At 33.0% G+C, this 72089-nt stretch overlaps 4 protein-coding genes across 6 annotated transcripts; 3 read left to right on the top strand and 1 right to left on the bottom strand.

Annotated features, from left to right (window-relative positions):
* Positions 1-33694: 33694 nt before the first annotated feature.
* LOC114164218 (transcription factor MYB1R1-like) lies at positions 33695-36695 on the top strand. 2 transcript variants are annotated; one of them, XM_028048802.1, is made up of 3 exons: positions 33695-34047; positions 34560-34783; positions 35898-36695. In XM_028048802.1, exons 1-3 carry the CDS (start codon positions 33816-33818, stop codon positions 36303-36305), a joined length of 864 nt encoding a protein of 287 aa, XP_027904603.1. In that variant the 5' UTR covers positions 33695-33815; the 3' UTR covers positions 36306-36695. The 2 variants fall into 2 exon arrangements, with proteins under 2 accessions (XP_027904603.1, XP_027904605.1); XM_028048804.1 differs by having other exon boundaries at positions 33698-34047; positions 34560-34768.
* An 8013-nt stretch (positions 36696-44708) lies between these two features.
* LOC114164209 (probable myosin-binding protein 5) lies at positions 44709-48413 on the top strand. Its single transcript, XM_028048785.1, has 3 exons — positions 44709-45992; positions 46301-47095; positions 47654-48413. Exons 1-3 carry the CDS (start codon positions 45260-45262, stop codon positions 47860-47862), a joined length of 1737 nt encoding a protein of 578 aa, XP_027904586.1. The 5' UTR covers positions 44709-45259; the 3' UTR covers positions 47863-48413.
* Positions 48414-48509: 96 nt separating this feature from the next.
* LOC114164210 (5-formyltetrahydrofolate cyclo-ligase, mitochondrial) lies at positions 48510-51804 on the top strand. The gene is made up of 8 exons (XM_028048787.1): positions 48510-48722; positions 48807-48941; positions 49051-49200; positions 50270-50311; positions 50379-50424; positions 50667-50737; positions 50832-50958; positions 51376-51804. Exons 1-8 carry the CDS (start codon positions 48539-48541, stop codon positions 51386-51388), a joined length of 768 nt encoding a protein of 255 aa, XP_027904588.1. The 5' UTR covers positions 48510-48538; the 3' UTR covers positions 51389-51804.
* A 1389-nt stretch (positions 51805-53193) lies between these two features.
* LOC114162406 (transcription factor BHLH089-like) lies at positions 53194-56219 on the bottom strand. Of its 2 annotated transcripts, none has more exons than XM_028046276.1 (6): positions 55932-56219; positions 55241-55447; positions 54995-55060; positions 54836-54904; positions 54653-54730; positions 53194-53506 (listed from the first exon to the last, which is right to left on the bottom strand). In XM_028046276.1, the coding sequence occupies exons 1-6, from the start codon at positions 56082-56084 to the stop codon at positions 53354-53356; spliced, it is 726 nt and encodes a 241-aa protein (XP_027902077.1). In that variant the 5' UTR covers positions 56085-56219; the 3' UTR covers positions 53194-53353. The 2 variants fall into 2 exon arrangements, with proteins under 2 accessions (XP_027902077.1, XP_027902078.1); XM_028046277.1 differs by lacking the exon at positions 53194-53506 and adding an exon at positions 54157-54392.
* Positions 56220-72089: the final 15870 nt, after the last annotated feature.

Raw genomic sequence — 72089 nt, 5'->3', positions numbered from 1 at the left:
CATTAAAACATGACATGCCATGATATTGTTACATTTCTGTGGGATAAATCAAAACATTTATAACCTTAGTGATTAAGGGGATAGCCCAAGCAAACACACGAAGTCAATCGTGGTTGTAGTTTGTCAATGGTAGGAGAGGGGAACATAGGATAAATAAGACAACCAAACACTCGTAAATGCATATAGGAGGGATCACAATGATACAATTGTTGAGTGGGAAACTGATTAGATAAGGCCTTTCGAGGAAGTATATTAAAGAGATAAGTCGCCATTTGAAGGGCGTTGTTGGGAGGAGTGTGCATGACGGTGTGAGAAGTAGTGGTTTGCATCTTCGCTAAACTAGATTCCTTGAGAGTCAACATAGAACGAGCTTGGAGGAAGGAAGACAAAGGGTTGCTCTGACGGACCAGGGTGGTTACATCACGAAAGAGCTCTAACAAATCAGAGACTAACTGTAGTACCAAATGATGATTATTGACAAGAGCACCAACCTTTGTCAACTGATCATAGATTTGTTTGAGTCGCTGACAGTATTCAGAAACATATGCAAAGTTATCCATGCAAGTGCAAGAGAAATCATGCTTAAGAACAACAACACATGAATTCTAGTTGTCTTGAAAAATGGCAGCTAAATGATTCCAAGTAGTATAGCCATTGAGCCTTTCTCCATGACATTGACAAGGAGATGAAAATAAATCGTAGAGTAGATCCACTAAAGTATAGTAGAACCAAGAGTGGCCCATTGTTCATGATTAGCATCGGTTGGAGCTGGACGTTCCTTCCCAAGTTGAGGGATGATATAACGAAGAACTTTGGTAGCTCAAGTATGAGGTTCAAAAAGTTTAGCTCACATAGCATAATGGTCCTTCTCTATGTCCAATATAGAAGGAATGTTATTTTTGATACTAGTGACCATGATTGCTAGGTGAAATTCAGGTTTACCTAAGGAGGAGGAGGAGCCAAGATCAAAGTTGGTTAAAGACATGACGTCAATGGTGGGACACAAGTGTATGACGAGAAGAAGAGGCAACGATTAGGCTGGAAGGTGGCAACATGGGGTTGATGGGACCAAGGAATGACACACGAGTGAGAAGGGATGAGTGGCTCACGATTGTTGAAAGAAGAAAGGCAACACGCGAGTTGGAGAAGGAAAGGAGTGAGGTTGCGAAAACAGGTTGTTAGGGGAGGGAAGGTACGACAACGATTGGGAGCGGGGACAACGCAAGAGAGAGCCTTGGAGTGTGAGGCAGTGCGAAAAAGAGGAGCACACATGTCAAACGCAAATAGGAGAGGTCTGGATCAGAGAGAGACTCATAATACCATGCAAGAGAGAAAAATGATTTGAATTGTATGTCTTATTATGTATTGGAGATACTTATATATACATAGCAATATGATCTAAATCAAGTAAGTAATTATGCTCAACATAATTACAAAATATTTTATAAGCTAATTACAAGGATTTGATTGCTTAATTATAAGAGATTAATTGCTAATTGGCTTAATTTTAAAGGAATAATCTAGATTTTATCACAAACATACATATTATTGAATTTGTTGTTAAGAGGTTATTGAATTGATGAAATAATACATCTTAGAAAGTCTCACATGACCTAGCAAAAGCAATAGAGTGTGTGATAATAATTATATAATGGACTTAAGGTCCATGATTTTTAGACACCCTAATCAAATATTTAAGCTTGTATCTGACTTTAGTTATACTCTTGTATTAGGGTGTTGTGAGGTTTAATTTAAATTCTTTCTTTAAAGAGTGTGAGTGTAAATGTTTTTACATAGTGTTATTCTCTGATTTTCATTAGATAACGATCATGATTTGTTTCTCTAGTTTTGGAGTTTTTAGATTATATCTTGTGTTGATTGTTTTTATTTTGTTATTAATTAATAAGGTAATTCTCAAAGATAAAGATGTACATGTTCTTCGTGACATATCTTTTCATTAAAGATTAATCGGTATAAAATATTTAATTATTTAATTGTTTTGTGGATACAATTATATTAATTGTATAGGTAGTTATGATAAGTGATGGAAGAGTTGTATATGAAAGAGATTTTCTTATAAGTTAACCAACAAATGATTATAAAATAGTAATGAAAGAAGTGAAAAATAGATATTGAATACTTTAAATTAAAATAAGAACCTTATCTCAAAGCTTTATATACATCATAATATAGAAGATTGCTCTTATATATTTGATTTGGTATAAAAATCAAATGCGATAATGTATAGTTCAACCAAACCACCTAATGAAGTAGACAGTTAAGCCAATTCAAAGATTCTTCTAATTCTATTTTTGAAGACTATAGTTTAATAACAACGACAAACACATGAAAATCAAACTTGTATCATCCACACGCACCCACAGACTCAACTACATTCACATTAAATCGAAAAAATTAAAATCGAAAATATTTGATATCTTAAAATATAAATAAAACATATCCAACATTCAGTTAAGACAAAACAAAAATGGCTACTTTGAATGCTGGGTTAGAAAACAAGAAACAGACATAACCTAATTAACTGAAATTGTTAGTAGCAAAAAGTAACTAGCGCGAGATAGGAGTAATTTTAAAACTGCAGGAAAGTTTTGAATGAAAAATTTATGGATTTTTACAAAAATTTAAAAGTTAGACAAATAAATTTGCAAGATTGTTGTACAAATTTCATGTAAAAATTATGTGACTTTCATAAAATTTATTGGAACTTTTAGTATATTTAAATATGCAAGAAAAGGTGAAAATTTGCTTTGAAGTTTCCTATCGATTTAAGATGAGTATTCGGACCGGTAGCAAGATCTATATGGCTTTGACAAATCTTGATAGGATGCTTTCTAAGTGTTGAGGCATAGGAGAAAATTCACTTGCAACTTGTAAAAGATGTTTTCATGTAAGAAAGTGAGGATCTTGTATAAGAGATAATGATTATATGAGAGTGTGTGTTTTTCCTATGAAATACTAGATGTATTTATAGGACCTTGGATCCATGTGATAAAACAAGTAATGTAATATTAACCAATATAAGTGAAGTAACAACTTATCTTGAAGAAATAGTAATAGTAATAATAATAGTGTAGTACCTTACTTGATATACCAAATATTATGTAAATATTTGATATCGAAGAATATCAAGACATAATCAAACTTGCGAAATTTGTCATAATTATCGTTAATATGTGTATATCTGCCTTTTGATATATCTCATAATATTTTGTAGTTTTATTGAAAATGAAGTTAATTAGATCTTATTGGACTGCATTACTTAACATAATCTATTGGGCTGGATGAGTACAATAATAAATAAGTTCAAAGCAAAATTTGCTTGAATTTCCTAAAATACTTCTAAAAAATACGCAAGAAATTGAACTTTTTACATAATTAAATAAAACATTTCAACATTTATTTTAATTTAGCAAATAATTTCTTTTTGTCAATGATCGAAAACATATTATATCTTCAAAAAGTTTTATTTGTCAACAACATTTGTATACAAAATCCGTTTTAAAACATATAAAACAAGCAACCTAGTTTTTATTATGGATAATTCTATCGTCAAAATCTTCCATAGACCATGACTAATATTAGAAAGGTTGGCACGATTTTCTTGTAAACAAGATTTGAGTTATTGATGGAAAGACTCTATATCAAACAGTTTTACAATATATAATTAAAAAGAAAATAATTATGATAATTGAGAATAGTCATTATAATACATAATTAAAAGTAGATAATTCGATAAAAATTGAGATCAAATCATTAAGATAAACGTCAATGGTTCCTCATTATCAAAAGTAGTAAACAAGAATAGTTAGTTAGTTTAACCTAATGACCTTTATTTTACAGCACTAATTTAACCATCATACAAACGCATTATAATAGGCATATTTTATGCTAATATAAAAATATAGAATACTTTTTAGTGTGAAACTTATATATTATTTTTTTAATAATCATAAATTTTTTCTGAAATATATATATATATATATATATATATATATATATATATATATATATATATATATTGTATCCAATTTCTGTGTAGAACTTTTTTTTTCATTTCAAATTTCAACCATTTTATTTTATAAAGGATAGACATTTTTTACAGCCCTAATTTAACCATCACACAAAGGCATTATAGTAGGCATACTACAAAAAAAAAATCTCATTAATAACCAATTTTAGAGTAAAAGTTACTAGTTATTATAGTCACTAATTTAGATATCAATTTACAAAATAAAATATTATTGATTATTAAAATAATCACTATTATGAATAAAAAAATTTATAATTCATCTCTAAATTAGTTTCTAAAATTTAGCTACCAGGGTTTTAACTACTCAAAGAGATTGGTCACTAAACATTAGCTACTAAAGTTTTTGCTCCCAAAAGAATTAGTTTTAAATTAGTGTCTAATTAAATTAGTGATCAATTTAACGACTACTTATAATTTTTTATTCATAATATTGACATTTTTAGTAACCAATATAATTTTTTATTTTGTAAATTAATATTTAAATTGATTACTATAGTGACTAACAAAAGTTTTAGCTACCAAACTAAATTGGACACTAAACATTAGCTACCAAAATAATTGGTTTTAAATTAGTTTCTAATTAATTAGTGATCAATTTAAAGACCACTTATAATTTTTTATTCATAATAGTGACAATTTTAGTAACCAATATAATTTTTTATTTTGTAAATTGATATCTAAATTTGTCACTATAGTGGCTAATAACTTTTGGTCACTAAAATTTATTGTTAATGAGACATTTTCTTATAGTAACTTATTTTACACTAATATAAAAATATAAAAAAATTTTAGGGTGAAACTTATATATTATTTTTTAATAATTATAAAATATTTTCTAATATATATATATATATATATATATATATATATATAACTACTTTTTAAAGCATAATAAACAATCAATATTTGGTGAGATAAATTTTATATATCCAATTCTGTGTAAAACATTCTTTTTCCATTTTAAATTTCAACCATTTTTTTTATTAAGATAGGTAAAAAAAATTCAAATTGTAAAATCTAATTTATAATAATCTAAATTTATATTATTTCAAGTCTTTATAATTGAATTTATTTCAAATTTAAATTTAAATTTTTAGATTTTAAATCTAACTCATTTAATTGGATTTGGATTAAAATTAGATTGAATTATTTTTTAGATTTTGAAAATTCAAAATCGAGATGCATCAAAGTCGAGCCAAAGTAGTTGAGGATCAAGTTGAGCTACGTCAACCCGAGTTCAAGGTCGAGCAGAGTTAACTTGAGTCGAAGGTTTATCTGAGTCGATCAAAGACGTAAGTCAAGCCAAATCAACCTAGGTAGAGTCAAGTTTGCATGAGATGAAGGTCGAGCAAGGTCGACCCAATCTGAATGGTCAAGTTGAGTTAATCCGAGTTAAAGCTCGAGATGTGTTTGTCTGGGTCAAATGTCGAAGCGAGTTAGCTCGGGCCAAAGGTTAAGTTGAGTTCTCCTGAATCAAAGGTCAAGGCAATTCAAACGACAAGACTGGAGGACAATGTCGAACCATCAAGGACCTAGGATTGAGTTGAGATGGTTAGCATTAAGGAATCTAGTTGAGTTGCATATGCCAAAGGTGGAGTTGAGTAAGTTATCGAAGCTCAAATTGAGTTAGCGTTAACCAAAGGTCGAGACAAGTAAGTTTGGACCAAAGGTCAATGTGATTCAGCTTAAGCCGAAGGTCAAGGTGAGTCGATCCAGGTCAAAGGTCGAGGTAAGTCGGCCAAAGCCAAAGGTTCAGGTAAGTTGATCAAAATTGAAGGTCGAGACAAGAAGCACTACTAAAAATTTAAGCATTTTATATATGTTACTTATGAGCCACAATAAAAAATAAGAAAAAAATTTAAATCCCTAACCCCATAAGAAATCATCTTATATAAACAAATCTTAAAACATAAAGAGAATCACAAGGAAAATTTGTACTCACCAGTGCAAGGAAGGGAAATGACAACGGTTATTTTCACCTTTTGGCTTCAGGTGCGCACTCGAGGCATATACTGCCGAGGTAAGAAGGTAGTTCTTTATGCCTTAGTTATCAACCCGAGACATATTTAATAGTTACTGCCTTAGGTATAGTTTAACCGAGGCAAAAAGCTAGATTTACTGCCTCAGGTCTGGTCCAACTGAGGCATATCACCATTTAAAAAAAAAAATTCAGTGTTTCTTTTGATTTATTTTCTCACACACTAAAGCTGCACCCAACTCTCATTCAGAGACAAGCAAGGCAATAATTAAAAACAAAGCAACCACAAAGTGTAACAATTCATACAATTACACACAAGAATGTATCACATAACTCCCAATTTAACGATCCCTACCAAATATTACAGTTTAGTTTAACCAAACTCTCGAGCGAGCGATCGAAGTGGCTTTGCACCTTGTGCTTGTCGTTGCCGCTCTGGTCGAGCAAGGTGAGTTCGAAGAGAGCGCAAACATCGGGATATAAGTAAATTGCCCACTGGTACCCTTCAATGGTGAAAGTCTCGCTTGCGATGTGTTTTCCGATGCCGATTCCCTTGGCAAGAGAGTAACCTTTGATCACGAACTTATGCGAACCGTTCACCGTCACTGTCACCGTTCACCCACTTTCTATCATAAATCATCACAAACTCAACTATGAAAACTCAACAACATACAAAACAAAACACAAAAAAGTGATAGAGAGAGTTGAATCAAAAACGAAAAAAATACGTAAAAAGGGGCGAGATTCACGCCGGCAACAGAGGAGCAACAAGAACAACCAATTTATGGCCAACCGGTGCGGTGGAGGGGCAAAACAGTGGTGGCACGATTTGGGATCCACTGAACCAGCGTATGTTTTTCGAATATTGAAGACGTTGGAACAGGGCTGCGATTTGGGATTTGTAAACCTAACCAGCTTTATTGTCTCAGTTGATTCGAAACCGAGGCATAAACATGAATAAACCTCGGTTCAAAGCATAATCGAGGCATATTCTCACGCAAAATAACAAAAAAAAGGCACGTGGAAAAATTCTGCCACTTATAGGCCTCAGGTGAAAAAGTCTGATGTAGTAAATACTTATATGTCTCGGTTCAGTGGGACCCGAGGCATAAAACTGCCTCATTAATTTAGAATTTTAAAAAAGGGGGAAGTTGGAATTTTTGGCAGTGTTACTGCCTCGGTTGAGAATATAACTGGGGTATCAACATTCATAGGCCTCAGTTGTTTGGTGAACAGAGGCATAAAAGTTATTTTAAATCACAAAAATGTCACCGCGTCTCTATATACCTCGTTTGCGCGAGAACCGAGACATATAGGACGCTGTCTAAACTTGAAACTGCATTAGTGACTACTTCAATGTAAATTGGTGTGAGGATGAATTAAAATAGAGAAAACTCTATCTGAACTGCAACCATAAGACACTAAGATACAAAATGAAAAGAGAAAAAAAAAACATAAAAGGGTTTTTGTGTAAAAGGCTTTTTCCTGAAGCCTATGTTACTTAGAAAGCATTAACGTAGAAGTGTTCAAGGGCACAAATCTCTTCTAAGAGCAAACACATCCGAGTTGGTGGTCATAAAGGGTAGTGGGTATTGGTCACGAAGGGCAGTGGTCTCCTCCAAAAGCATGACAAAGTGGAAACGGTGTCACGGTGGACAACAGTCTCCTCCAAAAGCATGGTGTAGTAGAAACAGTAGTCAAAGAGGGCGAGGATCTTCTCTAATAACAAGAAAAAATAAAGACGATCACTACTTTGGCAGTCATAAATAGTTGTGATATCCTCCAAGAGAAAGCAACAACAGAGGTGATTATTTCCTTACACGCGAGCAATAACAATGACTTGGTGCTCTGTTGGAACCATGGCGTATGAACGGTTGATGATAGAGTGATAAAGGCATAGTGTTCTACTCCAATAACACCAGACGAATGGTTGGCCTATTACATTGGTTGGGCCATGAACCAATGTAACATCTTGTTCGAAGAAAAAAATTGAGATATATTAAATTAGTTAAACAAATAACTAGTGTGAAAAAGAGAGATTACATCGGTTCCTATTGTAACCAATTTAATATATATTAAAATGATTACAATTTTGCCACTGTTTCATATTACATTAGTTTTGAAAAAACAATGTAAAATATCGATGTAGAAACCCAAATTTGCACCAGTAAAGGCGCATGCTAAAGATCAAGTTAAGTTAGTTTTGGCCGAAGGCTGAGTTGAGTCGGCCCTAACCGAAGGTTGATACGAGTGTACTTGGACCGAAGGTTAAGCTGAGTCGACTAGAGCTTAAGGTTGAGCCAAGTTGGCCATTAATGAAGGTCAAGTCGTATCGGTCCAGGCTAAAAGTCAAATTGTATTGGTTCATGTTGAAGGCTGAGTTAGGTTGGTCTAGGCCAAAAAATTAACCTGAGTTGGTCTGTTTTGAAGGTTGAGATAATTTGGCACAGGTTGAATAATATAGACGAGTTGACCTAAGCCAGAGGTCTAGCCAAGTCGGCCCCGATTAAAGTCTAGTTAATCTCACAAAATTTAATCTAATTGACAAAATGGATTCAATCTAGATTTAATCTGATTTAAATTAAATTGAAAAAAACACATCTAAATATAGTTTATCTAATTAAAATTGATCTAAATTATAGATCCAATCTAAGTAAATCTAGATTGGATTTTGAAAAATCCAATCCTTGATAACTTACATTTTTATAAATGAAAAAAAATATGAACTTACCATGACATTTTTATTTATCTTTTATATCTATAATAAGTAGTGAGAAAACATTATTCGTTTACTAATACAAGAAATATATGTAATTAACGAGTTTAAGAGTAAATTTAAGATAATTATATAATATTTTTCATTAATACTTCTCTTATGACAAGTTGGTGAAAATAACAACAATGAAAACAGTCCGAAAGAGTAATATTAATCAATGTTTTCAAGTTGTAGTTCAAATTAATAATTTACAGTAAATAAACACACACAATCTCTTGAGAAATTACTAAAACCCGGTCACAGGAAATGTAGCTCAAGGCAATTAAGTCTCTGCATTTTCTCGGGTGGAAGTTTATAAGCATTAGGTGTAAGGGTCAGACCCGGAAGGTTTACGCTGAACTACAATATTTTGTTTTAAAAGATAATATATTTTGCTTTATTTTATTTTTTAAATTATGTGTGGGATTGTTAGAAATATTTTAATATAATTTAAAAAATAAAATAATTAAAATAAAAATTATACTGTTACTCATGTTTTTATAGACTTTTAATTTATGGGTTAATGCTTTCAATGGCTAACGACTATATTTTTATTACTGTTTACTTTTGTCTCCATTTTCTACCTATAAATACCACGTAGGTGCATGGGGAAAGACACAACAACAAAACAATAAACACTAGAGTTCTCTAAAAAGTGTTCTTCTTTTCTTTTCTATATTATCTTTTAAGACAATGGTGTTCATAAGGTTCGGAGATCCTTCGCTGCACTCGACCGATCTGACGGGTTGTTGTATCTTGGGAGAGAAATACATTTGATTTGAAAACACATATGATTGTGTATTGATATATTTGTTTAGTCCTGTGCAGTAGGGGCGTTTTCTCTCAAAGGATAGCGCTATGTGTACCTCAACCCAAGCTATTTCTAATCCTTTCCTCATTTTTTTTAACTCTTATTGTTATTATAATTGTTGATATCTTATTAATATTCATTGATTTATATATATATATATATATATATATATTATGTTATTTTATATTTTTATTATTATTATTTGAGTAATCATTTTCTAACAATTTGTATATTTCATATTTAATAGCCAAGGTAGAGAGTCATGTTATTGGTGTAGAATGTTTGTATTCACATGCCACATCTAAGTAAACTCATCTTTAAAAAGTTAATAATTGGTCTATCCAAAATCATACTTTAAAAACATTAATTTCGTGGTTAAAAAGGGAAAAAAAATTGAAGCCTTTTTTAAATCAATAAAAATGACTTACTATTGAAAAATTTAGATGTTTATGAGAAATCTTTATGGGAATGGGAGGTTTGAGAACATCCAAAGATAGTATTGCATAACCATTGTTCTGAATCTTTTTCTATGATCTATCACATAAACGATATCACCTTTCTTTTCTTTTTTTAATTCTTGTATAGACTTTCATATAGTAGGTTTTTACATGTGTAATTTTTATTCCCGATAGACTTTTGAAGAAGTTTTGCCTTTCTTGAGTAATTGCATTTTGCAATGAAGTGTTTGTGTAATATGAAAAGTTCAAAATAGTGATCAAACTTAAGCTATGATAATTGAAACTAGACGTAGATTGAAAAAAATAATAATAATCAAACCAGTATAAATTTTTTTATCATTATTTATTTATCTTCACTTATTTGTGTATTCTTTATATTTTCTTTAAAAAAATTGTCTTAATTTTTCTATTCTACTCATTTAATAAAGTATTTTTAAAAAACAATTTAAGGTTCTATCGGTCAAATTTAATTTTTCAAACACAAATTCACCCTCTTAGTAGTAAATATTCTTCTTATTCAATTTTTATTAACAAACTTTAATATAACTTTTATTGTATGGTTAGATCTACTGATTATTATAATAAAGCATACATAAAACTGAATTGAATAAAAAAAATCACAACAGAACATTATTAATATTTTTATTTCATTTCAAACATATACTTACATAAATCTACTTCATTTCGCATGTACTTCTATATAAATAATTTTGCATACTCCGCAATAAAAATTCCTACATATACACTAATAATTTGTTATTACTACGTGACAAATATTATTATGAAAAGAAAAAAAAACATGAAACACCAAATCAAATCCATACACAACGCATTGAAAAGTAGTTTATAATTAATTTGAGAGAGAGTACATTCTACTAATTTTAAAAAATGTTCAAAACAATTACTTGCTTTATAACGAAAAGTGACTTTTAATTACGTAATTATCTACTACATGAAATAAGTGAGAGTACATTCTACTAATGAAATGTTTTCTTTTTATATATAAAAAGTAAAGCTATGTTATATTCTATTTTAAGATACTAATTAGAGTTACGTTTGTTTTATAATTTAGAGGCAACTCAACTTATAATTATAAAAGTTTAGGTTAACCTAAAATTTCAACTATCGATTATTCGTATTTAAGGATAGAATTGATAATTTGATTCGCATTTTAAAAACAAATACCATGTCCTTTTAAAAGATTAAAACAAGGATTTATACTAAATAAGATATAAAACAATTTACTTATAACTTTTAAGTGTAATATGGTGATGATTTCCGGTTGTGGATCTGTTTTTTTTTTTAATGAAGAAGAAAATGTATATTATATAAAGTGTCATGTTCTTGTGTCACCGTTATCGAATCACCTATTAATATATAATTTAATGGTCGAGCTGTATGGTTCAATGTGAGGGGTGTGTATTGATATCCTACATTGATTATAGATAAGACGATTTCACAATGTAAGTGGGGGTAAACCTTCCCTTATAAGTAGGGGTGGCAAACGGGCCAGCCCGACCCGTTTTGGCCCGGCCCGTATGTGGCCCGTCAAAAAACGGGTCGGGACGGGCCAACCCGTCAAATAGAAACGGGCCAATAATCACAACCCGTCCTGTATAGGACGGGCTAACGGGCCGGGCCGGGCTGGCCCGTCTAGTTTTTTTTTTTAATTTTTTAAATTTTTTTAATTAGTTTTCAAATTTTTTAATTTGTTTTATTTTTTAAATTTTTTTATATATACATATAAATTATTATTAAAGTCATATTTAATCAAATAAAATATTATTTTAAATTTTAATTGATTAGTTAATGTTTTTAATTAGATAAGTTAAAATAATTATTAAATTTACATATTAAATTATTCAATTATAACTAATAATTCAAACTTAATTTGTAGGTGTTGATGATTTAAATTACAATACTATTATATATTTCTACATTTAAAATATATAATCTAAAAAGTTAATCTTTTTAATTATTTTTATTTTATTTTATTTTTTTAAAACGGGCCAACGGGCCAGGACGGGCCAGCCCGTACTTTGGCCTGTCAAATTGACGGGCTGGACGGGACGGGCCAGAACGGGCTGACGGGTTGAAATCTTCAACCCAGCCCGTTCCTTTTAGCACGGGCTGACGAGCTGGCCCGTTGGGCCCAGCCCGTTTTGCCACCCCTACTTATAAGCTAGTTTATAAGGTTGATTTAAACTTAAAATTTATTTCTTAATATGGAATCAAAGCTACACGTTAGAGTTTATCCTAGCAAGTTTATTGTTTATAGGGTCTATAGTTTCACCCGCTATCAAACAACTATTATACCACACATTAATGTCTAGTTAACGCTCAAGATGTATATGTCTCGACGTGAGGGTGTGTATTGTTAGAATTAATTGACGAATTAATTTTTTGATGTGTGTCATGAGAAGTTATAATAAAATAAAGATAAAATGCAGTCCAACTTGATGGATGTTGGTTTATAAAAATGGATCAAGGTTTTGTCTCTGGCCATAAGGCTATTCCATAATAAGTAATTAAGAACGTGTGAGAGGAGAAAGAAAGATAAAGAAATAGATTGGAAAAAGGAGTTGGAGAATAGAGATTGAAGAACACATCCTCATTGGATCTCTCATGCATGAATCAAGGTTAGTATCCTATTATGATTTATATATTTTAATATGTGAGAATCGTGACTCTTAAGATCCTATAGTAGTTTGCTGGAAAGAATTAAGAACATATGAAAACTAAAAATTAATTTATGTGTATTGGATATCACACACCAACTAGAGATAAGTCGATTTCACAACATATAAGTGGATGCAAACCATACTTTTTAAGTCAATTTTGTAAGATTGAATTAAGCTTAAATTTCACTTCTTAAAATGGTGTCAAATCTAAGAGTTAGAACTTAAAATTTATCCTAGCGCATGAGAAAGTGTTTTGGAAGTCCCATTATTTCTGTAACATTAGACACAAATTTAATAATTACAATATTTTCCCATAACTATTAATAGTACAACATTCCTTTCTTCTTTATTTATGAATAAATGATATTATATATAGAATTACTGGTCAAGACTCTCTATCCCTGTTAAGATTTCCCTGTTAAATATACACTTACTATTGAAAGATTACCTCAAAGTCATTTAATCTTATTATATAAGAATATACCAGGTAGACTTGTGGGTCAGGGCCAATCCATAGGCTTTCATCATCAACATGAAAAATATATTATTATCTATGGGACGGACCCGATGATCCAGAGGGGCCCAATGACCTGGACAAGCAGACGACTCGAACAAGCCCAAAGATCTGGACCTACCGAACGACCCCAACAATACCGACCATCCGAATGGGCTCCCTGACCTAGATGGGTCCAACGACTCGAACAGGCCCCACGACCAGAACGAGCCCGACGATCCAAACGACCCAATGATTTAGACAAGCTCGATTTTCTGGCTAGGCCTAACGACCCAGACCAACACGACAGCACACACGTGCCCGACGACCGGAACGGGCCCGACGATTCAGACTGGTCCGAAGTATCAGATGGGCCCAACGACCCAAATAAGCGCGACGACCCGGACCAGCCTAACAAACCAAACAGGCTCGATGACCAAGAATAGTCCGACGACCCAAACGGGCACAACGATCCAAACAGGCCCAACGACCCGGATAGTCTTGACAACTCAGATCAGATCCTACAACTTTGACGGGCCAAATGACTTGAATGAGCCCCTCCAAACTCTCAAGCCCGTCTGGATGGGCTCGTCCGGGTCATTAAGTCCGTCCTTGTCGTTGGGCCCGTATAGATCATCGAGACTGTCTTGATCTTTGGGCACATTCAAGTCGTCGGACCTGTTAGGCTCATCCGTGTCATTTGGCCCATTTGGATCGTCAGGCACGTCCAAGTCTTCGAGCCGTCCAAATCATCGGTCCCTTTGGATCATCGGGCCCGTTCGGGTCATAGATCTTGTCGGGCACGTCCGAGTCTTCCTACTTGTCCGGGTCATTGGTCTTGTCTAGCTCGTTGAGCCTATCCGGCTCGTCGGGACTGCCCGCGTCATTGGGGTCGTCCGACCTGTCCAAATCATCATCCTTATCTTGGTCATCGGGCCCTTTCGGATCATCGGGCCCGTTCAGATTGTCGGGTCCATCCGATTTTTCGGGCTCGTCCTTGTTGGGTCCATCAGATTGATCTTTGACTTTGACTTAATATAATATTATTTGGAGGACCTAACCCACGTTAGCCCTAGCCCTAACCCATTAAAGAGGGAGTTTTGGGGACTGAAGTTTTCTTTGATCCCGTCATTTGGAACCCCTAAAAGGGGACTTAATGAAGAATGGGTCAGGACTAGTCCATGGACTAGGGGTCAAATTTATACCTCAAATAGCAGGTAGTCAAAATATGACAATATTTTTAGGTGTAGTTGCATTAATAATATAAATAAAAAAGATATACATTTGATCTTTTGTTTTGCACCAATGCATGTGGTTTGTGGCCCCCTGAAAGTGATCTATTTCTTTTTGGTCCATAAACTGATCTCTTGCATTGCAATTTTTAGAAAAAGTGAGGATTCGGGAGCACGTGTTTCCTCTACAAAAAAAATATGTAAAAGGAGCACATGCATGCGTTGGGTAGGGTTCATACTTTAGTGGAGACTACAAAATGGGAGCCACTGTGATATTGTCTCCTCTACCTTTATTAGTGTTTCAATATTCTCAAAACTTTCTCTTAACTTTCAACAATCAAAATTAAGAGTTTAGTTAGTTCCAATTAAAAAATAGTAAAACCCATAATGAACAATATATATAATAATTGGAGTCTAATAATAATGTTATCTTTGTACATTTCAGCATAATTAGAAAGATTGATTTGGATTTTGTTTGTTTATAAATAATAATATATCATATATCATATCAATCTTCATGTATTCAATAATAAAATAACGAATATATGAAATGAGAGATAAATTGCTCACAGCAACAACTTTGTCTGATTTGTTTGTTGAAATGCGAGGTTGAAACTTGATTCTTGAATAAAAGTCTATTGATGTGAGATAGAAATGGTAAGATTAAGTTAAAGAAATGCACAAAAAGAAAAAAATACTTGGTATTATTTTAGGAGATTGGGAGTTGATTTATTACATATTTAAAAATAAGTTATATACTGAGATGAAAGTTATTCTTGGATAAAATATTGGTCGAAACATAATTATGAATAAAAGAGTTAAATGTAAGATTTAAGGACAACAAAATTAACATGTACAAAAAAATCTATAAATGTAAAGTATCAGAATGGCTAAAAGAGTATCGGTAAGGTAATCTCCCGTTTCGGTAATTTTTTTCTCCAAATTATTCTTTCTTGCATGTTCCAATATTAAAAGTACAAAAAAAAGTTACGTTTATTTTTGGATAAATTATGCAATATAAAAGTTCAATATGGACATAAGAGAAGTAATTTGTTTTTGATGTATAAAGTGTATGTATACCTAATCCACAACTGAATATTAGATAAGTAACAATTATAGAAAACAATGTTTGCGTCGAATTATGCAATGTCCAACATATCATGAAAGATTGAAATATATATATATATATATATATATATATATATATATATATATATATATATGTATGTATGTATATCTACAAATATAATCCAATTGTACTAAAAGTTAGAATAAAAAGAATCTACCCAAACCTAAATGATAAATCTAACTATACTACGTTATAATAAAAGTTGTTCATTGTTTTTTTTTTCATACCGTAAGCATTAGACGATGGAAAATTAAAGACTTGTGACATTTAACTCAAGTATAAAAGTTAAATACGCTTTAGCGTTGAAATGGGTTACTTCTATTAAAAAATTAGTAATATCCACATAAATGATAATTTTTATCCGGATACATGATGTAAAATAATCACATTCAAATAAATTCACTTAGTTATTATACTAAAGTAAAAAATAAGTACCAAAATTATTTTCATACAACTTAGGAAGAAATTTATCATATGTACTAAAAGGATACACGAATTTGAGTGACCTTGTTATTTTTCTTCTAGTTAAAATATTTGAGTTAGTCACACTTTAATTGCAATTGCAATAAGAACATATGTTAGTGAATATGCACTTAACATTCTAATGAGAAGTATTAAACTTTTCTAGAATAGACTCTAATTCATTAATTTGGTATCATGTTAAGAAATGAATTTTAAACCTAATCCAATCTTACAAAATCAACTTGTATTGTAAGGTTTACACTCACATATATATACTGTAAACTAAATTTATTTCTACTCGATATGAGACTTTCAACAAAAAGTACATAAACAAAAATACACAAATTAAAAATAAAAGCACTCTAATAGTATGTTACTACCCTTACAAAAATCAAGCATAAAATTAACTCTATTCAGAACAATAATTTATCATCAATCACTTACTCCATCATTGTATTTTCTGCACATCAATTTAAGTCTCAGTTCTTTGAGAATTCTAGTTGTACATTTGATTTTTTAAGTAGTTTCTTGAATTAAATTACCCAAAAGAAAATCCAAGAGCAAATGGAATTACAACACTTGCACCTTAAAATTATGGGTCTAAACTCTTTGTAAAACATGTTAATCTTAACAAATATTTCAAAAGGAATTCTAACCTTTTCAAACTCCCCCAAAGAACAAAACAAAAACTCAAATCAAACAAAAGCAAGACACAAACTAGATCAATCAAACATAAAACTCATACCCATTTCTTAAAGAAATATTTGACCGACAATAGAAATACAATTACTTGATTAATGGATTAAACTTTGAAATATACAAGGTAACAAGTCCTAAACATGTCTACAATGATTTTACTATGGATATAATCCAAAAAAAAAATACAAACAATCATATCCAAATAGAAATGGGTTTCATACCCATTCTTGAAGAACATTTAGATGAAATGTGATGGCCACCTACTTTGAATTGATTGATCTTATAGCTACGAGGGCCACTAGATCCAAACCTTGAAAGGTTGGAAGGATCTTGATCAACTCAAGTGGTGTTGGATAAGAGAAGTTTGTAGAAACTGTTAGAAGTGGACTTTAAGCCTAACTCAACCCCCAAAAACCGGCTTGTAAGGTGAGGTTTGCACCTCACTTATATATTATGAATTGGCCTTATCTCTAGTCGATGTGGGACTTTCAACAGAAACATGTCCCATGGTGATTCAAATTTTGTATAACCATGAAAAGCAACACGTAAAACAAAATAAAAATTGCAAAAAGAGATTAGAAATGGATTGAGACTTAGAAATGAAGAAGAAAACTCTACCTTTGTGATGAATCCTAAAGGATAAGTATAGTAAGATTTGACATTTAAGAAAGTTTCTCAAGAGAAGAACCAAGACAAGATTAGAGATCTCTCGCTGCTTTTAAACTGATCTCACAAGGCAATTTTATTCAATCTTCAAAAGTGATTTTGCATGTGGAGTTTACTCTCTTCTATAAGGAGCATGCCACAATTTTGAAAAGGGAAAGGCGTCTTTCAAGTATTTAAAAACATTAGGAAACCCAAATGCAAACATAACACCATTTAAGTTAAAGTTAACTAAACTAAATTTATGTTTAACACTTAATTAATTCCTTATTAATCCTAACACATTCATGATTTCCTAAAATTAAGAAAAAACACATGATAACTCCTAAGATTAAGGAAAAGTTCATCATTACACTTCCATTAAGGAAAAAAATATTTCATGATATAAAATTTTTAAAATAATTTGAATGCTTCTTTTTATATATATATATATATATATATATATTTATTTTTCTTTTACTTTCTTTTTAGTTTGTTTCATATGAATCTCATTCATAATCTTCCATGAACTCTTCTTTATTTTTTTTTTCATACTACCTGTATTTATTCATTTTTTATATTATTCTCTATCTTCAACAAACTCTTCCTTATCTCTATTCACATTAAGTAGCAAGAAGATGATAACTATGATTGTAGCTAACCATGTATATTAGTGTAGTGGATGGATGAGGACACCTAGGCCAATACCTAGGACACCTCGGCCAAATCTATCTACAGACCATAAGACTATCAGCTAGAATTCCTCGACCATGGGGGCTAATGTACTAGTGAGCCAAGGAAGAAGACACCTTGGCCTGCACGCCTACATGAGTCAAGGAGGACACCTCAGCCTGCATCATGTCCACATAAGTTAGGAGGAGGATGTCCCTGTAACATCCCGTCAGGATATTACGAATTTAATAAAATAAAATAAAGTAATTAAATTACATTACACTTATTAATACCTCATTTCCCAAAAAACACGGGAAATTTAAAACTTTATTAGTTCATTAATAAGTCCATCATTACAAAACTGAAGTATAGTCAAAATATTCCATGAGCCTTTACAACCCATTTCAAATAACATAAAGAAAAAGATCCTATGATCATCCCCTCTCCGCAGCTAAGCCTCACTAGCTCCACCTGCATCAGCACCTGCTCACGTGTACCGCGTACACGATCATCGCCAAACACAAGCATATAGGGTGAGCTAAAAAAAATGAAACACACAAAAATATACCAGGCACACATATACATGTCTAATCGATAAAAATAATACAACAATAACACAAACTCTTCCATTACATCACATGGCCACAACCATATCTAATATCCTTTCATTTCCCACAACACTTACTCTCTTTCCCTCACATGGCCACAACCATGTACAATGATGCACCTCGTGGAAGACTCATTACCTTCCTTCCACATGGCCACCACCATGTTTATTAAAGTACATCAGGGAAACTCGTTCTAGTCCTTCCACATGGCCACAACCATGTTAGCAGTGTGCTACATCTTCTATTAAGTATCTCAAGGCGCCTTGCTGCCACACCTATCGGCCACAACCGATAGAGCACGCGCAGAAACCCTACTACGGATCACACACTGTAACGCCAGGTGGAGTTTCCAATTACGAACATAGTCCGCAACGTCCCAGGACTACCAAACTCGTCAGCGAATCACTGAGGAGGACAATCCCTCTGGACCCATCCGTACTGGCCACAACCAACCAGGGATGGCAACAGGGCGGGGCGGGGACGAGTTTCACTATCCCATACCCATCCCCGTAAAAAAAATTCATCCCCATCCCCATACCCAAACCCAACGGGTATCAAACTTTTTCCCATCCCCATCCCCATCGGGTAACGGGTATAATCTCGTACCCATACCCGTACCCGTTTACTTACTACTTTAATATTAATTTTAACTAATTTTTATAAAATAATAAAAATTACGGTAAAGGAAACATAATATTATCAAATATTCAATATTAGGAGTATGGTTGTTTCTTTGATATCAAATACTTTGAAATAAATTATAATTGTTTACATTTTAGATTAGAATACCAAATAAAATTTAATGAGAACCAAAACATTTATTAAATTTGCAAACATTAATGAAACCTAGTTGATAAACTTTAAAAATATTTTTTAAAAAAACTATAAAAGGAAAAAATATTTTTAAAAAAGTATAAAAGGAAAAAAATATTTAAATTAAAATATATTTTAAATGTTTGTTTACTTCAATTTTTTAAATTATAATGAATCTATATTTTATACACTAATAAAAGTTATAATACATCACTTGATCAAAATGACGCAAAGAACAAATAATAAACATAATAATAAAATTTTAACATAGATCTTGTATCTTTTGAACCACAATATATGTTGGATAGTGGTAAAAACATATTCATGGCAATTACATTAAATTTTTATATTATAGTAAATAAAAATTATTTATACAATTATATTGAGAAAATTAAAGTATGATTGTAATGAGTTAAAAAATAAAAAATAAATAGATAAAATTTATCAAAATAGTATTCTACATGATGAAAATAAACAAAAAATAAAAATATTAAGAAATTATCAAATGTGTGTCTTATAAACAATTTGGAGACTACTGGAAGGAATCACACAAAAAGAAACAAATATATAATTAAGGGTATGATAAGATGAAAAATATCTTAGAGATCTAAGAAAACTTTTCAAATATCAACATATATACTCAATGGTTGATAAAGAAATGACGGAAAGAACAAATAATAAACATAATAAAATTTTATCATAGATCTTGTATCTTTTAAACTCCAATATATGTTGGATGGTGATAAAAAATATTCATGACAATTACATTAAATTTTTATATTATAGTAAATAAAAATTATTTATACAATTATAGTGAAAAACTTAAAGTATGATTGTAATGAGTTAGAAAATAAAAAAGAATTAGATAAAATTTATCGAAATAGTATTCTACATGATGAAAATAAACAAAAAAAATATTAAAAAATTAACAAATGTGTGTCTTATAAACAATTTGGAGACTATTGGAAAGAATCACACAAAAGAAAACAAATATATAATTAAGGGTATGATAAGATGAAAAATATCTTAAAGATCTAAGAAAACTTTTCAAATATCAACATATATACTCAATGGTTGATAAAAAAATGACGCAAAGAACAAATAATAAACATAATAAAATTTTATCATAGATATTGTATCTTTTAAACTCCAATATATGTTGGATGGTGATAAAAAAATATTCATGACAATTACATTAAATTTTTATATTGTAGTAAATAAAAATTATTTATACAATTATAGTGAAAAAAATTAAAGTATGATTGTAATGAGTTAGAAAATAAAAAAATAATTAGATAAAAATTATCGAAATAGTATTCTACATGATGAAAATAAAAAAAAATTAAAAAATTAAAAAATTAACAAATGTGTGTCTTATAAACAATTTGGAGACTATTGGAAAGAATTGCACAAAGAAAAACAAATGTATAATTAAGGGTATGATAAGACGAAAAATATCTTAGACATCTAAGAAAACTTTTCAAATATCAACATATATACTCAATGGTTGAGAAATAACAAAAATTGTTTTAGTGAAATAAAAGAGTTCTTGAAATGAAATAAAAATTAATAATAATAAGTAAAGGTTTTTTTTTTTTATATATTACCAAGTAAATGAAATGTTTATGCTATTAAACACTTAAATTAAGAGTATTAAACATTCTCATGTGAAAGGAAAATATACAATAAATAAAAATATTAAAAAATAATAGAAATATTCAAATGTTAGACATAATTTTTTTTTAATTGACATACATCATTTTAACATAATTACATAAAGATTATGATAAGATAAAAAATATATTGGAGATGCGAATGAGTTTCATGACAAACCAAATATTTAGAAGAAATAAAAAATAAAAAGAATATATAGGGTTACTTAATTAATTGTGAATATTTTAATAATTTAAACGAGGATGAAAATATGGCGGGGACGGCTATTATGGCGGGGATATATTCATCCCCATCCCCATCCCCATACCCAATTGAAAAAATCGGAGATTCTCCATACCCATACCCATACCTAGTCAATGCGGGGGTTCCCCGTCAAAACGGGGACGGGTTCGGGCAATACCCACGGGGACGAGTTTATTTGCCATCTCTACAACCAGCACACTCACACCGACAACACTCGTCAACCCGAGCCACAACTCAAAGGTTCCTCGTGTTCATCCGCTATGCCAAGCCACAACTCAAGGGAAGTCATTCCGGGCCACAACCCATAGAATGCCACGTGCTTAACCCCTATCCTGAGCCACAACTCAAGGATACGTTCCGGGCCACAACCCATGGAACACCAACAAGCTCACCATCGAGATATCTTAGAAGCCTTATAGATCACGCAACACCATTCAAACTTCAATCAAACCAATACTGCAAAATTTATTGCTTTTAAACCTATCCTCCATCCATCCCTGGACTTAAACTTCCATCTCTCGCCTAAGCATTTCAGCTCATCTCGCTTAGGCTAGACTACCTCACCTAAGCGAGCACCATACACAAAACCAACCACGAACCCTCGCTTAGGCAAGTTACACTCGCCTGGGCGAGATCACGTTTCGCCCAAGAATCCCATCTCTCGCTTGGGCTGCGAGTTAAACCACCATCATAATGTTCTTCCAACTCTCGCTTAGGCAAGAGACTCTCGTCTGAGCGAGACACACTTTCGCCCAAACAACAAACCCCGCCTACGCGAGATGCGCAACCAACACACTCGAGACACACACGGATTCTCACTTGGGCGAGTCACACTCGCCTAAGCGAGATGGTCTGTCGCCCAAGGCCAAATCACCTCGCCTGAGCGAAATGCTCGAACAGAAAGAGGTTTATGAGTCCCTGCATATTTCGCCTAGGCGAGCCTGGCTCGCCTGAGCGAGACATGCAAACTTTGGCACTGTTTCACGCACACAACAACAATAATCGCACCCAAAATATACTCCAATTTCATACCATTTCATTCAACACAATCCCATTAGTCATAAACGCATAATTGAACACTAAAATAGACCCCAGCAACCCAACTTTGCATAATCACTGAATAGGCAGTATATAACCCCATTAATTTCATGCTTTTAGTCCAACATTCAATAGAACAATACCAAAACCCAAAACCCTTAATTCCCTCAGGTGCAACACTAAAATCAGGACACAATTTCATCACAGATCATGCAAAATGACACTATAAACATAGGAATTCGGCTCAGCTCCCCTAACCTGAAAAATCCCTTGCTTAACTTCTGAAATTGGGAAATTCCTTTGGTCACCAAGGGCTTGCCTTATCACCACTTCAATTACCCCTATCTAATTCTCTCAAAATTCTCTATTTTACCTTGGATTCGTGCACCTCACAGAGCTCTCTGAAAACAGCCTCTCAAAACCCTTTTCCTCTCTCAAATTTTGCCTTTTAAAGGCCCTAATGCTAGGTTTATGCAAAAAAAAAAAACGAAATTGGGTTTTATGATGGAGTTAATTGCTATTCAAGTCCATTATTAGTTGTTTTCTTTTCCAGCCCCTCTTGGCTACCCCCTTCTGCTAAGATCTTCCTCACCTATTCATATTCAGCCACCCCATTTATTAACAAAAAGTGAGTTTAAAATTGAGTCCATCCAACTTCGAACCCACCCCATGCTAAAGCCAAATCAACACTAAACCATCAAACCAACTCATGTTTCTTGCTAACACATACCATTCAAGCATTATAATACGCGAGACCAGCTCCAACATAATGCTAAAACAATAGAAATTAAATAACACACAAATGAAATACATAGGACTCGAACCCAAGTCCTTTCACACAAACAAAGTACTCTCAACCACTTAAGCTAGTACTTTTCCATGTCATACTTATTAGAATTTAATGTCATAAATATACTACCTACCCGCATTTATTAATTAATTTTTTTATTTAATTAATTAAATTTCGCGGATCTTACAGTCTTGACCTACACTACAATATAATGGTTGGACGAGGACACCTAGGCCAGTACCTAGGACACATCGGCCAATGCACATTGAAGACCCAAGGACAAGTACACCTTGGCCATTACCAAGAAGCCAAGACACATGTGTCACTACTACAGTAGGGTCCACACAAGCAAAAAGACAAATAATAGAAGGAGAAATAAACATTAGGAAACCCTAAAATGAGGTAATCTTAGGACACCCAATCACGCTTCTAACTTGAGCGTTGGAGTGTCTTTGCAGGCACCTCATCCACCTGGGACACCCAGTCATGCTAGATGAGGACATGACGACACATCAAAGTAGAGAATATGTCAACCCGAGGAGTTCCCCTACGAGGCTCCCCTACCTGGGTCATATCACCCTCATAGGAAGAGAACATCTAGGCATATGTAGTGAAGAATACTTGTTACCTAAAGAACTAAAACAGAGTAGACACTAAAGCTACCTGATATGTCCTGGCCTAGACAGAAGACTTGTGTATCTTTAGGTATATCTAGGCCCACTAGGAACAACTATGAAATGGCAACAAAAGTGAATACTCCATAAAGTACTCACCTTTGACACAAGAGTACAATATTTATTAAGGAGGAAATAGAAAATAGAAGATAGGTCCAACTAGTAAAACAATTTGCAATCTACTTAGATGAATTATTGTATAAACGTAAAAAATTTCAAAAACTTCACTTGTCAAATTCATGTATGTTTGTTACATGGAAACACACTTCACGATTTTCACATGTATACACTCAAATATTGTCATCACCTCATCTATTACATTTAAACTTCACGATTTTCACTAAACATTTAAACATTCACATGACATCTCAAATATTGTCATCACCTCATCTATTACACATAAGTATCTTTATTGACATTGTTCTACTACTTTTGAAAAGCTCGTGCGTTCAATGTGACTTATATTCTACACCTATTATGTGTTAGGAATCCAAGTGTGAGTTTCACATTGGCTAGAAATGAGAAAGTAGAGCACTATATAAGGATAAAGACCCATAAACCTATTATCTTAAGGTTTTGGGTTGAGAGTGGTGTCAATGTCTTATGTGGTTGGGCTCAGGTCTCATAGGTGTTTGTTCTCCCCATTGAAACCCCCTCCTTTATAAATTCTAACAAGTGGTATCAGAGCCGATAGTTAAAACCGGCTCAGACGAGTGCAATATGGTCCTAGTATCGAAAGTCTTCCTGACAAGGATCACAGGTAAGCGTGTCCCATTAAGAAGAACGACGGTACAGAAAAGGGCAGAAAAGGAACACTCATGGTTGGTTGGGAATTCTTTCGCTGGAGGGGAAGTGTACCAATGTGGTTAAAGGGACTCACCCTTGAGGGAGAGATTGTTAGGAATCTAAGTGTGAGTCCCACATTGGCTAGAAATGAGAAAGTAGAGCACTATATAAGGATAAAGACCCATAAACCTATTGCCTTAAGGTTTTGGGTTGAGAGTGGTGTCAATGTCTTATGTGGTTAGGCTCAGGTCTCATTGGTGTTTGTTCTCCTCAATGAAACCCCCTCCTTTATAAATCCTATCAAGAACGTAGGCATACACATTGTACACCGAACCACGTTAAATCCTCTATGTCTATTTTTCTCCCCTTTATTCTTTCCTTTATTGCCTTGTTCCTAACATTTGGTATCAAGAGTCATTTTTCTTAGTATGCTCTGTGGTTGCAGCACTGTCTGATCTTCCACATCAGAAAAGATTTGGTTTCTATTTTTTCTTCTTGGGGACCTCAGTTTAGATAAGTAGTGGGAGCTTTGATTAAAAGCTGCAACATGAGCTTTGGTCAAAAACCGTAGCAGGAGCTTTGGTCAAAGGCAGCATGAGCTTTGGTCAAAGACAGCAGGAGCTTTGGTCAAAAGGCGCAGTAGGAGCTTTAGTCAAAGGCTGCAACAGGAGCTTTGGTCAAAGGCAGCAGGAGCTTTGGTCAAAAGCAACAGGAGCTTTCGTCAAAAGCAGCAAGAGCAATTGCATTGGAAGAAGGGAAGGTGAGGATAGAGAAGTTTGATGATAGTGACTTCGGGTTCTAGAAGATGCAGATAGAGGACTACCTATATCAGAAGAAGTTGTATCTACCCTTAACAGGGCAGAAGCCAACCGACATGGGGCAGGCAAAATGGGATTTGTTAGATCAGCAGACACTCAGTGTGATCCGGTTGACATTAGCAAAGAATGTTGCGTTCAACATCATGAACGAGAGCACAACCGTAGATTTGATGAAGGCGTTGTCAAATATATATGAGAAGCCATCTACAGCCAATAAAGTGTATTTGATTCGCAGGCTAGTCAACCTAAAAATGGGTGAAAGTAACTCGATTACTAATTATATTAGTGAATTTAATACAATTATTGCGCAGTTGACATCAGTGCAGATAACATTTGATGATAAGGTGAAAGCATTAATTTTATTATCATCTCTTCTGGAAATTTGGAGTGCAACTGTTACTACAATTAGTAATTCTACAAGTAATAGTAAGTTGAAGCTTGATAACATCTGTGACTTGATCTTAAGCGAATATGTTCGCAGAAAAAGTTCAAGGGAATCTTTCAGTTCTAGTTTTGGTTCAGCATTGAGTATTGAAACTAGAGGAAGAAGTAGCCAGAAAGGTCGTAATCAAGGCCGAGGCAAATCAAAGTCTAGAGAGAAATCAAAACCAAAATTCCAGAATGATATCATTTGTTGGAATTGTCAGAAAAGGGGTCACTTTACAAATCAATGTAGGGCTCCAAGGAAGAACAACAACAAGAGGCCAGATGATGATCAATCAACAAATGCAGCAACTGATGAAATTGAACATGCAGTATTATGTGGTCTAGATAGTTCTATTGACTCATGGATTATGGACTCAGGTGCATCATTTCATACTACACCTTCCTTAGAATTATTATCTAACTATGTTCCAGGAAAGTTTGGGAAGGTCTACCTTGCAGATGGGAAATCTCTCTATATTATAGGAAGAGGTGATATAAATATCAGAACCTCTAATGGAAGTGTGTGGACTTTAAATAATGTTATACATATTCCTGCCTTAAAGAGAAACTTAATATCTATAGGGCAGTTGGATGATGAGGGGCATTACACCACCTTTGGAGATGGACATTGGAAGGTAATGAAAGGTAATCTTGTTGTTGCTCGTGGAAAGAAGCAAGGATCTCTTTAAATGATTACAGATGAGGATATGATATCAGTTGCAGAAGTTGGCAACAGTTCCTCTTTGTGGCATCAGAGGCTTGGGCATATGAGTGAGAAAGGAATGAAGCTCATGGTCTCAAAAGGTAAAATACCTAACTTGAAGCATGTTGACGTTGGACCTTGCGAACATTGTATCTTTGGAAAACAGAAAAATGTTAGCTTCTCCAAAACAAGTAAGTCGTCTAAAGTTGAAAGACTAGCACTAGTGCATACAGATGTTTGGGGGCCAGCTCTAGTGAAATCTGTAAGACCCGGGAAAAATTAATTAATTAAATAATTAATTAATAAATGCGGGTAGAAGGCGCCTTTATGGCATTAATTGTTGTTTAATGTGCTTGGTCCTGAATTTCTGCAACAAACGACCAGTAAGGTCAAGTTAATCCAAGACCGGATGAGAGCAACTCATAGTAAGCAAAAGTCCTATGCAGATAAGAGGAGATGGTCACTTGAGTTTGATGAAGGAGACCATGTATTTCTCCGGGTGACGCCAACCACAGGTATCGGAAGGGTTCTTAAATCAAGGAAGTTGACTCCGAGGTTTATAGGACCTTATCAGATTACACGGAGAATAGGAACAGCGGCATATGAGATCGCTTTACCACCTCACCTATCTAACTTGCATAATGTATTCCATGTCTCACAGTTGAGGAAATACATTGTGAGTCCAGATCATATTCTAGAGTCAGACGAGGTGCAAGTACGCGAAGATCTGACTATGCTAGTTGGACCGGTTCGCATATTGGATACTCAGGTCAAGCAACTGAGAGGCAAGGATTTGAAGACGGTGAAGGTCCTCTGGGACGAGGCAACCCAGGAGATGACTTGGGAGATGGAGGATCTCATGAGGAAGTCTTATCCTCACCTCTTTGCTGGTAAGTCCTATTTTCGAGGACGAAAACTTTTAAAGGCGGGAGAATTGTAAGACCCGGGAAAAATTAATTAATTAAATAATTAATTAATTAATAAATGCGGGTAGAAGGCGCCTTTATGGCAGTAATTGTTGTTTAATGTGACGTGAAAGAGTACTAGCTCAAATGGTTGGGATTACTTGTTTTGTGTGAGAGGACTTAGGTTCGAGTCCTGTGTATGCCAATTATATGTTATTATTTTATGATTTATTTTTAATAATATGTAGGAGTATGGAATTTGTAATGTCAACTTATGTTGATTTGTGTATATCACCAAATATGAGTTGGCATAGTGGTTGTGTTGGACATTATGAGTGGAGGGTCATGAGTTCAAACCTTGGTAGCAGAACTTAACCTTTATTTTTAAATTTGGTTTAGAGTGAATGTGGAAAGGTAGAGAACCTAGAAAATGGGGCAACGGGGGAAGGGTCAATTGATTCTATATGCTTGTGGAAATTCATGATAAGCCTAATGTGATTGGGAATTTGGGTAAATTGATGTAGTTGTAGAGTCTTACATGTTTTGGGTGTCAAAAATGAGGGTTTTGGGTAATGTAAGTGTGAATTGTGCTTTAAACTAGGATTATTTTGGGTCTAAATTATGCGTACATGTTTGGTGTATGATTCTCCATTGTTTGGCATAAATTGGAATGTGGTTTGGGTATGATTTCAGATGGTTTGTGTGCGTAAACAGAGGGAAACTCTGCAAGTCTCCCCCAAGCGAGGTTATCTCGTCTAAGCGAGAGTTGCAGAACCTCGTTTTTGGCTCTGTATTGCACTTCTCGCCTAGGCGAATGGTTCCTCGTTTAAGCGATAGACAGTCTCGCTTAGGCGAGAGTGGCTCGCCTAAGCGAGGTTGCAAGGAAGTGTGCGCATGTTGAGCGCGACTTCTCGTTCAGGCGAGAAGTTTAGCGTGTTGAGCGAGCCTGGTCTCGCTCAGGCGAGACGACTTCGAGACGACTTCGCCTAAGGGAGATAATGTGGTCATGTGTGATGTTTTTGCGTGATTTGTAGCTCAAGCGAGATTGATTTGAGTGTTTGGGCGAGAGATGATCTTGCCTAGGCGAGAGGATCTCGCCTAAGCGAGATAACGTATTGTGGTCACTGTTTTAAGCTCGCTCAGGCGAGGTGAGCTAGCCTAAGCGAGGCTGATGACTTAGCTTGGGCGAATGTCCTTGGCTTAAGCGAGTTTATGCGAGTACTATGTTTTTATGTGCTTGTGAGTGTGTTTTGGCTGTGTTATCCTAAGGATAGGATGTGTGTGCATGTGGTGTGGTGTTTGGGCTTCAAGGACTAAGTCCAAGAGGGGTCTGGGATGTGCTTGGTGGTTGGATACATGATGGGCATGGAACCGGTTGAGTTTTCGTCGGCTACTAATGGGCGAGGAGTCCTTAGTATGGTGATTGCATGTGTCGGGCGCACGATGGGCAAGGAACTGTGATGTTCCCGTCGGCTACTATTGGGCGAGGAGTCCATACCGTGCCAGGGTCCAAGTTTTGAGGCTTGAATGTTTTTACTACAGCCGAGGAGTCTGTAGGGCAGGACTATGAGCTGGATAGGCTCATAGGGTTGGACCACGAATGAGTTAGTTTCGTGGGAGCACAGGGAAGTCCCAAGACTTAGTTCATGCATATGACTCATGTAGGACTATGAGGTCATGGTAGGGTGATTTGGAAAGTATGAGAATTTTAATTATGTTATTTTGGGTTGGGGAACATATTTATTTCATATATCTGTTTATATTTTTATTGTGCATAGCTCACCCTATCTGTGTGTGTATGGCGATGATCGGATAATTTGTTATTCGGGAGCAGATGTTGTGACAGGTGAGCCAGGAGATGCTTAGAGACGGAGAGCATGGGCTACTTGGGTTTTGTGAAGCATTTTTATTTTTGGTTTTTGATGTAACTTTAATATTGCTGGACTATATTAATTTTTGTACAGAACGATAGTGAACTTGGGAATTATGTTACAATTACTATCTTTTTTAAATTTCCCGCGCTTTTGAGAAATAGTTTATATTCAATGCGGTATTTATTTTAATTGATATTTTATTTATTAAAAATTAGTAATATTCCTTAGGGATGTTACAAAATCCCTTGGAGGTTCACAGTATTACCTCACCTTCATTGATGACTCTATAAGAAAGGTATGAGTTTATTTTCTTAAAAATAAATCTGATGTGTTTTCTGTGTTTAAAAGGTGGAAACAGGTGGTTTGACTCAAATAGGTTTAAAGATTAAATGTTTGAAGTCTGATAATGGTGGAGAATATGACAGTAGTCAATTCAAGGAGTTTTGTTCAGAGAACGGGATCAGAATGATCAAGACGGTTCTAGGAACACCAGAACAAAAAGGTGTGGTAGAAAGAATGAACAAAACCTTGAATGAGAGAGCAAGATGTATGAGAATCTAGTCAGGATTACCCAAGGTATTTTGTGCAGATGCAATAAGCACAACAGCCTATCTCATAAACAAAGGACCATCAGTTCCTTTAGGCTATCAATTACCTGAAGAAGTATGGTCTGGAAATGAGGTAAACCTTTCACATATGAAAGTCTTTTGGTTGTGCTTCATATATTTTGTTGAACTCTAATAATAGAGATAAATTGGACCCTAAGGCAAAGCGATGTTATTTCATTGGTTATGGATCTGACATGTATGGCTACAGGTTTTGGGATGACCAAAACAAGAAAATTATTAGAAGTAGAAATGTTACTTTTAATGAAAACATGTTCTATAAGAACAGGACTGCAGAATTTGAAAATGCAAATAAACAGCCATAGCAGGTATCATTAGAAGAAATTTCAAAAAGTGATGTAGTCAACAGAAGGCAGAATACAGAAGTAGAGCCTGAGTCAGAGTATGGGTCAGAACCTGAACAAATAGTAGAGTCAGTAACTCCTGAATTACCGACTAAAAGGTCTAGCAGAACAATTGTAGCACCACAAAGGTATTCTCCTTCATTTCATTACTTGTTATTGACTGATGCTGGTGAGCCAAAGCATTTTGTTGAGGCTATGCAGGGAGATGAATCTATTAAGTGGGAGCTAGCAATGGAAGATGAGATAAAGTCTCTTCAGAAGAATAAGACATGGTCTTTAACCAAGCGTCCAGAAGGAAAGAAGGTTTTTCAAAACAGGTGGGTCTATCGGTTAAAAGAAGAACCAGATGGCAGCAAACGATATAAGGCTAGACTCGTAGTGAAAGGGTTCCAACAAAGACAAGGAATTGACTTCACAAAAAATTTCTCTCCTGTTGTCAAGATGACTACCATTAGAGTTATCTTGAGTATAGTAGCTGCAGAAAATCTTCATCTAGAGCAGTTAGATGTGAAACAAACACTGAGAAGAAATCTTTATGGCACAACCAAAAGGTTTTGAAGTACAAGGCAAAGAGAAACTTGTATGCAAGCTTCATAAAAGTTTGTATGGATTGAAACAAGCACCGAGACAATGGTAAAAGAAGTTTAATGAGTTTATGAGAAACTCAGGATTTCACAGATGTGAAGAAGATCATTGTTCTTACGTGAAAAAATATGTTAACAACTATATTATTCTTGGCTTGTATGTTGATGACATATTGATAGCTGATGCTAATATGACAGAAATTGACAGGTTGAAGAAACAATTGTCAGAAAATTTTGAAATGAAGGATCTTGGTCCAGCCAAGCAAATTCTTAGTATGAGAATTTCCAGGGATAGATCTGAAGGTATTCTAAACTTATCTCAGAAAAAATATATAGAAAAATTGCTTAGCAGGTTCAATGTTGGAAATGCTAAAACCAGGAATACACCTTTGGGAACTCACTTAAAGTTCTTAAAAAGGCAATCTTCTTAGACAAAAGAAGAAGAAAATCACATGTCTAAAGTGCCATATGCATCTGCAGCAGGGAGCTTGATGTATGCTATGGTTTGCACCAGACCTGACATAGCACATGTAGTGGGAGTTGTGAGCAGGTCTCTATTCAATCCCAAAAAGGAGCATTGGGAAGGCGTAAAGTGGATATTGAGATATTTGAAGGGCACTTCAAATATGCATTTTTCTTTTAGAAGAAGTAATCTCACTTTACAGGGGTTTTCTGATGCAGATTTGGGAGGTGATTTGGATGGTAGAAAGAGCACAACAGGTTACATTTTTACGTTGGGTGGCACAGCTATCAGTTGGAAGTCTAAACTTCAAGGAAGAGTCCCCGTTTCAACCACTGAAGCTGAGTATGTAGCTATCTCAGAAGCAGCAAAAGAAATGATATGGTTGAAGAATCTTCTAAAAGAATTAGGAAAAGGGCAAGATGAATCTCCATTGTTTAGTGACAGTCAAAGTGCCATTTGTCTTGCTAAAAATCCAATTCTTCACTCCAGATGCAAGCACATTGAATTGAAGTATCATTTTATCAGAAACTTGATAAATGATGGAGACTTGTTTTTGTTGAAGATTCTAGGTGCAGAGAATCCAGCTGATATGTTGACCAAGACTGTCACAACAACTAAGTTGATGAGGCTTTGCATTGCCTCAACTGGCCTTCAAGAAAATTGATGATGAAGGCACTACATTAGGTGGTAATGTAAATCAAACCTCAAGTGGGAGAATTGTTAGTATTATGGTGCTTGATTTAGTCCCACATCGCTTAGAATAATGAGATGTGATTCTCTATTTTACTATATAAGAGACTCTATATAAAGCTTTGAGATACACCAGAAAAATCATACTTCCTAATGTAATCGTGAACGCAAACATACACATTATACACCTAACCACGTTAAATCCTCTATGTCTATTTTTCTCTCCTTTATTCTTTCTTTTATTGCCTCTTTCCTAACATTATGAAGATTTTTGATAGATTTTGAAAAGTCATTGAACTTCATTTGTCCCCAGTATCTCAAAGACCTAAGTTATCTTCGTATCACAAGGTTAATTTCATATAATTTACAAGAAAAAAAATCTTTTTCATACCAATTCTTGTTTTAGTAATCTTTACTGACTTGTACTACTTAAATATATTTCTTTGTTTAAATATGAATATGTAGTATAATCTACGTAATGTCGTAAAAAAAATCATATTCAATATACGTCCCAAACTTAGTTACAGTCGGTTTAAAAGAAAAATGTATGTTTTAGTACTCTTCATCTTATAAAGATAAATATATATATGTAAGGAGGTCTATTATAAAAGCTATTGTATAGGTCCAATCTTTGTTCTTCTTTTTTTCTATAACCAGAAGTCACAATGAATAATATTTAAAGTTAATAGTGTTAGGAGAGGATTAGGAAAAGCTAAAGAACCCTTACTGAATTAGCATGTGTGAATTAAGTTATGTTATTAAAATAAATAAGAAACCTAGCTCAAAAGATACTGCCACCCATATAAAAAAAAAATGAAGATCGATCATAATGCTATATAACAGCAACGTTGGGCCCAAAAAAGAAGATAATATTATTATGATGATGAGGAAAAGAAAACAAATATATCCATGAAATATTCTGAAAAGAAAGGATTCCATAAAGAGACAAGATAAAACACAGGATAACAGCAGATAAAACGGACCACCAATTGCCACGTATTAAACACCACACAAAAAACTTCTTTTTTCTCATAAATCTTATGTGCTCTAACATGGCAAAAAAGGAATCCCACTCTCCACTCCATACTTTTCAATAAATAAATTAATTATATTAAATATATGCATCTTCTCAATTACTGTAATCTAATCATACACATAAAGTAAACTATTAATGTTAATGCTGGATTTTACTACATTATGCGATTGATAATGAATGAATGAATTTTAAAATAGTTAGCTTAATATGAGACCAAAGATTATTTATAATTAGCTGATATAATCCTTATTAAAGTGGTAAAAACATTAAAAAAAGAACCATTTGCATATTAAGAATGGTTCCGCCAGCTAGCTTCACTTAAACTAATATATCTCTTTCACTTGTTTTGGGGAAAAAGAAAAGCTAATCTAATGTGTGTCCTTAATCTGATTAAGAAAAGATAATAATAAAATTAGACATATATGTACTAAAAAGAATATTTCTCATAATGTTATCATCACAATCAATGATCTAAGCTACAATTTTGAATTATATGCGTATCAAGTACATCACATGATAACTCACATTAAACCTTATTTTAAACATCTCTGTCCCCTCACCACACCTCTTCTCTTTCCTTTCTCTCTCTTATATTAATCACTTCCTCACACATTCACTGCAACAACGCCACAATTCACTTTTCCCTCTCACCGGAAAATGCCTCTCTCCTCCGCCACCGCTCCTCACTCTGCCTCATCCGCCGAGATCATGCTGTTCGGAGTCAGAGTCGTCGTCGACTCCATGAGGAAGAGCGTCAGCATGAACAACCTCTCCCAGTACGATCACCATCGCGATACCGCCGCCGCCGCCAAAGACGACGCCGCCGGCTACGCCTCCGCCGATGACGCCGCTCCGAACAACTCCGGGAAAAACCGCGACCGCAAGCGAGGTCCGACCAACACCTTCTGGAACTCTCTGCCACGCTTTATAATTTATATAAATAAATACTTTATTGAGTATAATTGATTGTTCGCTCCGCCAAAAAAATTAGATGATTTTTCAAACTATACTTAAATACATTCCTGAGACCTAAATATGGAATATTAATTTTGATCGGTGAGAGAATCGTATCATATGAGGTATGTTAGTTAATCTAAGTGTTGTGTATTTTTTTTTTTTCATTATTTTTAATGTTAGGTTTGTTATATTATAGAATATATGAATGTTTATATCCGTTATTAATGTCGATTTTAATCACTGAGATTTAAGTAGGTATTATTGATACGAAATATTAATTTTAACCGGTGAGAGGATCTATGTTAGTTAATCTAAGTTTTGTATTTATTTTATTGGAAGTTGATTGTGGATTTGTTGTAGGATGAGTATGAATATGAATATGAATGTGATTATTGATTTGTTGCATTAAGAGAGTGTTGTTTGTGGATATTTGGGGATGATCAGGGATTCCATGGACGGAGGAAGAGCACAAGCTGTTCTTGGTTGGGTTGCAGAAAGTGGGGAAAGGTGACTGGAGAGGAATCTCAAGGAACTATGTCAAGACACGGACACCAACTCAAGTTGCTAGCCATGCTCAGAAGTACTTTCTCCGCCGTACCAACTTCAATCGCCGTCGCCGTAGATCCAGCCTCTTCGACATAACCACCGATTCGGTAAGTTCTGTTCAGGTAAAGTTTGATGTTAATTCTGTACATGAAATTTGGTGCTCTGAGTCAACGCGTTATTAATCGATGTTGGTGGTGGGATTGAAATTTTAGGGTGCTTTCTTTTGCCGTGTTAGGAAAAACAAAGTATAGAAACCAAAGGAAAAGGGGAAGAAAAAAAGTTATGCCACTATTCAGGTTCTGTTGGGTATGTTAGATTGGTGGATTATTGTTTTCAAAAATACTATTATTTTTTAAAATTCGTTTATCTCTTTGGGGTACTCGGAGTGTTCCTTAAACAGTTCCGTGTTTTTCTGTTTCAATTTTGCAAGCAATTGGGAGATTGTAGTCTTATTTTCGCAGTGTTTGGGTTCAAAACTTCGAAATCGCAGTGTTTGGGAGACTTTCCTTGCAATTGTTTGTAAAAGGGGAAATGGAATAAAAAATGTTTTATGAAACCCAAAGAAACTTGTGCCATTTGGTTATGTATCTTATCTATACTTAATTAATTAATTAATTAATACAGTCCTTTGTTGTTGAAGAGAAACTCCAACCGAACAAAATCACGTGATTTCAGGCTTTATAGCCCAAGAAGTAACTATTTTGAAAGAAACCTTTGTGTTATTTTAGAGTACCAATCGTTCAGTTTCCATGGTTTGGTACGGGAGGAAGACTTATATTTGGATGAGAATAAAGAAAAGGAAAAACAGTACGAGGAAAAAAAAGAAAGAAAATGTTGTTTGGATGAATTAGTGAAAATGGATGGAAAAATTTTAATTAAATTCTTTTGATTGAAAAAAGGGTCATAAATATAAAGCAAGAGAATTGCATAATTATCATATCATTTTAGTGTTACAGATTTAAATTTAAATTAAATTGCTTATTAGAATTTTTTTTTCTCAACTTCATCCAGTTCCTCTATTTGTGGTCCTTTATTCGACTATTCAAGTTTTTATTTGATTTTTTCACAATTTTTCTCTCTTTTTATTTAAATATGTGAAGCGTTAATTAATCGAATTGTTTTTGGTTTCTTATTCAAATATTTAAATCTTTTATCACCAATTATTCAAACATGTATACCCTGTTATGTTTCAACAACGTGAGTTATTTGTAATGATGTTATTAAATTTTTGGTCAGGTCTCTACAACCCCGATGGAAGAAGGAGAGATCCAGCATGAAGATAATGTGTCTCTTGTGCATCCCATGTACCCTGTTACGGGTGAAGGAAGCAACATGAACGGATTTTCAATGTTGCCTATGTATTCGAAGGACATTGCTGAAGCTGGGAATCCAATGAAAATACTTACTTTGGGACAAGGAAATAATGTGGAACAGAATGGGCCTTGTACTAAGCTAGTTTGCACAACACCCCCAATTGTTCCAGCGTCTGATATCACTGCCACCAGTTTAAGTTCAGTTGATCCACCAACACTGTCTCTCGGGTTATCTTTGTCATCTACTCAAAGACAAACTTCATCAATACATTCAGCTTTTCATTCACTCTCGCGTTTCAACAATGGAGATAGCGTCATAACCGTTGCTTAGAATGATTCAGAGACTTTGGATTCAGAGATTTTGATATCTCAGATCTCCTTGATGTTAAAGGATAAAAGATGTTAAAGGAAAGGACGATGAATTAGAGAAGGCAATAAGGTAATAAGTCACCAAATTGATCCTTCTGTTCCTTGTACAGACCCTGGAAAGGTCCTGTCATGGTTTTGTTTATTGTTTATTGCCTCTTTTTATGTTTGTAGTTACTATAACTGAAAATAACGAACTACTTCCTGTTAATTTTTAATCAATATAAATCTGGACTATACCCAAGAATGATCTCTAGCCCTTTCTGGGAGCAATTATATACATGAGTTTCATGTTGCCACTGTACGTCATCTGCTTTAGCAAATTGACTCATTTTTCTTGTTTTTTCTTAGTGAATTCATGACTTAGTTTCTGCCTGCTCTATAAGTCTTGAAATTGGCAATTGCATCATCCCTGTTAATCCACAACATCCACATATTCTTTACCGATTATTTTGGTGCTGTTCTCTCCTTAACGATTGTATTGATATTTTAAATATTTTTTTAATATATTTTAAAACGTTAAAATTAAAGATAATTCATATATTATAAAGATGCAGTATAAAAATAACACAAAATAAAATTGAACATAGAATCTAAATTGATATTAGTTGTTAATATTTTATTAATGAAGAAATTGAACTCATAATCTCTTTGATTCTTCTAAATTTTTCAAATCAATTTTATAACTTCGAAAAGTTAGTGGGTGCGATGCGAGTTTGACTACTCAACTTGTATTGTTGTGTGTCTTCTCACAGTTGCAAGCACCGTGCGGGCCAGGTTGTCAATTCAGTTATTCGACAAAAGAAGTGTCCTACATGTTAAGAACCTATAAATAATCATTTTTTTTGGTTAATGTCATGGGTAGTTTTTGAGATGATGCTGTGAGATTTTTCCTTTTATTTTAAAGTGGTAACAATGCGTGAACACAAATATTGTGTCTAGATGCTAGATCCAATGTGAATTTTTTTTGTTTCTGTTAAGGTAACAATATCTTCTAAAGGAAGAAACCAAGGGCGTGTTGACCCAAAAATGTTTTTGTTCATACTAAGTTAATGTTTAAACTCCCTGAGTAATGCTCCCTTAATTATATGTAGTTTATTTCTTAATGTGGTCTTTTTTAATGTTTTATTTAAATAAAAAAATTTAAATTTACTGAGTTTTAATTATTTTATTAGATGAAATATTTCAATCAATCAGTAAATATAAAAATTATTTAAATATTAAATAATTATAAGTAATTTACAAATATAAATGTTGATAATTGTCAACACTCAATCTTGTCCGGGTGAATAAATTTATTTTCAAAAAACAAGAAAAGGTTTTTAGTTAATAAAAAAATAAAAAAAATGTGAAACAAAATTTTCTTCAAAGATTTTCAAACTTTAATTTAAAAAAAAAGAAAGAAAAAAAGGAAAAAAAGAAGGAAGAACCTAATTTGTTATCACACCCCTCTTTATGAGTCCAACAACTCAACATATCTTCTACCTTTGTTCTGATAGAGAAATTAATGATTGATTTTAATAATTAGAAGCAATATTTCTTTCAAATGTTAAGAATCAATATTACTAATTGGGATATGATTTTGTGCTCTGATTTGTTAATGGTTAGAATCAATATTACTGATCTTGATTGATTTTGTGCTCTGATTTGCTCTCTATAATGTACTACTATCATGACCAATTCTTTCCTTATATTGTTCATTCATTACAATTAAGGCTAGGATTGCATTGATATTACAATATGTGAATATAAATACGTACTCTGTCATATGAAGAAAACAGAAAAAGATAATTCTATACACTTCTCTAATTCTTTCCCATCACCACTCCCACATACACACCTCCTTTCTAATCTCTCTTAAAAAAAAAAAACATTCTCTACACTCTCTCTTCCTCTCATTACCATCCATATAGACACCTCTCCTCTTTATCTCTATTGGAAAAACAAACACAAATTAGAAAAGGAAGCAAAAACAAAAAAGAAAAGAGAAAAAGGTGAGGAGATATTGAAATTTTTTGTTAAGGTACGTCACTCTCAATTTTTTCTTTCAGCTTTTGATTTAGTTTTTTTCAATTTTCATTCTTTTTTTTAATCATAAAAAATATTTTTTCCCCTTTCTTTATTGTCTGCCCGGCCGCTCGTGTCGCATGATATCCAATTTAAACTTTTGCTTTTTTTAAAAATATATACAGATGATCTAAAAATAAAATATATCTTTCTTTGTTTATTCTTTTATATCTATTTGGTTACTCACGTCGCAATGACATCCACAACTACTCTAAAATAACTTAAAAAAATATTAAAAATTTGTAAATGATTAAAAAAATAAAAAATAAAAGATTAGAAAAAAAAGAATTTACTTGAATTTACTTGAAAAACAAATAGTTTTGTTGTTTTCTGTACATTCTTTTATTAATATTTTTGGGGAAAATTAAATATTTTGAAAAAATCACATAACTTTTGCACATTTAATTAAAGGTACCATCTTAAGACGAACGTTGTGAGGGTGTTAATACCTTCCCCACGCGTAATCGACTCCCGGACCCAAAATCTGATTTTTCGCATACCTTGGTTCTTTTTTATGGTTTTTCATAGTTTCCTATAATAACTATAGTGGCGACTCCAAACTCTATTTTTACAAAATTTTTATTTTTAGTTCGTTGTCCCGTCGCGATTTCGACAATAATTCTTGGTTAATTTTATTTTTTGATACAAAAATTTCAAGACTTTTTTGTTTGTAATTGACATAATCTCTAATCAATTGTATTCTTTTTTTAGTTTGTGCAAATCCTTTGAGCATCAACGGAAAATATTGGAGAAATCATCATCTTTTGTGTACGAGTCTCTCAAGTTATCAAAATTTAACATTTTGTTTAAGACTATTAAATAATGCATTGGGCATATCTCATTTTATTGTCATTTTCTTATTTATGTTTGATCACACAACAAAATTATTTGTATACCTTATTCATATTCATTAAGCATGTTTCTGGTTAAGCTTACATTGAATTTTCAAAGATGGAAGGAATTCATGATTACTATTGATCATAAAACTCTTTTAGGAAAAAAAAATGTATATTTTACAAAGTTCTAGTAAAAACATACAACTCTTTATCTCCCCAAATTTCCATAGAAACTATGTGGCTCATGAAAACTTCTTCATTAATATTTGTAGGAATTGGTCAATCTCTAATTACTTTCACATTTTCATACCATTCATTTCAACTCCCTTGAAACTCACAACAAATTTTAGGAATACTACATGATTCATCTTAAATATGCATTTATCTTTATTAACAAATAATATTTCTTTCTTAAAGGTTTCAAGCACTTTTTATATGATACATATACTCATATAATCAAAATATCATCAAAATATACAATAGAAAAAACTTGTCTACAATGTGTTAGGTGAATTTAAGCATGACTAATCACTCATAATTCAAACTTTGTTTTGAAAGTAGTTTAATATTCATCTCTTTCTTTAAGCCTTGTTTGGTTATATTTGTTTTTCAAATCAATATTGGAAACATGTTCAGGGTCCATACAATTCATTAAGTCTTGGAATTAGGGATGTCTATATATTTGATTGTAATATTGTCGATGACACGATAATTCATGCACATACACCAACTACAACAATTCATGCACATACACCAACTACATTTTTTTTAAGAACAAGGATAATTGGCATATCACAAGTACTCTAGGTATATCTTACTCATTCACATTCAATCCACTCTTCTACTTGCTTTTGAATTTCTTAACTCTTCTAGGTTAGTTTTACTAGTTGGCATTGGCGGAACTTCAACAAGATAGAGGAGAGTCATGACTCCCCAAAAAAATTTTAATTTAATTTTATATATTTTTAAATTATTTATAATAAGTTTAAGAAACAATTTCATTATTTTATTTATATATTATTTATTTATATATCTTTATTGTTTAAAAATAAAATAAAAACTAATTTGATAAATGTTGGTTAATAAAATTGATTCTTTTTTAATAAATCATCAAGAAAGTATAAGAGTAAAAAGAAAGATAAAAAGATATATCGGAAACGAAGATAGGAGAATAAATAGATTGAATAACGCATTGTCACAATATTTCTCACGAATAAAGATTAATATTCTATTATGATTTATGTAAGAATGGGGATTTTGTGTTTTTCATTTGTAAATTTTTATTGATGTATCTTGGACTGTTTTATGAATTGTGTTACACATATTGAATAACCTTGAATTGGAATAAATTAAAATACCTATGTTGCGTGAATTCAATGAAATAGAAAGATTAGAAATTAAAAAATGCTACGATAATTACTTTGTGAAAATGGTTTAAGTAGAGAAAATGTAGAGTTTTTATTTAATTAGAAAAAAATAATTTATATATAACAAAAAAATCTAATTTGGTACCTCTAAGTTTTTTGTCAAGTTTCACCAATGCAAGTTGGTCTATTTAGCAAAGAAAAACTAGGGATAAAGTCAATTTGATGTTATATTAGAGGTGGTAACCCATTTGGAGGATCTTCGAAAACATTCTCAAATCACACCAAATATTCTTACCAGAAAGGAGTGTGCTCTCATGAGGTGAAAAAGTGACATTTCTAAGAAGTCAAGCTTTAACGTTCAAGAATTGAACATTAAGTTGTTACTGAGATCCATCTCTAAATGATTCTCTAACACTAAAGATAGTAATAATTATAAAACTTATAAAATATGTAAGTATTAATATGGGTGAGAAAGAAATTGAGTTAGTGCTTCCTGTAAAATCAATATGTCTTTATAAGTTTTTTAGTCTATGCTAAAATATTAAAAAAAATAAGTAAGACAAATAAGACAAATTATACCTAATTATATAATATATAATTAGTTAATAAGAAATTTGTAGTTTAGTTAGTTATAACCAATTATGAGAATAAAATCTTTTCTTAGGTGCAAGGAGTTTTGGAATCTAGTGGATGAAAGCATTTCCACACTCATAATTGGATCAGGACCAAGTGGTGGAATCGACAAATCTGTAATAAAAGTCACTTTTTATGCCGGTTATACCATACGTGAATGGGTTTTGTTGATCGAGGTCGTACTCTATTGACTTAAGAAAAGTAGGTTTAGAAGATGACACCTCCGCTAATTGTCAAATCGCGTCTATCTCAAAATCATCAAGTTCCTCAGTGCTGGCAAAAGAGCTTTGAGACTTCCCGTCTGAGGATAGAATGTGAATCAATAATGAATGCGATGATCAAAGAAGCGGCTAGACATAGGTCAAAGGTACAATTGCTACCGCCAGTAAAATTTCCTTGCTTTACTAACGAGCTAACCTACGAACCGTTCCATGGGCTACATAAAGAAACAAGAGTAAAAGACAACGTAGACGCTATACTACACAACACAAGCAAATACCAAGATAGAAAGTGTCACTTTTTAAGTTGGTTATAACCACAACCGACATAAAAAATGATGTTTTCTTTTATTGCAAATTTATTTGTTTCCCAACCACTCACATAAGAAAACTTGCATATATAATATAACCAGTCCACACCAGAATTGCAACACATTACCAGATCATCAACTATAATAACCACTTTGGAATAAGTTACCAAAACCCTAAAAGAGTGAGAAGAGCACAGATAATCCTAATGGTGTGTTTGGATGAGGTAATTTAAGAGATTAATTCATTTATTTAAAATTTTTGAATTTCTTTAAAGTAAAATGACTTGTTTAGATGAGAAAATAAAAAAGAAATTGAAATTAAGGAATTTTAAAAATGTATTTCAAATAAATAAAATAATAGAATTTCAAATTCACTCAAAAAAGAAGGAAATTGAAATTCTCCAAGTTGTGAAATTCTTCATTGGTTAGATAAAAGATGGCTAGGCCTGACTTGACCGAATGACTAGGAATAACTCGACCAAATTCAGTCAAATTTCGCTCGATGATGACTTGGCCGAAATTCGGTCTGGACTAACTCGATCGAATTTGGCCAAATTTCGATTGGAGCCGACTTGACCGAATTTGACTAAATCTTTATCTAGGGCCAACTCGATCGAAACTTGGTTGTGACTAACTCGATCAAATTCAGTCGGGGCCGTCTTGACCGAGTACAACCAAATTTTGGTCGAGACCGACTTAGCTGAAATTTGACCGAGTTGACTCGATCGAATTTGGTCAAATTTGGCCGAGTTGATTTTGACTGAAATTCAATCAAGTCAACCTTGTCCGAAATTGGACCGCATTTGGCTGAGTCGACCTCGGCCAAATTCGATTGAGTCGATCTCAACCTATACCAAATTAGATTGAATTTATGCTGACAGAAATTTGGTTGAATTCGATTAAGTGAACCCCATTGAAATTTCATCTAATTTAAATTTTTTAAGTTGAATAATCTATTTTCTAAATTTAATTTAAAATTTTATATATTAAAATAAATATTATTAAAATAAAAATTTATCTCATAAAAAAATTTAATTATTTTATCGAAACAAAAAATTAAAATGTGTGATATTTGAATTACTCTGTCAAAAAAATATTTAAAAAATTAATAAAATTCAATTAAAAAAAATTCAAATACAATAAATTTTAATTTCTTGATTGAAATATTTTATCCAACCACAAGATAAAAGAGCTACGCGCGAGCCACCGGAGTACGATAATGAGAGTAACCATTAGATGATGATGCATTTTGATATGCAAGAGTGAAACCAAGTACTTATCTTATTGTTCGTTGAATGTGAAATATGATGGAGATAAAATAAATATACGAAAAATTGAGTATAATTTGATAGAGGATAAATGTTGAAAAGAAGTTTAAAATTCATCAGTAATACTTTTATGTTTTTTTTTTAATCTATTTTTAACCTATTTATTGCATACCTATTTTTACTATCCATAAATTGAATACCTATTTTTATAAATAAATAAATAAATATCGTGCTTTCCACTCTATTGTTACTTTATTTATTTTGTTAAGGTGTGTGAGACGTTTTGTACCCGACCCGCGCCCAAAAACTAAAAAATCAAAACCCAATTTAGTTTTAAATTCAGGCAACGTTGATAAATCAGGGAAGAGCCCTCGCGTTCTTCAAACTCACTCAATCACCCAGCAGGTAGGGTTCAAGATTCCGTTGTCGTTTTCATGCAATGCACTGTTCCATTTATTTTTAATGAAGAAAAGTTATCTTGCAGTTTTGCAGAGAGAACAGAGATGGATTATGACCCTTCACCAGACTTATACATTTCGGAGCAATGGTTAGAGGTTGCTGAGTCCATTGCTTACAGTTCAATGCCTCTCGTTGCTCTTATACGTGCCAAGGACTCTGGGAATCCAAATGTCATTCTTGGAACTATCTTTATTAGAAATTATTTATGAGATATTACAAGATAAAATTAACTTGTACCTAATTTAAAAATAAAAACTTAAAGAAATTACATGAGATAACTTCTAGAAATTATGTTGTGTATATAAGTTAATTTTTATTTATTTTTTATTCCTTTTCTCTTATCTATGATGACGAAGAAACTCGATTTTAGTTATATCAGGTTTATTCTAATTTACTATAGAGTACTTTACCAGTTACTATAAATGAGTAATACTTTTAGTTCAGTTGAGTTTAGTGCATTATATGAATATCTACAAGTATGTCTGAAATATGAAGAGTACGAATTATTTTGGCTGTACAGGAATTCATCAAATTTAAATACAAGATCTAATAAATGTAATAATTAATAATTACTATTCATTTTAACGAATTTACAACTCCCAAATATATATTGAAGGAACAATTCTTTTTTTGTTTCGGATTCCATTTATCTTTCACAAATAAAACAGTAATATTGTCGTTTTTCTTAAATTTTACCTAAACCTCTTTAGGATAAGTAGTATTTTCGGGGCAATCAAAAAATATGAAGTAAGTCTTGGTTTCGGCAAATTTGAATCTTTAATTCGAAAGATATTAAACTGTGAAAATTACTGTTCATTCAGAAAGACATTCCTCCAACTATTTTTCTCGTGAAAGAAAGGTTATTTTATTAATGATAAAAAAATGAGTTTAATTTCTGTACATTGTTAAGATAAAAAAATTTATATTGTCAATTATTAAAAAAAGTATTGTTGGTGTGATTTAAAGGTGATTATTTTAAAACAATATTTTATTAGACATGGTAATTTGTAATATAACCTTTTTGAAAATTTAAGCTAGAAGAGATAAAGATTTATTCAAAATAGAGTATAACTCCAAATTTATAAATATGTCATAGATAAATTATGGCTTCATTTTGTAGTATAATAATATAAAATAATATAGGCTGAGAGCATATGTTAATAAATTCATTCAGTATTCTGTTTTTACACAGTACCTTAATATTCCTGATAAGATTGACCTTGTAACATTTAAATCTTTGAATGGTAGTTGTAATGACTAGCAGCTGTGAATGAGAAGTGTGAAGAAAAATGGTGTAAGAAGAGTTTGGCAATGGGAAAAGGAAGAGGTATCTGTTTTTGTAATTTGGGAACAAAATTGGGAGAGGCATGATAGACCGTTATTTCAGGTAATTGTCTGCCTAACAGCCTCCATTGGTTTTAATTTCTTCTATTTACGGCTAATTGAGTTCCACCTTTCACATTCTCTTTTCTTTCCTTTGCAAACGTGCCACTGAGAGAGACACACGCTGAGAGAAAGATCTTGGTCTCATCCCCAACCAAGGTCATGATCTTCCTCCTTCTTCCCACATTCTAAGTTCCTATCTTTTTCTTTCTTAATCCACACCCACCTTTTATTTTATTTTTTTGTTTGATCTTCGGCACCATCAAAGATTACAGAAGCTTTGCTGTTTTGTTGCATTGATCTGCATGCTGTTAATAAGGACAGAGAAAACAAAATAAAAACAAAAAAACAGAAAGGAAAGAGAGAAAACTACCAAAATGGCTACTCGATCATTTTCTACTTTTGTTGAGCAAGAAATGGGGAGGTTCACACATTTTGTGATCTATGTGTTGCTTGAATGGGTGCTGATATTCATACTCTTCCTTGACGGTTTTCTTGCATTTGCGGCCAATGAGTATGCAAGATTCTTTGAATTGCATATCCCTTGCTGGCTGTGCACCAGGTTTGATCATGTTCTGGTTCACAGAAATCATGATTTCTATTACAATGAGTCTGTTTGTGAGGCTCACAAGAAGGACATGTCGTCTTTGGCGTTTTGTCACAATCACAAGAAGCTCTCTGACATAAGGAAAATGTGTGAGGGGTGCCTTCTTTCATTTGCAACGGAGAAGGAATCGGATTGTGACACATACAAGTCCCTTGTAGGGATTTTGCACAAGGATTTGGAGTGCTTTGTTCAGGATGGCCAACCGATTCAGTTGAGTTTGAAGGATGATGGGTTCATGCAGGTTGACAGACTCAACAACCAAAGGTGTTCTTGCTGTGGAGAGCCTTTGAAAATGAGGACTACCAATGCAAAAGTGAAGCACTCCTCATCGTTTGCGCGAGCCCCGAATCCTTCACCACGAGCTTTTCCATTTTCATCAAAAAATGACGATTCTCATTCTCTGGAATTGCCTCACATGAGGTACAAAGAACTAAAGTTTATGTCATATCACGATTCCGAGCTTCAGGAGGATGACTTCAATATAAATAGTCCGAATGTTAAATGTGAGTATATGCAAAATTAGATTTTCTTTCTTTGGAGTTTGCTTTAAATGTTACATGTAAACTAGAATTTCCTGATACCATGCTTCTGTAGATTATAACAAAAAATGATATCTTTCTGGCTGCACAAACACATTGTCTGAATAATATTAAGACAACTTCATCATTGGGGCAACAAAAAACTTTATTGTTATTATTTCATTTAATTCTACTCTTGATTACTTGTGCCAATAGACACTGAACATTTACTCATGACAGAAAACGTGGTATCTTTTAATTGTGGTATAAAATAATGATTTTGTTCCATACAGTAAGGGACGACCACAAATCTATCTCAATGCCTCCTGTATTGTCAGAACTTGATGATCTGAATGATGAGTCCAGCAAATTCACCCCAACTTTTACAAGGGGCAATAAGTTCTTTGGTATCCCACTCACCGATTCTGCAAACAACAGTCCCAGGTGGACTTACAGAATTAGCAGGAAATCACCACTGGAAAAGACAGAATTTGCCTCTGAGTCTAATGAGGTAACCCAAAGTGACTTTGATGATGCCGTCTTAAGCAATTTGAACAGACAAGTTCGTTTGGATCGCAAATCACTCATGGCTTTGTACATGGAGCTAGATGAAGAAAGAAGTGCTTCAGCTGTTGCTGCCAACAATGCAATGGCCATGATCACCCGGCTACAGGCTGAAAAGGCAGCGGTGCAAATGGAGGCTTTGCAGTATCAGAGAATGATGGAAGAGCAGGCTGAGTATGATGAAGAAGCCCTGCAAGCAAGTACTGAAGAAGTGCAAGCTTTACAAGCTGAATTGGAGGTTTATAAGAAACAATATGGATGCTTAGCAGAAGGAGTTATCTCGTCCCTTCGTAACAGCTCTTCATTTAGGTTCAATGAAGGTAATGATAATCAAGTTGCGTCATCTCAGACAGAAAATGGAGGGATAAGACACAGTGAATCAGTCAAAGCTTTTAAAGCAGAGAGAGCACATCTTCTTGGCCGGATAAAGAAAGTAGAAAGTAGAAATCCCTTTGAAGAAAGTGGAGTTTATTCCTCCTTACTGTCTAGCTCTGACAGTGTTAATAATTTAGACAATGAGAAAGGTAACATAGCAGGCATGCCTTCATGAATAGCTAGTATTGTAATTCTATAATTATTAGAGATAACATTTCCAAAGCTACATTACCACATTAGCCCTTGAGAAATTTGGTTCCTAAGTTACTGCCTCAAGGATTTAAGCTTCCATTACATTAGTTCTCCAAAGATTTTGAATTTGTTTGTAAAAACTTATCTGTAAACACTTATCTGTATACATAATCTCATTTTAACTTGTGAAGAAACTTATTTCATTTATGCTTCTTCTTTTTCTCCTCTAGTGGAACTTATGCAGAAGCTTATTCAAACTGGATCATTGTCACTAATTTCTACTAGTCACATCTTGCATAAAGATACTATGGCGACATTATGCAGATAAAAACTAATTTGGTAACAATTTATAGAAGACTAATATTGTAACATTTAGATCATCAGAGGACTAATTTTTTCACCAATTTGAGAAAAAAATTGTGGGGATACAACAAGTGACTCTGAAGGACAAATCTGGGAGGATTTGTCTACCATTGTGCTTATTAACATTCCTAACAATGTTTGTGTTGTAACAGGAAAAGGAGGCGAAATCTTTCTACCAAAAGAACTGTCTTTTCTTGCTGAAAGAGTGAAGGCTCTAGAAGCCAACAGTGGGTTTTTAGACCTTGTTTCCAATAAAGAGGAGAAAGATGGTGAAGGTACCAAAATTTTGACAGAGATATCACAGAATCTAGAGAAACTCAGTCACCTTGTTATGAACTCCTCTGAGGTAGACAGTGCATGATGCCTATTTTTGTTTTATAGTAACTGGCCCTTTAAGTGTTGATGAGGCTCAGAATGAAGATAATTGAACTTCATGAGGCTCAGCCTATAATAGAAAGACCAGAAAAGTCTTCCTTGTGGTAAAGATTCCGAGTTATTCTGATACTAAAGGTTCTTTGCCAAATGGCAGCTCAAGTGTCGAAAGCATGAAAGACTTTCTTATGCCTCAAGAATGTCCCTGTAAAATATTTAAATTGCTCTCTGACCATGTCTTGTAATAGGTTTTTAAGATCCCCATTTCTAGGCTTCTCTAGCTTTACTTGGATCATTTGGACAAACTTGTCTAGGGTTTGCTTGTTTATAAAACTATTATTGTCAACCTTTCCGTTTCTTTTTTATTATTTAGTATGAACTTCTCTCATGGAAGAATTGTAAATTTTGTATTCCATTCAAATAGTAAAACATTCATAAAAACTCACCTCTACTATTATGACAAGTTATTAACCCTTTTTCGCAATGAATAACCAGCCGTTTTCAAATTATCAACATGGTTTTAAAAAATAAAATAAAACAAAAAATATTATTAGCTCTAACCATTTGCATAAGGACGCATAAAAAACAAATGAATGAAGGAGTGGGGAAAAATAATATAAATAAATACAATTTATTTTAATGAAGAATAAAAGTGAGAAAAAAGTATGCGAACGAAGATGATAATTGCACAGTGTTGCTCTAGAGCAGCGTTTGGACAATTGAGGATGAGCTCCACCACCACTCCCACCCACGACGATCTCGACGCCGTTTTTAAACAAAAGCGCTTAATCCGAACGCAGGTCAGAAAAACGCTCAAGTCCATTCAACCCTCCCTCAGATCTCACCAAGGTATCACAAATCTGAGTCTAAGACACTGTTTGTTTCACGGATTAAAACTTCTCTCTGTATATTCAACTTTTCACTATTTTCCAGATAACGCCGTTCAGGACATTGTTCTCGAAGCTCCCTGGTTCAAATCCAGTCGCAGGCTTTGCGCCTACATAAGCTGCGCTGCGCTACGCGAAGTCGACACATTTAAAATCTTGTCACAAATTTTGCAATACAATGGTACTAATTGTCGGAAAAACGCAGTAATTCCTATTATGTGCTTTTTCTTGAGAAGCTGTTGTTGAGCGTTTTTGAAGCGCTTCCTCCGAATATTGTGGAGTGTGTGCAGGTGGGAAAAAGCTGTATGTGCCGCGCGTGGAGGATAAAAATAGTCACATGCGAATGCTCCACATATCGCGAATTGATGATCTGGTTGCGAATTCAATGGACATCTTAGAACCTGCTCCGGTTGATGCTGATGGAAATGCGCGTGAAGATGGTACTTCTCTTGCCCCTTTTTGCTTCTTGGTTTTTGAGTACATAGAGCTAAGGTGTTTATACAATCATGTACGTGAGTTTGTTGATTTTTATGGCAATAAGCTTGCTGGTTTTGTTCTTTTTCATTGACTACTAAACTCGTGATTAGAAATGGATCCCTGCATTCGCCCATTCATCAATTGGAACAATTAGATGAAGATCAAACAGTGTATATTTAGCATGATACTTTAAGTGAGATTTATTGATATAAAATGAGTCGCTTGATCTTCGTCCAACCATTTTGTTTGGTTTTGATCTTCTTGCTGCTTCAGCATTTTTTTTAATTTGCAGTTGTGGTTGTGGCTTAGTTGTGATTTTAAATAGTGGAAAATTGCAATCAAATGCAGCTAATTTTGGCCGGGCTTTACTTACCTTTCGGCCGAGGAAGATTAGTCTGGGGTGAAACCTTTTGACGCTGGTAGACCGTGTCCAAGGACACAGAAATTCAGCTAATTTCTCACAGAGATCCCAAAATCCTTGATGTTGCAACCTTAATTTTAAAATCTTGCGGTTTAGCTTTCGTAGGTATAAGCATACTTGCAAAAACAAGCTGCTTAACTTTCGGATTGAAGTTTCAATATTTTCAAAAATGCCACTGTTATCAGGCCGTACTCTGTTACAGCACGTGAGACTAATTTTTGGAAACTTATCTGTCCTCCTTTTGATGTAAAATTGTCAGATATCTGGTTTTTCTTTGGGTCAATGTGAACAGTGGGTGGTTGACATGAATTTGTATGCAGTTTGCATATTCTAACTGGGGTTTCTTCAGCTAAAAGATGTGAGCTCTTTTGATATTTCTTTTAATGAAAAAACAACAAAGTAAAGCTTCACAATAGCTTAACTTTTACAAAGCAGCTTCCACTGGGTCTGGATAAAAGCTATGTGTATCCTCCTTTTCCTTATCTGGGCTAATTTTGTTCACTTAGTTTCAAATTTTTCTGATTCTTGTAGGGTTGACTTCCATTTAATGTATTTTCTTATAATCCTGATTGGCATTATCAACAACCATTTGAGAGATCTCTTTGGTACAGTTATGCAGGCAAATGATCCTGTTGATTTGTTCCTTTTACCTGGTACGTTTGTCATATTTTTTATTGTCATAGTTTGAATGTAGCTGATCTGTATTATTGTTCTTCCCAGGACTTGCATTTGACAGAGCTGGAAGACGTTTAGGTCGTGGTGGAGGGTATGGTTTTCACATTTGTTTCTCCTGTCTAAATTAAGAGTTGAAATCTGCCTCATTATATAAATTCTGAGTTGTTCTGAAATTTGTGAGCTGAATTAGTAATTCTGCCATGTATTGGTGACTACTTCACAAACTCTTATGCTTCACTTTTGACATTTCATATCCTGAATTATATTATTTTTGTAACAAATGATATGAAATTGTAGTCCAAGTTTGTTACAGTTAATATCCACCTTCTACAGTTACTATGATACCTTCCTGAAGAATTACCAAGACTTGGCAAAGACGAGGAATTGGAGGCAACCCTTGCTTGGTATGCAGTTCTTCCTTGCAGGATACATAATTTTGGTTGAACCAAACCCATAAACATGTGTCACATGATCTAGCAATTTGGCTTTGATTTGCAGTTGCTCTGTCTTATTCTGAACAAATTCTGGATGAAGGAGTAATACCAATTACTCCGTCTGATCTTCCGGTTGATGCTCTTGTATCTCCTGAAGGTGTGATTCCCATCAGTTCAGCTGCTTTAAACAGGTATCACTCACAGATCAAACTCAATTACTTTGGGAATTTGTTAATTAGTGGGCTTAGGATCTTAGTAAAGGAATTATAATAAAAGGGTAAAATGACCAATCCAGTGCTCACATGGGATCTAGGGAAGGTAGAAGTATAAAGCCTTACCAGGCATGCGAAGAGGCTGTTGTCAAGATTTGAACTTGTGATCTCCAAGTCAAAAAGACACTGATATACCAACTCTCGCCCTCTAATTTTTTTATGAAAGAGTAGAATAGAAGCATTTAATATCTTGTAAATCTAGAAAGTCTTCACTTTTTTCTTCTTTGAGCGATAACGAGGATTTGTTTATTTTTGTGCTATTTGTAATGGAGAGTATTAAATGTTTCTTCAACAATGCCCTGAGAGAATTGATTAACATCTTGTGAACAATTCCAGAATGGATCTCTAAACACTGACACTGGACTTCAAAGCTGATCTTGAACACTTTCAACAGTAAATCTTCAATAAAGTTTTGTGGTTCCTAAAGTGGTCGAAGGCGCCAAAGGATTTGGGTCTTGTACAACAAAGGATAACCAATTCATTGGGTGGCACTGGACTGCGTTAAATGATTGCATCCATTCGAAGTTTCAGTACTTGATTCATCTTAAATTCAGTATGCTTTCTGTTATGTTTGAACTTTGAAGTTTGAAGTTAACATTCTTAAATCACACGTGTTTACACAAGAATTGCTATGTTTTAACTCGTACGGTTAATTTTAGACTTTTCAGTGTTTATTTGTGATAGCGAAATGTCAGGTTTTCCTATATGGGAACAGGGATTCAAAGGCCATTTAAGAGCAAGGTGTTCGAGAAATATGAACAATTTCATAGGTGTGATGGCTAATATGTGAAAGTGTGTTTGGATGAGTGTCGGTAAAATTGATTTTGGTTAAAATTGGTTTTGTAGCGATGTGATTTATGGGCAGAATTTTTATCTGTAAAACTCAGTATAAGATTTAGTTCTCTGTAGAAGTTACTTATAGTTGTTTAAACTCGTTCTATTATAGATCCAAAATTCTTCCACATAAAATCAAACAGTCATTAAAATCACGTAAATGTATGTTTTAACAAGATTTTGGACAGTCAGATATAAATTTAAGGACCAAATTTTGGCATTTTTTTGTCATATTTAGTTTTGATTACTGTAGTTTAAAAATTGATTTATTAGTCTTAAATTTAAAAAAAAAATGTGAGTTTAATCTTTCTATTAATTTTTTGAACATAAAGAAATGTTAATATTTGTAAAGTTACCAATAATAAATGTTAAAATTGTCACTAAATGTTAAAATTGGATATAAAATAGTTATAATCATATATTATTTGTAATAGTATGGAAGTATAAGGATTAAAAATAAGTTTAAAAGAAAGTATTTCACAATCTAAAACACACTTTTCAAAAATTTAAACAGAGTTTGAATGAACCACTTCATACCTTGTAAGTTCTAACTGGCAAGCAAAGTTGCTAGAGTCGTGAAATAAAATTACCAGTTTGGATCAAAATTTAAGCAAAAGTAAAATTTGATCCAATCAGTTTTATTAGTTTGAATTTTCATTTTATTTTTCACAATCTAAATCACACCAAGCTAGTAAGAACAAGTGGACTTGGTTTGAAAATAAACATTTTACGAATATCTCTCATCGTATTCTCAATTCTATATCAGTTGGGAGGCAAAAAATGATTCTGCCGTTGTAAACAAATTGAAAAGGACAAAAAACTTAAAATGTCTAGAATAGATTATACTGACACTATAGATATACATCGATCTAGAACTCAAGATTGAAAAAGACCATATCTCTCGATTGTAAGACCAGACTTATTTTTTGAGATGTTTGTGTTTGTCCTAAGTACTTATGATAGCTAGATACAAAATTTTGACTATATCTCTCGATTTTTCCTATTTATGTATTGATAAGAATCTAATCCTGCTGCAAATATTTTTGAAAAATATAACAAAAGAAGATTAAAAAGTCTCTATGTTACTCAAATAAACAATTCAAAGTTTTTGTCATCATTCAAAATACACAAATGAATACCAGCAATATATATATATATATATATATATATATATATATATATATATATATATATATATATATATATATATAGTTATAGTTATAGTTATACATATCAAACCAGGAGGTAGGAATCCTATCACAGCAGGGACTAAAAACCATAACTACACTAAGATTGTTTTCTAGTTGCTGATTGCTAATGTAGTGAAGCATGTGGTATTTAGATGCATTTTCTATGTAAATTATATCATTCTCTAACAAAGGAAATACAAACCTACAACATTCAGCAACAGTTAACTAGGTTGTTAATAAAACACACTATGTAACCAAACCTTTAGTTTTTTAGTAGAAAATCAAACCTATCAGTTGATGATGTTTCTTTCCCAATGAGACTTCTCTAAACTATGTTGTTCTCTCAAACCACCACCTATCTGCATATGCAGCCATCCAGGATGTGATCCCTGAGCATACCCTGTTGCTGCTTGTGATCCAAATACCATTCCAGCACCACCAACCTGAAACAATTCATTAACTGATCAAGATCATGATACTATGGGAACACAGTCTCACAGTAACCACAATCATTAGGAGAAAAATGTTTTAGGCCTAACTAATTTGGCATAGATACAAATAGAGACACAAGAAAATGTAGTTCTGATTCACAATATTCATCTTTGAGATAAACACTGGGAATCATTTTCACTAGTTTTTACTCATGATCATGATTGGTACACCAATAACTACAATTATGATTAATGAAATCGCATTGAAAAGTAGAATTGAACTCTAAATCTGGTGGAAATTAAGGTCACATTCCCTAAAGATGTTCAAATCAAGTTTATAATAGAGCTAAATTTGGAGTTTGCCAGAGTGAACTACTGAGGATTTAGCCTAATGTAGCTTGATACACCCGAAATCCCAACTGCACTTTTGCACATTCCAATACATTTTATCCAAATGAAGAACAATTATCAACAGTATTGGAACCAAAAATTCTCAAAACGCTTCAAGATGATGTAGGTGAAAGCTTCAACCTTTTATCCTCTCCATGAAGGTTGAACTTCAAAATGTTGTCCCATCTAAACTGGATGTTAAATGGAGATATGATCAGGGTAATTATATGCTGATTCAGTCATTCCTTTCTGCTGATAAGCCTTCAGTTATCTTGAGGAAGATGTCATATGATGATACTACAGACAGCCATTAGATTGCTTGATAACAAAGCTGCTTTTATCCCGATTATGGATTACTATGCACCAACATTATCATCTGTTTTCCCGTTCTGATCTATTCGTTTCCCAGCTCAAAACTGGTTTTGCATTCCTCCATCAGTTCCTTTCTTTTTCTTTTCTCCCTCTCTGCTTCTTCCATACCAACTTCACTTCAATTAAGCTTTGCCAACTGATCAGTGAGATCCATAAACTTACAAGTTAGAAGAAATCACTTTATCCTATTAGTTTTTGACTTTTCAAATAAAAGTAGTCAAGAAGAATAATTTGAGACACAATTTCCCAGACAAAGCATCAGGATAGATTTCTTCGGCAGTATTCCAAAAGCTGATAGCAACCAACACATACAATTTTGCATAATGTTTAAATCTTATGAAAGCGGAAATTAATTGAATATTAGAAATCAATATGACATCAAAGTTGAGAACTTACATCTTTTAAAGGAAACCCATCTATGTTAGGGCTCATGTTCATCCTTGAATTAACTACTTCAAGCTTCATAGAAAGGAACTACAAAACTCAATTTGTTAGGCATACAGAATTAGATTGGAAGTTAAAAAGAAAACATCATCGAGTGAAAATACCAAAAAGTGATGGAAAGATGAAGAAATCCACCTCAACCTGACGCTGCAGAGACTGTATGTAATTGATTATCTCATCTAGGACTAGTGCTTTACCAATTACCTGAACATTAAAAACAAACAAACAAACAATGAAGGAAAGGAAATATAGAAGCATTAATCTTGTGATGGTCCAACAGAATATAATGAGTACCTTGTTACACCCTGGAACCAAGTCCTGCAGAATTTTCATTCTCTCACTGATCTTTTCTCTTCTTGCCTGCAAAACAGGTGGTGTTAAGTGGCATGCCTGTGAACAAATAGTAAATATAAACAAAAGAAAGAAAAAGAAAATGTCTAGAAGTTCCAACATTCCATTGGTTTCTAGATCAAGGAAAAATGCTCAAGAGAAAGCAAAACTTGTAAGAGACAAGAAATAAAAAAAACAGAAGCCAGTTACTCTTTCTGCTAGACTGTGGCTATCAGTAGCTTGACCCCTTCTTGCTCTCACGTGAATATAGTCTTGCTTGGGTGCATCACAAGGTATAGTGCTTTGTTCACTTGACTTGTTACCACTCACAGAACTTGTTTCTGCTTCCTCTTTGAAACCATCATTTTTAATACTGGACCCTTCCACCTTCATCCGTTTATTGCTACTAGAGTCATTCTGTTCAAATTTCCACGCAATGCATCAATCAGAACCCAGCTCCTCACTTGGAAAGAAAATAGAAAAATAGAGAAAAAGAAAAAGAAAACTCAAATAACAAAAAGGAAAAAGGCAGAAAAATCATTTTTCAAAAGTAAAGCTTCAAACTTTTCTTTCCTTCAAATAATCTCTTCGTGTTAAATTTCAAAATTTCCAACCTCCCTTCATTTTCTTTCCTCCAAAGCAAACGGGCCAACACCATAACGATTCAAATTCACCGAAAAACTAAACCCTAAAGTATACAACACCCTCTCTCAAACAGTTAATACAAGTTGGAATTACGACCCTTTCACCGAAACACAACATAAGTTAGATGCAGTTTGCGAAATTCGAAACATTTGGGAATTGCAAAAAACATGAAAGCATTGAACTTTAATTGAGGAAGTAGAGTGTTGTAAAAACAAGTATTGAAGTGTAATTGATGAAGACATGAAAAGTGGAGGACCTTGGAGAAGTGGTGGTCGGAGGTTCCGAGCCAAATATCGGCGAGGGTGTAAGCGGAGGAGAATGTGGAGTGAGTGATGAGAGGAGGATCCATTGGAAAGTGAGAACATGAATGTGTTAATGGATGAGTGTGACACTGAGAGAGAAACATCATATTCTACTCTTATACTCCATTTTTTCACCCTTACCTTCTTCTCCACCTACTTATTCCCACCTCAAAATTACCATCACCATTTTACTTCCTCCTTCAATCTGCGTTATTTCAAAATTATTCTTATACCACCTCATCCTCACTCTTCTAATCAAACATCTCTCTGACTCCAAACTCAATTAGTACGTGTTTAGGTGTTAAAGTTATATAGAATCGGTTAGAAACTATTTTCTAACCGGTTTAATTTTCAAAATTAATTAGAGTAAAAAAATTATGTTAAACGAGTAATATCTATTATTGATCTAGTGGAGGATAATCTAACTTTAAATATGTTTTTTTACCTTGGCTTTCAGTAAATTTTGGAATTAGTTTTTTATAAATTTTGGATCAGTTTAGTTTTTTATCTTTAGAAATATGTAAATTTAGTCCTTTTAATCAAATTTTGTTATGTTTATTTGATATTTCAAGCGTGTTTCATATAGTATTTGACTTAACATTAAAACAAAAATATGTCAAATAATATAAACAACTCAAATACAATTCTGAAATGCGTACGAAACATCAAATAAACCTAACAAAATTTGATTAAAATGACTAAATCTACGTATTTCGAAAGATGAAGGACTAAATTAGTCCGAAGTTTCGAAATGGACTAATTCCAAAATTCACTAAAAGTTAAGGGACCAAAAACATTTTTAACCCAATAACCTATAACGATATAAGAAAAACAATGTCTACGAATTTACTCTTCTACCCTTCTTAAAATTTTGATTGTTGTCCAAATAGATGTTTTTAAGTCATTTTTAATTTTCGTTTTCCTTTAATACACATCTTAATATTGTGACACTTGTTCTTAGATGTGGGTTTTCTGTCATTCTCAATGTTTCCCCACCAACGACTATTATATCCTCACCTTCACATTTCTGATGTCATTATTTGTAATGGTATTTTTATATTTTAATGTTTGGCGCTTCTTCCCTTTTTTCTTCGTTTGATATCATTGTACTCGATGGACGGGAAGAAAATGATTGATGGACATGCTCAACTTAGTTTCTTGCTCCTTCCTCTTCTTCGTATCTTTTGCTTCTTATTCGTCTCACATAAGGTTCACGTTAGGTCTTTTTGAACCCATTTTTGTTTTTTGTGTTCTTCTCCTTATTTCCTATTTTTGTTGGTGTTCTACTTCTTATTTGTTTCAACCCATTTTGTTTTTGGTGTTATTCTCCTTATTTTTATTGGTGTTCTTCTCCTTATTTTCAATCACCATAAGGTTGAAGGTTAGGTTCTTCTTCTACTTTTTTTTTGTTTGCCTCTTTCGTTATTTTTTTCGCCATCTAAGGTTTTCGTGTTCCTTGCTATTTCATGTGTTTTCAAGTTGTGTTAGTAGTTGTCTATAGATTTCTACCAAAGTTTTTTGTTTGTCTCTTTTTTTCTTTTTGAGATTTAACAATTTTGTGTTTTTTTGGGTTTCTTTGTATATTTGTATCATACAAGATTTGTGTTTGTCTCTGTTATTTTCTTTTTCTGTTTCAGATCTAGGAATTTTGTTCTAATTTTCTTTTTAAGTAGTTTCATTGGTTCTTTGTATATTTTTGTCATACAAGTCTTTTGTTTTCCTTTGTATTGATTTATTGGTTGATTTTTTGGATACCAGTTCTTTAGTTATTTTTCTGCATTTTTTATATTCTCTTTCTGAAATATTTTGTTTTTCTTTTCGACATCTATGATTTTCGTGTTCTTTGGGATGTCAATGTTGTCATCTTTGGGTATAAATTTTCTCTCCATCTTTTAAGTTTCTTCTGCTAAGTTTTTTTGGTATTATTCTTATCTTTTTTTTTCTTTGTGAAATAAATATGTATATGTTTATGGGTTGTGTATTGTGGTGTCAAGGTTGATGAGTTTATTTGTGTATTGTGTAATGTTGTTCTATTGTTTCTTTTTAACACACTATAGCAAAATGACTTTAGGCAAGGCATAAAAAACCATGGCTTAAAGCCAAAAATCATGGCCTTAACATTAGACAATGAATTTGTAGTCGTTGCATAGGTGGTTGTGGTCTATACTAGAGACAACGATTTTTTATCATTTAGGCCAGGAAATTCAAAAATTGTTGCCTAATATGCAATAATTCAGAAAAAATTTGCCTACTAAGCAATAACTAAAAAACATTACCTAAGATTTTCTACAACACAATAGGCAACACTTCTATATTTTTGGAAATATTTAGTGTTGCCTAAAACCAAAAATGTTGTAGTGACAATGTTTTTTTGGTTGTTTTTTTGTTTATTTCCTCTTTGCTGTAGTGAAGTTTGAATTTTTTTTTTTGTATATTGTGTGTGTAACATCCATAAATCAATAAATAATGTATTACTTTATAAACATTTTATTATATATTATTATTATTATTACAAAAATATATATATATATATATATATATATATATATATATATATATATATATATATATATATATATATATATATATATAAACTTATATATACATAGGTAAACTAACATATTGTTAGGTAATAAAAAAAACAATTGGTTAAATAATTATAATAATTTTGTTTCAGTTATAAGAATACATAAATTTCTTATATATAATTGAATATGCATTATGATACATGTACGGGTTAGTTAATAAGTAAATAAAATAATAATAATATAGTATAACTATAAAATATACGTATATGATAAATATATGTTAATGACCGGATAATTTCATTAGTTACAGCAGACTGAATGACGTATTGAAATGATAAAAGAAGATAAAATATCTTCTAAAAATAATCTATAACTAACCTAATAGGAACTACACCATTAAATGCTTAGTCTAATTTGATGAAGGATTATCTTGTTCCTTTTTAAGATTATTAAATATGGTGTGAGTTGATTAAGAAAGCTAAGTGAAATCCCCACTGGACATTAAGATAGCAAGCTATCTAGATGTGAAGGTTCCTTTCACAAAGCTCAAGAGAAGAAGATGATGGATTGATTCAAAACAAAAAGGAAATGGAAAGCACATAAACCATAGAAAACCAAGAACAATTAAAGGAAGAAGAAAACATAAAATGGAAAGGAAAGGAATGGTAAAAATGTGAGAAGCACGCCACTACAAGGCTAGGCTAGAAGCCATGGCAACCTTGAAGATGAGTGGATGTGTGCCGCCACTTGCTATGCAAGATAAGGCTTAGAAGTATTCACTCCCAAGGGAGGAAACTCTCACAAATGGTTGAGACACAAGAGTGTTTTTACTTCAAAATGTTCAACCCTTTTACATGTCTAGGAGCACCCCTTATATAGAAGAGTTTAGGGGCCTCTAAGCAAATAAAAGATACCTAAGGATGTCTCTACAAAAACCTAGCCCTACCTTCTAGAAACTAGGTCAAATAAGGTTACAAAAATGAGAGACAAAAGAGCCAACTATGGTGTGTGCAAGGCTAATTTCGTTCTAGCACAAAAGGAGACAAAGAATGTGTCTCATATGTCTCCAAAAGGTGGCCAAAGTGTGCTAAATTCAAAGGAGACCAAAGGTACATAGGTACACTTGCTTTATGCCTTTTTCTTTATGCTTTATGCCTTTGCTTTACTCTCTCCTCCACATCATTTATGCTCCCCAATCACCATGCGCCACCTAGCATTGCTTTCTTACTCCTAATTAACCTACAAAGCAAATAAACATAGATTAGCATGTTGGCTTAAGTCAAGTCAACTATAGTCAACAAGTCAAACCTAGTCAAAGGTCAACAAGTCAACTAAAGTTGATTCAACTAAGTCAACTTAGGGAATAAAAAATAACAAACACAAATGAAATGGATGAAGGATTAGTGAACTTCCTTTCTAAACATGCTTAGTCTTCTTAAGCATGTGCCTCCATCCTTGGTTGGGGTCAATCCTTCATCATCCTCCCCTTCTTGGAGAGAATTTGACCACAAATTCTTTAAGCCTTTGTGGATGGAACTTGACTTGATTTGGGGGAGGATTTGCGCCTCCCTTTTATGAGCTTTTGTTCCATCCTTTCTAAGGGTATTACCCCTAGCTTTGGTTAGGCCATCTTTATTTTCTAGACTATTCTTCCTCTCTTGCTTGTGCTTTGGGCTTTCCTTTTTGGCTTGGGAAGAGAAGGAAGGGTGATGTACATCTTGCTTTGGAAGAATTTTTTTGTAGGCAAGTAACACCTTAGTGAAAGCTTGCCCCTTTTGTTTTTCTTCTTTATCTTTTCTTATTATATTTCTATCCTTATTAACTTCTTGAGGTGATAGAGGTAGTAAAGTTGTCTTTTTCCCATTTTTGAAGAAAATGTATTGGTTGGTATGGCCATCATGTAAAGTTTGTTTATCAAATTGCCATGGCCTACCTAGTAAGATATGTGTGACTTCCATGGGAACAACATCACATAGCACCTCATCTTTGTAGCTTCCTATAGAGAAGTTAATTAAGACTTGTTTATTGACATCTATTTCTCCCTCTTTACTTATCCAAGCAAGCTTGTAGGGCTTAGCATGAGGAATGGTCTCTAAGCTAAGCTTTTCCACCAACCTTGTGCTAGCTACATTGGTACTACTTCCTCCATCAATAATTAGAGAGCAAACCCATTTGTTAATTTTGCATCTAGATTGAAAAATGTTTTCTCTTTGAGTTGGCTCAAGCTCACTTTGATCTTGACCTATCATGCGCCTTAATAACATAGGGTCTTTCTCAAAAATTTTAGTTTTACTAGAGGAAGAAGATTCTTTTGAAAGAGAATAGGGAGATGAGTGTTCACTTTCAACATCATTACTCTTCTTTAAGATCATGGTCCTTTTGGTTGGGCAATTTAAAGCAATGTGATTATAACCCAAACATTTAAAACATTTAATGGAACTTGATCTTTGAGAAGTGGAATGGTGAATGTGATCACTTGGTGACTTACTTTTACTTGGTGGTTCTTGATGAGAGTTAGAAGGGAACTTATCATGTTTCTTTTTATCCTTTCCCTTCCATGAGTGACTAAAGTAGTGGTTGGGTGAGTAACTCTTCCTTGCCCTTCTTTTTCTTTTCAATTGAATTTCAATCCCAAGGGCAAGTGTGAAAACATTTTCAAGAGTGGAGTACTCATACAACAATACTTGGTCTTGTATGTCTCTCCTAAGACCACTCACAAATCTTTTTATTTTCTCTTTGTTAGTTTCTTTTATTTCAACCCTACGCATTTGAGACTCTAATTCTTTAAAGTACTCACTCACACTCATAGAACCTTGGTGAAGCTTTTGGAGCTTCAAAAGAAGTTCCTTCCTATAGGAGGGAGGAACAAATCTAGCGCGCATAAGAGATTTAATGTCCATCCAAGATGCCGCGGGTGGCCCTTGGTCATAATTCTTACAAACTTTATGCCACCAAGTATTGGCATACTCCAAAAATCCTAAAACTACTAGATCAACTTGTGCTTGATCCTTTACATGATTTTCATTGAAAATTTGATCAACTTTAGCTTCCCAATCAAGGAAGATTTTGGGATCACTTCCACCATAGAACTTAGGAATCTTTAGAGTTTGCTTCTCTTGTGATGGGTTGCGCCTAGAATGCCCTCTTTTCCTAGGCTCTCTTTCTTTCTCCCTAGCTTCAAGCCTTTGAATGTGCTCTTGGATTCTTAGGTCACTTTGCTCCTTGTCTTTTCTCAATTGTTCAAAGGCCTCCTTCCTAGACAACTCCAAATCCCGAAGCAATCTCATCAATGTATTGTTTTTGTTTGGTGTAGGTGCATTTGATGAACTTGCCATGATTCCTACAACAAAAACACTCAAATCCGAGACAAAATAAATGGATTAGTGGTTAGAAAACATGAAAATCGAGACCAAATCCAACCCAAAATGTAACCCAAGTGTTTAGATCACTCTCCCAAAATAACAAGGCAAGGCTAGCACTCAAAATCCACCAAAGGAGTGAAGCAAACACTTTTAAAAACTTGTTCAAAACCTTTCAAATTCAATACAAGTGATTCGGCCACAACATCCCAAGAGTTTCAAGAAAAGAAAACTACTAAGACAAAACAAAGAACACCTAGTGACAAGCAAGAAAAGCACAAAAACAAGGAAAGCTAAACTCTAAAGAAGAAAAGTTTGAGACAAAACTTTTAACAAGACTAAAACAAGAAAAGCACATTTTAAAGACTCTATGGAAAGCACTTGACAAGCATCTTCAAGTCTTAAATCATGCATACACCAAGAAAGATCATAACCAAGTTAAAGCATGAAACTAATTAGCCAATATCACCCAATTCTCAAGTATGAAAAACTAGTAGCATAACACCTAGTGAAAAACACACTTTTAGTTCACCAAGGAGCAAGGTTGCTCTCGGTTTTTAGGCAAAAATTGGTGTAAAATTTTCTTCTTTCCACAACTAGTTTCATAAAATGGTGAGAAAGAGTTTTAGGTGGCTTGGACACTTAGTTCCTCAAGTTTTAGGCCAAAATCAATTTCATGGAGCATACATCAAGCAAGACATAAAGTGAATGCAATATTCAAATACTTGGAAGAACAAGAATAAGAAAACTTCAAGTTAACATATGACATATGACTCAAGCAAAAGTTAGGCACATTTAAAGACTCAACATGACATACACAAAGACACAAACATGTAGCTATCATGCATTTAAACTCATGGATTTGAGGCTCAAAGAGTAAGCATCAAAAGACATGTTATCCAACCACATTTAGGAGCAAAAGAGTCACAAAGCCGAAGCCAAAATTGCCACAACATAACCTGAAAACGTTGTTTTTCGTATTCTCGGCAGCTCTGACCTTTGCTCACTCATTTGATCATAACTCTCTCCACAGAACTCCAAATGCGTTAATTCTTTTTTTGTTGGAAACTAGACTCACGGAGCTTTCTTTTGATATAAAGAACGTTACTTTTGGACCACTGAGCTAGCTGCAGTATTTTTTGCAAAATTGCACACGTTGCTGCCAGCACTGTTTTTATGTGGACCATTCAAAGATAGCTACAGAGGACAAGGTTAGAACATGAAAACACCATATTCAAGGACAACCAAAGCTCTAGATACCAAATGATGAAGGATTATCTTGTTCCTTTTTAAGATTATTAAATATGGTGTGAGTTGATTAAGAAAGCTAAGTGAAATCCCCACTGGACATTAAGATAGCAAGCTATCTAGATGTGAAGGTTCCTTTCACAAAGCTCAAGAGAAGAAGATGATGGATTGATTCAAAACAAAAAGGAAATGGAAAGCACATAAACCATAGAAAACCAAGAACAATTAAAGGAAGAAGAAAACATAAAATGGAAAGGAAAGGAATGGTAAAAATGTGAGAAGCACGCCACTACAAGGCTAGGCTAGAAGCCATGGCAACCTTGAAGATGAGTGGATGTGTGCCGCCACTTGCTATGCAAGATAAGGCTTAGAAGTATTCACTCCCAAGGGAGGAAACTCTCACAAATGGTTGAGACACAAGAGTGTTTTTACTTCAAAATGTTCAACCCTTTTACATGTCTAGGAGCACCCCTTATATAGAAGAGTTTAGGGGCCTCTAAGCAAATAAAAGATACCTAAGGATGTCTCTACAAAAACCTAGCCCTACCTTCTAGAAACTAGGTCAAATAAGGTTACAAAAATGAGAGACAAAAGAGCCAACTATGGTGTGTGCAAGGCTAATTTCGTTCTAGCACAAAAGGAGACAAAGAATGTGTCTCATATGTCTCCAAAAGGTGGCCAAAGTGTGCTAAATTCAAAGGAGACCAAAGGTACATAGGTACACTTGCTTTATGCCTTTTTCTTTATGCTTTATGCCTTTGCTTTACTCTCTCCTCCACATCATTTATGCTCCCCAATCACCATGCGCCACCTAGCATTGCTTTCTTACTCCTAATTAACCTACAAAGCAAATAAACATAGATTAGCATGTTGGCTTAAGTCAAGTCAACTATAGTCAACAAGTCAAACCTAGTCAAAGGTCAACAAGTCAACTAAAGTTGATTCAACTAAGTCAACTTAGGGAATAAAAAATAACAAACACAAATGAAATGGATGAAGGATTAGTGAACTTCCTTTCTAAACATGCTTAGTCTTCTTAAGCATGTGCCTCCATCCTTGGTTGGGGTCAATCCTTCATCATAATTGAAACTAAGTAATCATAACACCACCATTATAAATAGCAAAGAGATGTTGGAAGACAGGAAGTGGAAAGATACGGGTGAAGGTGCAATGAACAAAAAAAAGAGAAGAGAGGAAAATAACAGAGAGTGGGAGCGTAGAAGCAAACAAATCTCATATAACCTTGGTGCATTTTTCACAATAATTAAGGTAAGGAAAGGAGACATCTATCATTTTATCTTTTTACTAAGATTATTTTATATGTTCATAATTATTTTTATCTCTATATTTATCTAAAGTGGGGTGTCCCTAACCTCATTTTAATTTATATGTAGTTCTCATTCCTATTTATTTATTTATATTCATCTCTAGTTGTGCACTGATCCTATTTATTCAATTTATATTTTTATATTTATCTCCAGTTACATACTAGTGCTTTTTATTTATATTTATTTTAATTATTCATTGATCCTATATATTTATTTATATAATTACATGATTTAATATTGAAATAAAATTTATAACAAATAAAGATTTGATTAATGTAGTTGGAGGTATGACCTTGGGGATTTAAACGAGTTAGTATTACTCAAGATGATATGTTCTTGAGTTATTTTGTTGGCCATGAGCTAATTTATCCTGACTAGTCACTACAAAATTAATCAATATCTTTATAAAATATGATAAAATTCAATTTTATGGATTTGAGAGAATTTTCATTTTATTTTATTTTATTATGATATGCTGTATTTTTTTATGTGATATTTGTCTCACTTCCCTATTTTATGATTGTGTGTGAAACACAAAAATTTTACAACCTTATCATAGATGGTTGCCCCCAACATGCCTGATCCCTTCTTCGCCGACATTGTGGCTGTTTTTCTAGGGAATGCATGGCAAACCAATGCAGTGAATAATTCTGTAACATTTCAGGGAACGGGAAACTCTACCATCACTTTACTCTCTGCTCCAAATGCGTCGATTGTCATCAAAGGACAAATCAGAGTTACCTTCTATTTACCCCCAACAGTCCAAGTGAACCATATCCATAACCTTTTCCCTCCACCTGTTTGAAAACCAGTATATGAGGGGGAAACTGTAAATAAATAACACTTCTTCCTCTTCTAGTATAGGAAATATAAGATTTACTAAACAATGTAGATATAAGATGCATATAGTACTGTAAAAGTATATATATATATATATATATATATATATATATATATATATATATATATATATATATATATATATATACATACATACATACATACATACATACATACATATATACATATATATATATATATATATATATATGTATGTATGTATGTATGTATGTATGTATGTATGTATGTATATATATGTGTATATATATGTGACTATTTTAAGTATAATCAGATATCATCGTATAATTTTGTCTTTAAATTTTATAAGTATATTGTAGGAAATAATAATAATTAAATGAATAGTATTTTTTTTTATCGCCACAGTGTGATGGTGTTCTGTTGATCTCTATTGTTTGTTAAGGGTTTTATTTTGCTTCTTTTTAGTGTTATTTCCTATCTTGTTGAGATATTTCATTTCTTATCTGATCTCCTTATTGTTGTCTCATAAAAGCATAATCTTGTTGATAAAGATTGTGGAGCTATTAATTAATTACATAATGGACTCTTCTAACAAGTTTGATTGTTTAGATTTATACTTCATATGTTTGCTAAAATGTGAGGGGGAAAAATTTTGTTTATGATCTTCAGTTATTCTCCTATTTAATGTATATTTTGGGTTATATTTTAGTGTTATTTATTTCTTTAATAGACAAAAATATGGTAAATATTATTCTTAAGTCAATTATAGGTTATTTTTTGTACTTGATAAATGACTTTTATTTTTTCTATTTTCTATTTATGTTTGTATTTGTTTTTTAGGTTACAAGGTTACTTATGAGAAGAATAAGAGGTGAGATTTGTGTCAAACTTTTAGGAGTATGGAACATTTAAATGTCTTTGTACTCATTATTTTGAAATGTTTTTTGTATTCTTTAAGATTTCAATTTAAATTTGTACGTCATTTGGATTATTTATCTAAAATTTGTACGCATTTAAGGTAAATATTATTGTCAAATCAATTATAAGATGTTTTATGTACTTGATAAATGACTTTTATTTTTTTTATTTGCTATTCATTTCTGTTTGTATTTGTTTTTTCAGGTTAGCAAGGTTTGCTATGAGCAAAATAAGAGGTGAGATTTCTGTCAAACATTTAGGAATAGGGAACATTTAAATGTCTTTCTCTACTTTTTATTCTGAAATGTCGTTGGATTCTTTAAGATTTCAATTTAAATTTGTACGTCTTTTAGTTTATTTATCTAAAATGTGTACACACTTAAACTTTTAGGAGCTATTTGGGTTTTAAATTTATTTTACTGGTAGTTAGTTGCCCTGTTACAGTATTTTTCGTTGTTTGGTATATTGTTATATTTCATGGTTCTTTATGTTTTTTCTAGGGATGGAAAGTGGATTAATACAATCACTTGCCTTTTGAGAATGATTTGTAAATATGACGTGTAAATTGTTTTTATTTTTATGTTTTGGAAAGTTTTGTAGTTTTGTTAGACATTGTTCTTAAATTGGCGTTTCACATGAGACATTATTTTTATGCTTTGAAAATTTAGCATGAAAGTTTGATGATAATGTGATAATGTTAAGAGATTTACTATTTATATGTCTAAGCCTAATATAATATCTTACCAACAGGACATGATGTCCTCCAAGAGAGACATCATTGTCTAGATAGTTTATGAAGTTATTAATCAAAGATATTATTCAATCATATTATACACTCTTCTAACATGTTTGATTGTTTTGTTTTATGCTTCATATGTTTGCTAAAATGTAAGGTAGTTAGTAGTTTAAGGAGAAAAATTTGTTTATTATCTTTTGTTATTTTTCTGTGGAATTGTTGAATGTATATTTTGGATTATATTTTAGTGTTATTTCTTTCATTACCAGACAAAAAATTGGTAAATATTATTTGATAAATGACTTTTATTTTTCTATTTGTTGTTCATTTATGTTTGTATTTATTTTTTCAACTTAGCAGGTTAGTTATGAGCAAATAAGGGGTGAGATTTGTGTCAAACCTTTAGGAATAGGAAACATTTAATTGTCTTTTTCTACTCACTAGTGCATTTTTGACTTTCTAACTTGGCCTTTATGCATCGGTTGTAGAGCAAGCGAAGCATATAAACATGTAGTGGCAGTTTTGAAATTTTGGCAACCTTTTATGCCTCAGTTATCATAATACTCGAGGCAGAAAACCCCATTCTACCTCGGTTCACATAGACCCGAGCTCTAATGCCAACTAGAATTTTCAACTTTCTCACTATTTTTAATTTTTCATTTTGAACAAAAAGGGTTATGTCTCTGTTGTGCAGGACCCGAGGCAAAAAATGGTTTTATGCCCCGATTTTTAATTCAATCGAGGCAAAAGAGTTAGGTTAAAAAAAACCAAATAACAAACAGTCACTACTTTGTCTTCTTCTCTACTCGCGAGGTTCTTCTTCTTCTCACAAGGTTTCAAACCCAATCCTCTCCAAAGTTCCAAACTTTCTTTCATGCTATCTCAGATCCAACATGCAATCTCAAACTTTCTTTCATTTTACATTCAATCCAGTTTAGTTTTGAGTTTTATTTTGGAGGTAAAGTGGTGGGTGGAGTATCAAGGTGGTTGGGTATGCTTAGAGGGATTTGGAAATGACACACATGGAGGTTCGATGGCTTACGGTTCTGATTCGTTTACGGTGGCTAATGGTGGAGGTGCGTGCTACTTCACTCTGGTGCGTCGTTCTTTATTCTGTGGTGGTTCGTCTTAGGCGCGATTTGTTGTTGATGTTATGATTTGCTTCACGATGTAGGTTTATATATGATGGTGTTCGTGTTTTCTAGTTGAGTCGCGAGGTGCAGAGCGATGGTTGGCATCACAAATCTGTTGCGTCAAAGGTTCAAATGTCTGCATCGTTCTCCAGCAAAGAATTGCTCAAAGGAATTGGAGAAATCCCATCATGTGAACAATCGTCTAATTTTTTTTTAATGTATATTGTGCCTCGGTTTCCTCTAGAACCGAGGTAATAAGGGAGAAATATGTCTTGGGTCATAACTAAGACAGAAAGGTCACTCCTCTTTGTCTCAGCTCAAAATGCCTCGGGACTTAAATCGAAGTTAAATGGTCAAAATAATCGCGGCTAAAACCCTTTCTTGCACTAGTGACTTTTTATACTTAAATGTCTTTAAACATCTTTTAATATGTTTATTTAAAATTCTTTAGGATTATTGTATCACCCTATGGAATTTTGCTAACTCGCTTTATATATATATATATATATATATATATATATATATAGTCCAAGTGTGAGTCAAAAAAAGTCCCACATTGGATAGAATAAACAAAGTTAAACATTATATAAGAATAAAGACCCATAACAACATTGCCTTAAGGTTTTGGTGTAAAAGTGGTGTCTAAGGTCTTATATGTGTAAGACTAATGTCATATAACCATATAGAACCACAATCTCTCAATGACCATGCCATAACCATGACTATGACTATAAACCATATATGAAAAAATATAACCTATCATATATATATATATATATATATATATATATATATATATATTTATATTTGAGATGTTAATTTTTTAAAGTGAAAAGATACATAAGATCTCATTTCAAGTAACAATAAGAACAAATTGTGATATATAAACAAATTACAATCATTACTTTATATTGAATTAGAAATAAATCTAATGGTTCACGTAGTTAGAGAAGATTAGTTTCCAGTCACTGTTTTACGTATGCACACCATTACTTACTATAACAATTGTCAGTGCCTAATTTGTTTAGCCAAAAAGTGATAATCAGCCAAGAAAAGTAACCTAAGCCCAAAAAAGTTTCTCTTTGCCATGCCCAAATATGGATTACTAGTTAGTTTCATGTGATGCATGCGATTGCAAGTTAATTATTCTTTTACTCAGAAATTGTGTGTCATTGAGAGGGATGTGCATTGTTGAGGATCTAAATTTGGTTAAAAAGGTGCTTAAAATCGATTAGAATTTGGAATTAAGCCGTTTGCATCACAAGTTTTGCAGCCAATTGTAGCATCACATACCATCACGTTCCTATCTCGTAGATATTTGCTTTACCAAATGGAAACAATGCATGTAACGTCAAAGTTTGGTATGCATGATTTCATAATAACTTAATCATAGTATTATTTTCTTTCATCTCATTTCGTATTCAATATAATTGAAATAATTAAATTAAATGACATATGCAAAAATATCCACAAACATACAATTTTTTAAAAAAATTGTTATACTATTATATATTATAGTATGTGACTTATTCTTATTTTAAGTATATCATCCTCAAAGATTTTCACGGGATATAAGTTTTACTTTCTGTGGAAGTTATTTAATATTTTAGTAACATTCATATTTTCTACTAATTTTATTTTAAAAATATTTTTGTTAAAAATACTTACAAATTTTATTATAAAAAAAATTAAAAAATTATTGTAATTTTTTTTATAAAATATTTTACATAAAACACATTTCACAGATAATTTTATAAGAAATGTTTTTGAATTTTATAATTTTCTAGAAAATAGTTATTTATAAAAAAATTACTTATCAATTAAAATTTTTAAAAATATGACAAAAAAAAAATCTTTTCTTAAAAAAGCTTTTAATAAATTTATGAAAAAAATCTCATAAAGTTTTTAGTAGTGTTAAATAAAATTTAGTTTTTTAAAATGAGTATGTTTTAATTTTAGTTTACATAACTTTAGTTGTTTCCAGACATTTTGAAATCAATTTTTAATCTTAATAAAAACGTGTGAATTTCGGTTTATTGTCTCATCTTTCTTTGGTTATACTAAAAAAAATTAAATAAATATTATAATCCCTGATATTCATATGTTAAATTTGAAAAATATATTTTTTCATACAAATTTGAGGAGTTTTTTTAAGTGAGATATGTTGACATTATATTACAATATTAAAATAGGTCGGTATTTAATCATTTATTCAATAGGAGTTAACTTGTGTTTAATAATATTAGCAATCGAAGTAATAATATTCAAGAATTTTACAACGACCAAATTTAATCTTAGAAAGTAGGGCTAAGCAATGGTCAGGTCGGATCGGCTTCAGATTCAATCAGGCTAATTCAGTTTAATCCATATTTAATATTTTTCAATCCATTTCGACCGTTTTTTATTTTGGGTTTGTCGGATATGGATATTTGTGGATACAGTTTCATTCAGGCGAGTTATCAAATATGATTTTTGAGATTAAATTTGTAAAACGCAGATGAATCTTGTAGATAGTAGATGAATCTTGTACATCGCAGATGAATCTTGTAGAACACATATAACAAAACTTGAACCACATTGTAGAGGAAGAAAACAGGTTGAATATATTCGCTCAACCTTATTAGAAAGATTAAAATATATTTAAAAATACTATGTATGTAATGACTTAGTTATAGTCTATGAGTGCTATCAAATAGGTTATTACATGACAACATGGAACACACACTTCATAATAGAGAGGTAACTATATCATCATGTATGTATAATCTTCCACATGAAAGATTTTCTAAAATAGTATTTCAAAAGAAATTTAGAACAAAATGATTACATAATATAAGTATCCATATTCATACTATAGACTCTATATTAGTTAGACACACTCAATGCAGTCTTAGTGTAGCTCCTCTCATGCCCCTACATTATCTTTGCTCTCATGAAACAGACGATTATAGCATGCGAATACCAAAAACACAACCAAAACATAAGGTAAGTTAGAGTAAGTTTAAATCATACTACTTATAACATTAAAAGTCAATTTAGAATAATTGTTGATGCTCCAATGCAATCAATTCTTCAACATAGAGGGTCGTTTGTAGTACAAGAGTCATATCCATTGGGATTTGGTAGAATACACAAAGTTTAAACTAGTTTGATTTGAATGAAACAATGTTTGAGGTAAACAAGAAGTGTGAAAACAAATTCAATGTGTAAAAAGTGTAGATTTAATTGAGAAAAGATGTACTAAAACAATTTTAAGTAAAAGATTAACTTCAAGATAATAAAGACGTGTTGAAGCTAGATTTCACCACTTTACCCCTCTTTTGTATTTCTTCCATCATTATTTATAATGACACAATCATTCATATCCTAGGAGTTTTCTTTGAATGTAACTCTAGGTCCATTCTTGACACCTAGAATCTAGGATCTTCAAACATCAGTATGATTCCTTAGTGGTTGCTTGAATTAATCGCCTGCTTTAAGATCGAGACTTTATAACCAACTAGAGCCTTAAATCTATTCCCAACATATAAAAGTATGAGGAGAATCAGTTGGACCACATGTTTGGAACTAGTTCATACTCAATCTCTAACCAGTGAAATAAGATGAGTGATTAGTTCATCCATCAACAAGCATAAACTAATTGACAAACATGTAATAAAAGCATACTTTGATAAATATAACAGTACCAATACAAGAGAGTTCCATAAGGTTACATATTTGCTTTAACACTTAGATAGGTTTAGATCCTCATGATAGATGAAAATAATACAAGATAGTGAATAACTCCTCCAAAAGTCTGTCTAAACAAATGTGCAACTCTATTGTTATAAATTGTCTAGGATAGTGCTCGATAGTGCTCAACAGTGCACTTGTGACTCCAATTGCAAAGTTTTCCTTCCTGGTTAGGTTTCCTTTGTGGCTTAGGTTTCACGCTCTAGTGTTGTAGCTTCTAAGATAACTTCCTAGAAAAGGAGTCTTCATGGTTTAGCCTCAGGTTTAGTGCTTGAAGTTTCCCTTTGCAATGGATTTGCTTTTGGGCTCAA

Source organism: Vigna unguiculata, chromosome 9, assembly GCF_004118075.2.
Source record: "Vigna unguiculata cultivar IT97K-499-35 chromosome 9, ASM411807v1, whole genome shotgun sequence".
In the NCBI taxonomy this organism is placed as follows: Eukaryota; Viridiplantae; Streptophyta; class Magnoliopsida; order Fabales; family Fabaceae; genus Vigna; species Vigna unguiculata.
The sequence above is the reverse complement of the archived record's forward strand: the minus strand, read 5'-3'. Positions and strand labels throughout refer to the sequence as shown.

Coding starts and splice junctions, on each gene's coding strand:
- LOC114164209 (XM_028048785.1), top strand. CDS start 45,260: ATGGCTACTCGATCATTTTCTACTTTTGTTGAGCAAGAAATGGGGAGG. Junction 45,993..46,300: donor AAATAGTCCGAATGTTAAAT/GTGAGTATATGC, acceptor TGTTCCATACAG/TAAGGGACGACCACAAATCT. Junction 47,096..47,653: donor TAATTTAGACAATGAGAAAG/GTAACATAGCAG, acceptor GTGTTGTAACAG/GAAAAGGAGGCGAAATCTTT.
- LOC114164218 (XM_028048802.1), top strand. CDS start 33,816: ATGCCTCTCTCCTCCGCCACCGCTCCTCACTCTGCCTCATCCGCCGAG. Junction 34,048..34,559: donor AAACCGCGACCGCAAGCGAG/GTCCGACCAACA, acceptor GGGGATGATCAG/GGATTCCATGGACGGAGGAA. Junction 34,784..35,897: donor ATTCGGTAAGTTCTGTTCAG/GTAAAGTTTGAT, acceptor ATTTTTGGTCAG/GTCTCTACAACCCCGATGGA.
- LOC114164210 (XM_028048787.1), top strand. CDS start 48,539: ATGCGAACGAAGATGATAATTGCACAGTGTTGCTCTAGAGCAGCGTTT. Junction 50,312..50,378: donor TGATTTGTTCCTTTTACCTG/GTACGTTTGTCA, acceptor TGTTCTTCCCAG/GACTTGCATTTGACAGAGCT. Junction 50,738..50,831: donor TTGGAGGCAACCCTTGCTTG/GTATGCAGTTCT, acceptor TTTGATTTGCAG/TTGCTCTGTCTTATTCTGAA.
- LOC114162406 (XM_028046276.1), bottom strand. CDS start 56,084: ATGATGTTTCTCTCTCAGTGTCACACTCATCCATTAACACATTCATGT. Junction 55,061..55,240: donor GCCACAGTCTAGCAGAAAGA/GTAACTGGCTTC, acceptor CCTGTTTTGCAG/GCAAGAAGAGAAAAGATCAG. Junction 54,905..54,994: donor TGGTTCCAGGGTGTAACAAG/GTACTCATTATA, acceptor TTTAATGTTCAG/GTAATTGGTAAAGCACTAGT.